At 33.7% G+C, this 72,089-nt stretch overlaps 1 protein-coding gene across 1 annotated transcript; it reads right to left on the bottom strand.

Annotated features, from left to right (window-relative positions):
• Window positions 1–16,314: 16,314 nt before the first annotated feature.
• LOC143244158 (motile sperm domain-containing protein 2-like) lies at window positions 16,315–36,476 on the bottom strand. The gene is made up of 8 exons (XM_076488333.1): window positions 36,047–36,476; window positions 31,305–31,451; window positions 27,275–27,361; window positions 24,584–24,732; window positions 21,600–21,660; window positions 20,034–20,072; window positions 18,787–18,911; window positions 16,315–16,867 (listed from the first exon to the last, which is right to left on the bottom strand). Exons 1-8 carry the CDS (start codon window positions 36,159–36,161, stop codon window positions 16,748–16,750), a joined length of 843 nt encoding a protein of 280 aa, XP_076344448.1. The 5' UTR covers window positions 36,162–36,476; the 3' UTR covers window positions 16,315–16,747.
• Window positions 36,477–72,089: the final 35,613 nt, after the last annotated feature.

Below are 72,089 nucleotides of genomic sequence, written 5' to 3'. Positions count from 1 at the left end.
TTTTTATGGTGTAAAAGAATTTGGTTTATTGTGGAATAAAGTGTACGTGTTTTACATATATATATATATATATTAGCGGAAGTACAGTGACTTTTATGTTTTTACAGTATTTCTTTTGTTTACCTCCTTTTGGGGTGGACTCAGCAGATAGCTCGATGTGGGTTTGCTATAAGAAAACATACGCGCACACCCCTCTTTTTGGTTGATTTTCAGTACGATACACCTCTTGAACAAAATACTTGTTACGCTGAGCTATGTCATTGGAGAAAGTTAAGTAGGTCAGGTACTTGTAGAGTGAAATAGAAGCTGACCTTGATCTCAGTTCCATTTAAATTTGAACACTTGTCACACTTACCGCTCTAGTGCAACCACTACAAAGCTCAGTGTCAATAAAGACTTCTTACATAAGCTAACCTTTCGGGTTGGAGGCGGGTTATTCCTTTAGTGAGTGAAAAGAAATTGAATACAGGAGTTATAGTCATGAATGATATAAATCCAACTCAATCCAACCTGTGGTGATCAACCACTTGGATGGATCCTCCAGAAATTCTGGTCGTTTCAAAAGTTCAGTTTGTTCACTGTCGCTCGAAAAATAACTCTACGCGAAAACTAGAATGCAAGTTTTTCCTGCTCATGTCATACTTAGTTTACGAACAATTTACGTGTGTTTACTTTCACGCTCGAGGCCTGGCATGGCCAAGCGTGTTAAGGCGTGCGATTCGTAATCTGAGGGTCGCGGGTTCGCATCCCCTTCGCGCCAAACATTCTCGCCCTTTCAGCCGTGGGGGCGTTATAATGTGACGGTCAATCCCACTATTCGTTGGCAAAAAAGTAGACTAAGAGTTGGCGGTGGGTGGTGGTGACTAGCTGCCTTCCCTCTAGTCTTACACTGCTAAAGTAGGGACGGCTAGCACAGATAGCCCTCGAGTAGCTTTGCGCGAAATTAAAAAACAAACAAACAAACATTCACGCTCGAACGTAGAATGATGTATTAGAAATGCCTTAACCAGGTCAGACTACAGTTGTCTGACCGAATAGTGAAGGTTGATCGCCACCTTTATACCGCACCGATGGCTCCACAAAGTAGAGTACATTCTTGTGTCAAAAGGACACGAAATATTAACTAACAATCAGGTTCACAATCCACGGACGCTGGTCACTGGGTCACGTCAGGCCTTAAGTGTAAACAAAATAAATAAATATGAATTATCTTGTACTTGACCTTACATTATTGGCCTTGCATGACCAGGTGGTTAAGGTACTTGACTCGTAATCTGAAGGTTGCGGGTTCGAATCCCGTCACACCAAGCATGCTCGTCCTTTCAGTTGTGGAGGCGTTATAATGTTACGATTAACCCTACTATTCATTGGTAAAAGAGTGGCCCAATTGTTGGCCGTGGGTGGTGATGACTCTCTGCCTTTCCTTTAGTCTTACACTGTTAACTTAGGGATGACTAGACAAGATAACCATCGTGTAGCTTTGCGCGAAATTTAAACCAAACCTTACGTTATAATGGATGATCAAAATCATTTCTACAATAATAAAAATTACATGATTATACAACATTAGAAAACCAACAGTGTATTAATATTTACTTTAACTATATTACTCAGAAAATGCTTGAACTTTTCTAGCAGGTTTTGATTTTTAGAAATCTGTTCCACACTATATTTAAAATTTATATAAGACGAATGAATACACTAAAATATTTATTTTAAATATTTGGATTTTTCAAACGCGTTTGAATTTCCAGATGGAAGAAAACCATTGTTAAAACTTTTATCGATTATTAAAAATAAAAGACGCCATCCGGAATCTCCTTTTGTTGACTCCCACCTAGAAACTTTAACCCATGCTACTACTGTTACATCAGTGTTTGCAAAGTGCTTAAGTAAAAATTGGAATAAGTTGCACTGCCAAAATTTCATTTCGCGCATTCGCAGTTTCATTTCATATTACAGATTCTAGAACTCAGAATTTGTCACCCATATTCCTCTTCATTAGAGCAAACCCTCTTTGTTAACCTGAAGATGACCTAAGAAGGTCGAAACGTTGTTCTGTACTTTATTTTAAATAAAGTTTTAGAACCCACACCAGCTGTCTTGAAAATACATTATTAGAACATAGTTTCTTGCGTTTCTTATGTCTAAGACTGCACTCCACTGTGGTCTAAAACTGATCTTCGCACTCCTCCACTGTGGTCTAAGCATCTTCGCCTCCACTGTGGTCTAAAACTGATCTTCGCACTCCTCTACTGTGGTCTAAGACTAAACTTAGCACTCCTCCACTGTGGTCTAAGACTGATCTTCGCACTCCTCTACTGTGGTCTAAGACTGAACTTAGCACTCCTCTACTGTGGTCTAAGACTGAACTTCGCACTCCTCTACTGTGGTCTAAGACTGAACTTTGCATTCCACCACTGTGGTCTAACACTGAACTTTGCACTTGACTACTGTGTTCTAAAACTGATTTTCGCACTCCACCACTATGGGTAAGACTAAACTTCGCCGTCTTTTTTTCTCTGAAGCTTATTACAGTTGAAATTCAGGTTAAGTCAGTCTTGTATAATTTTTATCGCCCAAATGACCTCTATCGATAACACAGTCCTGCGATGGTTTATTGTTTTGAAATTTTTACATGTTCTTCAGTAATTCATGTAATCGGGTCACATTTTGTAATGTCTAAAATGTTAACAACCACTGGTTGTAGTTTTCTCTAGGCCAATCGCGACAAAAGAGTCTTATCGATCGTTCTAGAACCCAAACACAACAAACATAATAATAGAAAAATGTTCGTTGTAGTAAACAAAATAACAGTTTGATATAAGTAAAAGGTTTCCTTTCCCTGTTTGTGAAAAAAAAAAAAGAGTATTATTTTCGAAACCTGCGTAACTGAATTAAGGAAAACGCGTTATTTGTTTTGAATCTCGCGCAAAGCTACTCGAGGGCTATCTGCACTAGCCGTCCCTCATTTAGCAGTGTAAGACTAGAGGAACGGCAGCTAGTCATTACCACTCACCGCCAACTCTTGGGCTACTCTTTTACCAACGAATAGTGGGATTGACCGTCACAATATAACGCCCCCACGGCTGAAAGGGCGAGCATGTTTGGTGCGACCGGGATAAACGCGTTATTAAAACAACTTTTATGAAGCTTAAATTTTCATTTCTGTGTTAAGTGAGAAGGCAGAATAGGATTTAGAACACTTTCGTATAAACTGGATTAATTCGTAATATACGTATTTCACTGTCAGGAAAAGTGAGATAAACACATGATTTGGAGTCGGTTTATAATAACAGGTTGAATAAATAAAATATTTTATGTGAAACGTAAAATGTATTAAAAATATATATGTTATTTCAAGCATTATTCTATTACTTACTGTTAATATTTGCATTTATATTTACAGTAATAAATTAACATTTTAACTTAAAAGTACTTTTTATCATATCGTAAAATCATTAGATATTGTTACATGAAACTAAAAAAATAAAACCATTTTAGAAAAACTCACTTTGTTGTACTTGTATTATGAAATCTGAGTACACTGATATGACATTCATATGTCTTATGAGTTTGCGCACAACTAGATTCAGCGATATATTGAACTGGCTATATTAATTGTAGGGTTACATTTTTTCAAATCAATGTAAGAATGTTATTTTGGTCACTAAAGTGATAAAAGTTTAAGGAAAGTCTGAATTCATGTATCTTCCAAATCGTTGGTGAAGGTGGACTGGACTGTTAGTCGACTTCAGTGGACCAGATTCCGTCCATACCCAAGAGAGATCCAACACAGATAATTGCGGATGAAAAATATCTCTCTACTGGATAGTTTGTTTTGAATTTCGTGCAAAGCTACAAGACGGATATCTGCATTAGCCGTTCCTAAATGAGACTAGAAGGAAGGAAGCTAATCATAACTACCCACCGCCAACTCTTTTACCAACGAATAGGGGGATTGACCGCAACATCATAACACCACCATGGCTGAAAGGGCGAGCATAGTTGGTGTGACGGGGATTCGAACCCGTCACCCTCATATTATGAGTCGAGCGGCCTATCCACCTGGCTACTACCGGAGATAGAGTAATTTATACTGTAGACCAAGAAATAACGTTACTTGTAGAATGGAAGTCTTAAATGACCTTTTATAGATCGTTTCGGAAAGGGAAACATTAGCGTTTTTATTTCTGCTAAAAAATCCAAGCGATGAAGTATAACTGATTTGAAATAGTCAGAGGATAATTACTTGATTAATAACTAAAGGTAATTTTTCGATTGTGATTGTCAACTAACTCTTAGATAGTGTGGTATTTCTTTCTGTGTGGTAAAAGACGGATACACAGTAGTCAACTTCAACTGTTGTGACCACTTAAAAATAGAGAAGTTTCACTAAAATGTTATTAATCAAACAAAGCTTTCCATTTTATTATTATTTAATGGTTTTCACTGATGTAGAATTATGGCTGCAAAGTTTTATGTGGTTTATTTGTATGGTATAATTTAAAGTGAATAACCTATAGAAAATGGTAGGTTTTGCTACTTTAAGTATTATTAAACTAATTATTTAAAGATAAAATATGTGATGATCCCATAAAATAGTGACAGCTTCTTTCTAACCACTGATGACGCTATTAAGGTGATGACGTCATCAACCTACTCTTGTACCATAAGTCTAGATCATATGGACTCATGAGTCAGTTTCAGTATTTCGTGAACGTTTAGTATAAAATATGTGTGTAATCGGCAAGTAATTAATTTATTATTTGTAGATGTAAATAAATAAATGATTCAATGATACAAAGGTGAAATAACATGTGTTTTATAATTAACATGGGGAATGGTATACCGAAATTTATCTTAGACAATTAGCATGTTCCTGTGTTTAATTACAATAAATCGGATTAAAATATGTTCGCAGACAAAACGTTTGTCCTGTTTTTGATTTAGAAATTGTCGTTACATAAACTTATCGCTGCTGTTAGGTAGATCAAAACTGGCATATGTCAATGATTCGAAATATTTGTCTAATAAATATGGCAAAAAAAATGTTTCGTAACATAAGATAATTAATGAAATCTCACAAACTGAAGTAGACTAAATCTTTCATTTTGAAAAATTGTTCTGAGCAGACTGATATAATCTGACCGTTTGTTGTATGTGGGGCAAGATATGTTATAAATATAACCTAACCCGTCATATAGTGAGAACACACTGTTAGTATTTGGTACAACCATATTATGAACTTACATAGACATTGGCAATGTGTCGTTGACAAGTACATTTTAGAAACGTACAGTTGAGTTAAATACAAAAACTGTATTTAACTATATGGATCATTACATATTTACAGTTGTATAAAGTGAACCATTTATTTTAAATACATTGTAAATCGATAAATAGCGACAATGTATTGTAATTAACTTTTATTTTAATAAAAGTTTTTCTCGTGAACATTAAATATATTGTAAACACGTTATAACGACAAAGTTTCCATAAATATAAATGTCGCACGTTTAAATAGAATAGAACGTTTACTTTGTTCTGAGTGGGCTGACAATTTACTGACACAAAGTGAGTTTTAAATATAAACACTAAATAATTTTTTTGTAATTTATCCATAAAGTGACATAATCATATAGTTACAATACAAGTGATGTTTTTTTGTTTATTTGAAAAATACCCAAGTTTAAACATACTTAAAGTTTGGAAGGATGTAAAGGGTTGTTTGTTTGTTTTTGAATTTCGCACAAAGCTACTCGAGGGCTATCTGTGCTAGCCGTCCCTAATTTAGCAGTGTAAGACTAGAGGGAAGGCAGCTAGTCACCACCACCCACCGCCAACCCTTGGGCCACTCTTTTACCAACGAATAGTGGGATTGACCGTAACATTATAACGCCCCCATGGCTGAAAGGGCGAGCATGTTTGGTGCTACCGGGATTCGAACCCGCGACCCTCAGATTACGAGTCGCACGCCTTAACGCGCTTGGCCATGCCGGGCCCGGATGTAAAGGAAAATATACTGTTATTTTTAACGTAACTAATGAACAAAGGTCATCGACTGGTTAAGTTAGAATATCACACAGCCCTACACTGTAAGTGTGACCACCCAACATCTTCCAAACAATCTTGTCTTGACGTCAGTGTCCACACTGATTGTGTTCGGGCCTTTGTAATTCCTGAACTTCCGTTTCCTGTTTGTATGTGTCTGATTTACTGTTAGTGTCTTAACCGCAGACAGTCTGAATGTTCTAATTAATAGTATTGATAATCCGTATGTGTTGGTGACGTCAATATCTCGAAGGTCCTATAGAAGAAAGTTTTACATTTGATCCGATGTTTTCATAACTGTCAATACCCGTATTAAAATTTGACGTCAACTACGTGTTTAAAGAATCAGTAGCAGAAAATAAATGTAAAAACATAATGTGTATTTTGTGATATACATTCTGTGGTATTATAAATATTAGTAATTGGTGCATTATATTTATCTATAGGACAATTATTGGTTTGGTATGATTTGTGAAACATTAAGTATCCTATAGAACATTGAAAGAAGTTGTGTGTTCTATATTTTCACAAGGTTAGTGTCTGTTTACCTGTGATAAATGTTTATATAGCAAATGGACGAAGTAAGTCAATCATTTATTATTTTTAACAGAGAAAACGAATAATAATAAAGGCGTAGCTGTGTAAAGTGGAGCTATCGTTATTAGGCTTTCTATCGTTTTTGCAGAGGCGGCGTCAAGGGGAGCCTTGAGTCTTCCAAATGAGCAAAGCCCCCCTCAACCTCCCAATATTGTTACCTACATATATTCATAAAATATGGAAAAGACAATCGTCGTTGTTGCTTAACAATTAATATCAAAGAGACTTAGATCTATAGAGCTCAACGTCTTCATTAAGACGGAAGTATGTGTCATGCGTCCCATAGCAACGTACTGAATGCACTAGAACTCATGCGCTGTATTGCTGCTCAGAAGCTGTACACATTCTTCTCTACTTCGGTTGTGCATAAAGAATTTTTGAAGGTACAGAAGGAGCTTGAATTGAAGCGACTGTTAGACACAAGATGGGCCTGCCAACATGCTGCTTGTCTGGCTGTAAAAAGAACCCTTCCTGCCATTGTGACAACCCTAAGGCGTCTTGTGGAGGGGGACAATGTCCACAGAGCCACTGAATCAAAGGGCCTGTGCATCCTCCTAGATAAGTAGTTCGTAACCAGTTTAGTGACCATAGAAAAACTACTGCTGATGACAAAACAGCTATCAGACCACCTCCAGTCACCTGACCTGCAGCTGGCCTCTGCAGAGAACCTAGTACAATCTGTCATCTCTGGTCTCTCAGAAATGAGAACTGAAGCAGCATGGAAAGACTTGGAAGAGTCTGCTGAGGATATATGTGAGAAAGTGAGAATACACACTGAGATGGTGCGTCAAGGTGGACAGTGATCTGCTCCCAGACACCTGGAAGAATTCATAATAACATCTAGTATTGGCCAAAGAGATAAAACAACATCAGATGCCAGGAGACACACCTTCTATGCCATCATAGACAGGATGCTCAACGAGCTGAATAGAAGATTCTCCTCTGATGCCTGCAGTGTTCTGATGGGTGCAACTGCATTGAACCCCAAACACTCCACATTTCTGGACAAGCAAGCACTCTTAGGAATGATAGAAAACTATGGTGTGGCAGAGGATGACCTTGCAGTGGAGATCCACCAGTTGAACCGGCTAATTACCAGGAAGAAAGACAAAAGGCAGGAAGTATCCATACCATTGGAGTTTGCAACCATGCTGGAGCCATACAAGGATGCCTTAATGGATCTCCACACATTTGTATGCATTGCTGTGACCCTGTCTGTCGCCTCAGCTGCCTGTAAGAGAAGTTTCTCATGTCTGAAGCTTCTCAAGACATACTTGCACAACAGCAGTGGTAACAACTGCACCAGCAACCTTGTTGTCATATCAGTAAACTACAGGAGGGCAAAACAACTCGATATTGATAGTGTTATAGACACAATTGCTGCCAATCAACAGAACAGGTGCATTGTTTTGAAGTAATATTGACTATGAACACAATATGATGAAAGATAGTTAGCCTGATAGTAACCTTACTTTTCCTCAGAGTGTATTAACTTCACATGGGATAATTCGTTTCTGCGATATAAACTATGTCTTTATGTTATATTTCTTTTGATTTGTAGCTTTACTCTTAATGGTGTATTAAATGTTCAATCTAAGCTAATCTTGATTTTCTTTATTATTATGTATTACCTTGGGTGGAATTTAGGTGAGCTTCCTCTTTTACATATACGCATATTTTCATAAACAGATTATTTCTAATTTGTAATAATGAATTATTAATCAGAGTATGAGTTTCCAATGAAAAGTGCATTAAAAACGTAGTTCAAAACAGCACACCTTTCTGAAATGTACCTTGGTATTTACATTATTATAATTTACCATCTATACTTCATATTGATGGCATTTTGGGAAGCCCCTCCACAGTTTACCTCAGCCCACCAACGAAAATATCCTGGTGCCGCCACTACGTTTTTTGATTTCGAACTTTTCTTAAAAACAAGAATCTTTAGTTGGAAGACAAGCACTAGTTAGTGTTTATAGTGAGCTGATTTTTTCATTCATGGCAAAGCTACCGATCAGATGGAAGACAGCCAATCAGCAGCACCTTACAATTTACCATCAACGCTGTCACTCTTATAACGCAACCACAGCCTGAATGTTAGGAATATTTTGTGCCATCACACAGATCTTAACCTACTTTACCAGATCCGAAATCCAGAGCTTTACCACAAAGTCGATTTGCACCCTCAGTATTTAAAAACACTTACATAAATATCTACGTTTAGGTTTGCACAGAATCATCTAAATAGTTTGCAAATGAATACAGAAGTTTTAATATTTTTCTACCATTCATAAGTACGAAGAGTCATCCTCATTTAACATGAATAAACAAAATTAAAACTATTTTAGTAAAACCCGGCTCACATCAGGTTTTTATCTTCTAACCACTTTCTTTAATTGGAGGTTGATTTCAACTCTTCTCAGAATTAAGTAACAAAGGTAGAATACCATAACGAATCTTAAAGAGAGTCGAAAAGTAGTTTCACTATAAATAAACAACAACAAAAGTCCAATATTTCAGCAAAATAAATTAGCATAAAATAAACTAACTTGTTTTAACTTTTAGTTAAAACTCCTGATTATCAGGAAAGAAACTATTTATCTGATGAAGGGTCACTACCATATTGATAAGTTATCCAATGGATAATCAACTTAATACGAATTAGGCCTACTCTGCATTCATGCGGTATATTAATAAACTCTTTTAACCTTTTGTTTTCAAACGTTAAAATAGAAAATGTACTAATTTTGAACAGTACAACACTACAAAAGTACTACATCATAATACAAAAGTTTCGATCTCACAAAATTCATAAAACTGTTACGACTTCTTCATAAAGTTGTGGTAGAGAGTTAATCAATTTGAACAATGTAAAACCTCTTGGTTGAGAGTAATTTAGCCCGAAAGCTGAATCTCTTATATAGATAACACTTATAAATAATAAACAGTTTCACCAGTACATGGAGAGATTGTTTGTTTGTAATTACGTACAAAGCTACACACTGGGATGTTTGTGCTTTGTTCACCATGGGGGCTCGGCATGGCAAAGCGTGTTAAGGCGTGCGACTCGTAATCTGAGGGTCGCGTGTTCGCATCCCGGTCGCGCCAAACATGCTCGCCCTTTCAGCCGTGGGGACGTTATAATGTGACGGTCAATCCCACTATTCGTTGGTAAAAAGAGTAGCCCAACAGTTGGCGGTGAGTGGTGATGACTAGCTGCCTTCCCTCTAGTCTTACACTGCTAAATTAGGGACGGCTAGCACAGATAGCCCTCGAGTAGCTTTGTGCGAAATTCCAAAAAACAAACAAACAAACAATTGCTCACCATGGATATCGAAAACCGGTTCTGGAGTTGAAAGTCCGTAGGCGTACCACTGTACCACTAATGGGCACGTGGATAGAGACTGGACGAAAACGATACAGCTAAAATAATCACCTGAAGTTGGCGTGAATTATTCTTTGAACGCAACTGCGTAAAAGAATAAAAGCAGTGTTATAAGTGGAACAATTAGTGGCTTATAAAATAATTTTAACAACATCTATCGTTCGCCTTTTCATTATAATATAAATTCGTCTTCCTCTGAAGATGGAAGTTATCTGATTGTGAAGATAATTACCGTCGTGCAGATGGAAATACTCATATATTTTCCCACTCGAGACAGTCCCTGATTTTACCTTAAAATATTTATTACTATATCGCTTGTGACATTCTTGTTATAGCAGAATTTTTTCTTTTAAAATTAGTAATTTTATTTATAATAAAAATTTTCAACTATTTTACACGTTAGAATATTTATTATTGGTTATCAGGGAGATTGCAAGCTATCAAGTATTAGATATTCTAATAAAAACGTCCTCCGCTGGTACAAGTCTACGGATTTACAACGCTAGAATCAGAGGTTCGATTCCCCTCGGTGGACTCAGCAGATAGCCGGTTGCCTTTGCTATAAGAAAACACACACAAACTCTAACAGAAAAAAACTAAAAAATTATATTTTCGATACTAATTCCACGTTATCAGTCTGGAAAGAAATTTTTCTGCACGAGCTGTCGAGCTTTCTTTCCTTCTAATTGCGTAATAACACCTACATAAGGAAAATATAGCTATGAAAAGTGCTACATAAACACTACCTACTTGACTTTTAATAATTTATTAAATACAGAAACCTATTTTACAGTTGGAAACCTGGATACTGTGCTCACTTTTTCCTCACCTAATCAACTTCAAATTCAATTTTCATTCAAATGAGATATTCAGGTTGTCCTCTCAAATAAATATACTATTGGTAACGAATTCAGAAGGAAACGAACATTTCAAATAAACTAAAACAGAAAGTAAAACGTCTGAAAACAGCAAAAAAGAACTTGAAATATCTGTTTTTACTGAACTTTTATTTCGTGTATAACTTTTCGTATTTTAAGCCAATACTTCATAGAATGTTTGAACGGTACGACATGGTTATATGAAAGTATTCGAAGGTTGAGACAATTGTGATCAGACAAACAATAATAATTCAAAGGCTAATAAAATCTGTAAACGTTCCCAATAAAAATATTTCTTTGGTGAAACATAGAGTCGAATTGAATATGTTCCAGTAACGGAAATACTTTTGGTTTTTGAATTTCGCGCGAAGCTACACGAGGACTGTCTGTGTTACCCGTCCCTAATTTAGCAGTGTAAGACTAGAGGGAAGGCAGCTAGTCATCACCATCCACCGCCAACTCTTGGGCTACGCTTTTACCAACTAATAGTGGGATTCACCGTGACATATAACACCCTCAAGGCTGAAAGGGCGAGCATGTTAAGTGTGACGGGGATTCGAACCGGCGACCCTCAGATTACAAGTCGATCGCCATAAACACTTGGCCATGTCGAATACTGATGGAAGAAACGTGAAAGGAACAGAAAAGAATAGTTATACGACAAGTGTGCGCTAACTTTAAGAAGGACTTTACGAGTAATAATATCTATATAAAAAAAGAAAAGACTGACAGCCTATTAAAAATGCATACGTGATATTATGTTCATGCTCACAAATAACACAGAATGGAAATGTGGTGAAACGAAAGTTGTTGTGATGGAAGGAAAAATATGATCAAATATCAGATTCCTGGTTGTTATGGTTTGGTTTCATGTTTTTACACAGCTGCTCGAGAGCTGTCTGTCTTAGCTGTTCCTAATTTATTTAGCACTGATAGACTACATTACAACACCTATACAGCTGAAATGGTGAGCATGATCAGTGACGGGGATTCGAAACCGAAACTCGAATATTGCGAGTCCAGCGCTCCAACCAACAGGCCTTTAAACTATTGTGTATGACACGAGTGGATCATACGATTGAAAGGTATAACATACATTATAAAATACAAAATAACGTAGGTTTAGTGAACGTGAGGGGATAGTATTATTAATGTAAGTCAAAATAACGTGTACGTTCTTTTTGTCCATATATTAATTTATATGTCATCCCTCCATCATAGACTAATTTATATTTCTAAGTTATATGCTATCCATCTTTATATACTAACTTATATGTTATCGCCATTACTGTATGCTAACTCACATATAATCCCATTTACCATATGGCAACTTATATATATATCATCCCCATAACCATAGCCTAACTTATATATCATCCCGTTCACTATAAACTAACTTACACATCACACCCGTTATCATGTGCTAATTTATATGCCATTCCTAGCACCATATACTAACTTATATATCATCCCCATCAGCTTTTACATGATCTCCATTATCATATACTAACTTATATATCATCCCCATCAGCTTTTACATGATCTCCATAAAATACAACTATTGGTAGTATACTAACTTAAGTATCATCCCAATTATCATATACCAGCAGATATGTGATCTTTACTGCCATATACTAAATTATATGTAATTCTCATCACCATATACTAACTTATATATCATCCCCATCAGCTTTTACATGATCCACACTATCATATACTAACTCATATATCAATCCCGTCAGGTTGTACATGATCCCCACTATCATATACTAACTTATATATAATCCCCATCATCATATTATAATTTACATTTAATTCCCCATCACTATATTGCACCTTGTACGTCATTCCCATTACCATATATTAACTTAAGTATCATCGCAATTATCATATACCAGCAGATATGTGATCTTTACTGCCATATACTAAATTATATGTAATTCTCATCACCATATACTAACTTACATGTGTTATTCTTTGTTTGTCTCGGATATTCTAACAAGGACTATTTGCACTAGTCGTCTTAAGTTTTAACTGACGTACTGAAGTCAAAGCAAATTGTCAACATGACGAACCGCCAACTACTGGGCTACTCTGGTTCAATACTCGGCCACGTACCTCTCTGTACTTGGTGATTACTTTTTTCTGAAAAATCAAACCAATTTCTTTTAACCATATTACTATTATGACGTCATTTCTTTAGTATTACCACTAGTAATGTATTCTCCACACTGTCTGAATCTTTCACCCTGTTTTACCTATACTTATATAAATCATACAATAGTATATAAACTGAAATTGAAATGTTGATGGTTGTTTAACACGATTTGAAGTCGATAGTCAATTACAAATGGCACAGAATTGTCCTTTGTATGAAATACAGCCAAGATATTCAATAGGTTGATTGTCATTATTTTGTAAATCAGCCAATGTATCTTGATTATTAAACATTAAATATTTCTCTAAAAGTGTTTGAACTAAAGACTCTAATATTGTCCACAGTGAGTTCATGTTCTTTTTGAACTAGGAAACATCAGAGATAAGTTTAGCTGGCGATTTTGTGCCTATGCATCAAGTGTGCGTTTTCTAAGTGCATTACAGTCTTCACGTAATGTTCACTTTATGGAACTAATAGAAGAACTGAGTTAAAATAAACGTGGATGGTTTTTGAGTATTACAGCTGGAATTATCTCACCCACTACGAATGTTGAAATTTTGTGAGTAAGTAATAGAAGAATTTCATAATTTTGAACAGGTATGGAACACTCATTGCAGGGTTACCATGAGTGAAAATATGTAATATTGTAAAGAACCAGACTTTCACTGTTAGCACTACTTCTATCTCTTAGAGATAAAATATGGATAAACACAACTGTGTAAAAGCTACAAAGAAACTCGATAATGTTTCCTTGTTGCTATCACCGAAATTATTCATAATCCAGCACGCAAATGAATGATGTATCCTTGAAGCTGAGAAACAGTTTGGCGTCTCAGATAACTAAACCATATTAGTAGCACTGACAATTACACCAATTTACTTGCCCGTGTTATTTAAAAGTTAAGTCTTGAGAACCTATCAAAGACATGTCTACCATTTTGCTGAATCCATTGATGGATTAAACATATTTTGAGTATATTGTAAAGTATATTAGGACATTTATAATATAGCTTTGTTCACTTGTTGTTCAGCCCAAAGCTACACAATGAGCAAACTGGGCTGTGCCCACCACAGGTAACAAACCCAAGTTTTTAAGAGTTAGAAATCTTCAGACTTACCGCTGGGCCACTGGTGTGCTATAATGTAACAAATAGTTGATCATGTTAGACAACAAATTCCATAATATAAGCAGGAACGAGTTGAATGTTTTAGAGATATATCAACTTAATTCAGGTGATAAGAACTAATGTAGCTCAAAGATACAGTTCTCAGGTGGTGATGGCGTCAGATTTGTTATCAAGTTTCAGGAAACATGTTTCATTTTACACTTCATACTGTTGCAAGATAAAAACAAAAAATCTAAAAGCCCATGATAAGCATCAGTAGAATTCTTAATGTTACCCATGATAAGCATCAGTAGAATTCTTAATGTTACCGGATCAGGTTTAAGTGATAACATTCTATTGTGCAACTCTTTGTCAACATTTTACGTTTTCATGAATTATATGCTTTACCTATTTACCGAAAAATATCAAACATAGAACATTTAGAATACACGTGAATAAGGTGGAAGTATTTTCTGGTAAATAAATTTTTAACATTTGTTTGTTTTTGAGAGATTTTAGATTTTTTTTGTAACTATGTAGCAGATACTTTCTCAACAACCTTGTGATATTTTCAAACCCTTTACTACTAAAATGTTAGTGACGTTTTGCTCAAAAAATATATTTTAATAATTTCAAAATAATTTTAGTAATCATAACCAGGAAGTTTATAAAACTGTAATATATATTTTTTTGGGTTTCTTTAAAAGTATTTTAAAAATACACCTCTTCAAGGAGGGATAACCCAATGTCTTGTGTTAATAAACGTGATTAAATAGAATTATCTTTTATTAAATAGTCTGAATTACGTGTAAAGAACTTTAATATTTTATGTAAATTGTAGAAAACTGGTGCAGTAAATGTTTTTCATCGGTCTGAGTAAAATCCACTTCCGTTGTAAAGAACACTTCCTTCAGAAGCAATGGACGAAATGTAACAATCGTTCGTTATACGGTGGAGGAATACCATTGGAATCGGAAAGTAGATCTTTCAGAAGTTGTTAGTGAAAGATTTGGAGGGACTGTAACAACTTGGTTGTAAATAGTAAAAACAATCAGGACAAGGGATATATCTTTCAGAAGTTGTTAGTAGAAGATCTGGAGGGACTGAAACAACTTGATTATAAATAATAAAAACAATCAGGACAAGGGATCATATCTTTCAGAAGTTGTTAGTAGAAGATCTGGAGGGACTGTAACAACTTGGTTGTAAATAGTAAAAACAATCAGGACAAGGGATCATATCTTTCAGAAGTTGTTAGTAGAAGATCTGGAGGGACTGTAACAACTTGGTTGTAAATAGTAAAAACAATCAGGACAAGGGATCATATCTTTCAGAAGTTGTTAGTGAAAGATCTGGAGGGACTGTAACAACTTGGTTGTAAGTAGTAAAAACAATCAGGACAAGGGATCATATATTTCAGAAGCTGTTAGTGAAAGATCTGGAGGGACTGTAACAACTTGGTTGTAAGTAGTAAAAACAATCAGGACAAGGGATCATATCTTTCAGAAGTTGTTAGTGAAAGATTTGGAGGGACTGTAACAACTTGGTTGTAATTAGTAAAACCAATCAGGACAAGGGATCATATCTTTCAGAAGTTGTTAGTGAAAGATCTGGAGGGACTGTAACAACTTGGTTGTAAGTAGTAAAAACAATCAGGACAAGGGATCATATCTTTCAGAAATTGTTAGTGAAAGATTTGGAGGGACTGTAACAACTTGGTTGTAAGTAGTAAAACCAATCAGGACAAGGGATCATATCTTTCAGAAGTTGTTAGTGAAAGATATGGAGGAACTGTAACAACTTGGTTATAAATAGTAAAAACAATCAGGACAAGGAATCATATCTTTCAGAAGTTGTTAGTGAAAGATCTGGAGGGACTGTAACAACTTGGTTGTAAGTAGTAAAAACAATCAGGACAAGGGATCATATATTTCAGAAGCAGTTAGTGGAAGGCCTAGTTATAAATAGTATAAACATAATAAGAACTAGGGAGCATATCTTTCAGAAACGGTTAGTGGAAGGCGGAGTTATAAATAGTAGAAACATAATCAGGACTAGAAACCATAAAGTCTTCAACCAGTTAAAAGAAAGTAGTTGACCATAATAGTGAACTTAAAAGTCAACAAAATCTTACTAAGTTTGTAAGCGTGGTTTAATGTAATATGTTTTACAAATACAAAAATTTCAAAGCAGTACTATTAACATATCATTCATGAACTAATTACCAAATGTAGTAAAGTCAAATGTTTTACCAGCTGCATCTACCCCGAATGAGTTCGGTTTTCATGCAGGCCCACTGAAACCGAAGCGTGGTTCATACAATGTTCCACGCTGCTTCAGTCTGAGGTAAAGAAATAGGTACTACATAACTGCAGTAAAGCCACCATTATAATAGATAATTAACTTTTTACATAAGAAATCAACAACAAAATAATACTGATTAGATCAATATATCACCATAAAAGATTAATGTGAACAGTCCTAGTTAAACATAAATTATAGAGCTGAAGTAAGGCACGAAAGCGTCATTAAGTAGGCTTAATGGTTAATATTTTAGTAAATGGTATCAAGCTTTTTGGTCACGTCCTTCACTTATAGAGGGAACCGAGTTCTTTCGTTCGTCACTAGGGCGTCTGTCATCATTTTCGTATGTGGGGACTTGTGCAGGGGCGTACTCCCTTGGACACTAGAATAAGAAAAAAAAATAACCAAGTTAAATTTAAAACAGAAGAGTTTAAATTCAAAAGAGTTCTTAGCATTCGGAGAACACTTGTTAACCTTTATAGTTAATGTCTAACGCCTCATATATTAATTCATTTTAATCCTGTTTAAAAAAGTAAATTTGAGGGTAGGCTGGTAGAGATCCTGATGTGTAATAAAATCGAATCTTGTATACACGCGCCCTCACTTGGTATTGGTGGCACAGATACAAAAAAAAGTTTTGTTTGGTTTTGTTTTGAATTTCGCGCAAAGCTAATCGAGGGCTATCTGTGCTAACCGTCCCTAATTTAGCAGTGTAAGACTAGAGGGAAGGCAGCTAATCATCACTACCCACCGCTAACTCTTGGGCTACTCTTTTACCAACAAATAGTGGGATTGACTGTAACATTATAACGCCTCACGGCTGAAAGGGCAAGCATGTTTGGTGCGACGTGGATTCGAACCCGCGACCCTCAGATTACGAGTTGAACGCCTTAACCACCTGGTCATGCCGCCCCCCCCCCAAAAAAAAACAACTCCAAGTGTCACAACTATTAAGAATTCCCCTTGTCTTTAATAGATAAGTTTATGAACTAACCTTGAGACGAATTATTAGAAAGTAATTTTGTACGCTAAACCTTTTAAATGTGTCCAGTTTTGTACGGATTCTATTAAATGCTAACGTTTCTGGTTCTGAAGTATAGGGACTTAAAAACTTCAATTTGATAAACTGGTTAGATAATGTAGGGTGATGTTCTTCGTTTTTTGGAGTAAAATTGTTTACCATTAAGATAACTATTTATAGCAACAAAGTTTGTGATATCTTTTTTATCCATCTTTAGCCCACATGTTTTTGTGATATATTCTTTTTATGTAATAGAAACCTACATTTTTGTTCCAGGTACATTCCCTTTGATATGGAACTTGTTTGTACACACATGAATTTCACAAGGCATTGTGTTATTTTATTTTTCCTTTGTAGTCCACACTTTTAAGTGATATGTTGTACAATTTTTATGTGGTATGTTCGTATCTGGTATCCAATTGTTTTACATCGATTCTTGTATATCTAGAATTCACGTGCTATTCACTTAGGTCCTACAGTTTTGTTGTGATATGTTGGAATCACTATCACCTTTAGATGAAGGCAAGCTATCTACAGGGATAAGTTTTGTGCTAATTTCTGCTTATCTGTTCAAACTGGTGTAGAATGTTCTGTTTATCCGATTACAACGCGGTCTCTTTAAGATTTATTTTTATTTTTATAAAACCCATACCAACTGTGATTTTCTTTATCTGGTTTTATACAAGATTCAACTTCACTAAAATACTCGATTTTTAAACAGGAAATAATAAGGAATTTATCTTTGTATTTTATCTAACAAACATAATGGAACAACAATGTAATGATATTATATTGTATTTTTGGTGTATACATTGTTAAACATCATTACTTATACACTCCAGCATTTACACTTTACAACAATGTTTGATAACTTCCTAGAGAGATCCACTAACTACTACAGTTGGATACCAGTTTAGACGAGAAATGCATGTGTTGTCAGCTGAGCATTGACTGTGAGAAATTTGCCAAATAAAGGTTTATTCTCAATAAATATTAGTTCATTACGGGATATATTATCTGCTCCTATGGTTATTTTTACAGCTGAAACATTACACACCACATTTACACCCACGTGTAACATTACAACTTAAAAAAAATGATAGGCATAACATCGATTCCATTGCGTTATTTCTTAACTACATTGTTGTCTCTAAGTGTTTGGTAATACAATATAAGCGTGCAAGATTTGGGAGTGAATTAGAACAGCGTCATAACTTCAGACGAGTTTCCTAGTATTATGAAGATAGTTATTCTTCAGATGGCTCGCCTCTGTCACTTACCGTACCACCCAGATGTGGAGGAAGATCTTTTGGGTCCAGGAACTCAGAGAAGGACGACTTAGTAAGAAATCGAATCCTTTCTTTAGCACCGCTTGGCAGTAGGGTCTTTATGATCTTCCAACAGGCTGTTGAATATTAATTATCAGACTCAGTGTAATGAATCATTATTTTACTAGAAAACATAACGCGGCGTAATATTTCTGTAACTTAAAAAACGTATATTTATTTTCAAGACGTTTCGGACAGAACGCCCTTTCTAGGGCGCATTAAAGCCTCAAATACCAGACATGACTCTGTAAACACATTTTAATATTACGTGTGGGCTATTACCTATGGGCTATTTATTTTATGTTATTTCCAACTACAACGTTCTATAAAACTTTATTTCATAAGCAGAAAACACTTGGATGCAAGCTGGTATTGACTGCACGTATTTTATTAAGTGCAGTCTGTTGTTGGTTGTCCTTAGGGTTAATTTATTATCATAAAACACCCGAGAGAAGGGCGGCCATACTTACTTTTGGACCTCTGTTCGCTAAACAGTCTGCACACTTCATATGACTGCCACTGTCTGTTTTTTAGCTATACGTGGTTCATTTAAGTATAAAACACTTGAGCGCAAGTTGTTGTTAGCTATATATATGTATACATTATTTATTAAGTAAAAACACCTGAGTGAAAGTAGTTGGTGGTTGTACGTACTTTATTTATTAAATATGATATACTTGTCGTTCTTGGTTTTGCGTATTCTGTTTGTCAAGTATAAAACATTTGTGTCTAAGTAGTTGTTGGATGTGCTAATTGATTCGTACATTTGATTCAAGCAGCACAAATTTGTAAGAAGCGCCCTCTGAAATAATTTAATGTGTAGATTAATATCATATCGTTTTTAAGAGAGCAAACTTTTCGTTACTGAAATTTATTCAGAAGGAACACTTAAACGACAAATATAAAGAAAATTACTGGATCGTGCTGTAAAATTATAAGGAACAAAATGAATTATGTTGTACATTATTTGTATTTGGAACGATAAATACATATTTTAAAATAGAACAGAAATTTTCATAATTTTATCTCACGTGGATAGATTATAGTTTCATTACTCCCAACAAAAGGTTGTTTTAATTGCGACAAGTGTTTCTTCACTTACTTCAAATTAAGACTATTTTTATTCTAAAATGAAATATAAAACACATTAATCGTATTTACAAAGAAAAGGCGCAAATAAAAGGAAAAAAATAACCTACTGTTCATTATCCATGGCATTTCCAACACATAAATGTTGCCTGAAAAATATAAAACAAACAAATAACAAAAAATGTTCGAGCTACGTAAAATTAATTTTAAAATGTTTGATTAGACTTCATAATTAACCATAATTAACTGTTAGCAGTAACTATTGAACTTAGATTGATAAATATCTATAACTATTGTATTACTCAACTCCAAAACTCTACCTTAAAACTGAAAAGGTCGAAAAGCTTTCGAATTTTTTTAACGATTTTTCAAATTATATTTTTATCAATTTATAGTGATATGTTATTCGATCTAATTTCAAGATAGATTTTTTATTATATCCGGTTTCATTTTCTTGTAATTTATTATACTTTTTTTTGAAGTTTCAAATTGAATGCTCCGATTATATTCGGATTTAAACGGATACTGTAGCGGTAATATATTCAAAATGTCGATGAATTAAAATGTAACTTTAAGAACTAATTTTCAAATGTGTTTATGAATGTCTTAAGGTGTAAATTTTCAGAAATTATGTTCGGAGTTAAATGTAAAAGTTTGTTTTTAAATTTCGCGCACAGCTACTCGAGGGCTATCTGCGCTAGCCGTCACTGATTTAGCAGTGTAAGACTAGAGGGAAGGCAGCTGGTCATTACCACCAACCACCAACTCTTGGGATACTCTTTTATCAACGAATAGTAGGATTAACCGTTACATTATAACGCCCCCACGGCTGAAAGGGTGAGCATGTTTTGGTGCGACGGAGATTCGAACCCGCGACCCTCGGATTAGGAGTTGAACGCCTTAATCCACCTGGCCATGCCAGGGCCTACTTCATTCTTCCTTATGAAGCACTTTTTAAAGTTTAGTGAAAACTAACAATATATAAACACACAAATTCAGGTTGGTTCTCATAAATTAGTTACAAATTTGTCAAACCTTGATAACTGGATACTTCAAACGGTATACCTTCCTTATTTAATTGATACGTCTACTTGTGATATACATCGATAATCGGGACACTTTTGGAAGGGCCCCTCCCCCACAGAGGCACCGTAATATATCTGCGAACTTTCAACACTAGAAACCGAGTTTCGATACTCTTGGCGGGCAGAGCAAGATAACACTTTGTGTATATTTGTGCTTAACAAGAAACAAACACTTCTAGAAGGTAAGTGATTGATAGCTGATTGAAGTAATTGATTGAAGCATATATCACTGGACAAATCTGAACGAAAAAAAATAGGCTTAATCATTTGTATTTTAGGCATAAACTTACACAGTGGGCTCTGGACACTACGGGTATCGATATCCGGTTTCTTCTAGTATTATGATTCCTAAACATACCGCTCTGTCACTGAGGGGGGGGGACATGAAGCACTAAACATGTTATGTTCTTTTGCAAACTACTAAACAATAAGATAAAAGGTTTAATGACACTCACCAGCCCCCCAGTGGTTCAGCGGTATGTCTGCGGACTTTAACGCTAAAACCGGGTTTCGATACCCGTTTTGGGCAGAGCACACATGGCCCATTGTGTAGCTTTGTGTTTAATTCAAAACAACAACAACGACACTCACCAATCAATGCAGGATAGTGGGTTGTAAACAGCGAGATTAAGTAAACGGTGAAGTCTACATCCTGTAAAAAAGTAAAAATTACGTCATTTCAGAAAATAAAAGGCACCTGCTGCAATACAGAGGGAGAAAAAACTAAAACTTGTAATATGTAAAAAGCCAAGGTAATACATGCAGAAAAGTAAAGGTGAAACGATCTACTTACCCTAAAGTAAAAATCTAAAGCGTTAAATAAAGTGTAAACAAATCCACGTAATTACCGTAATGAACGGTAAAGGAAACGGTTTAAAAATGTTATGTTAAGAACATGAAAGGCGAAAGAAATGTCACATGTTTACGATATTTGCAAAAAAGTACACAAGGGCTATCTGCGCTAACTGTTTCCGGGTGTGAAATGATATACTAGAGGAAGTCGGTTAGTCAGTAGCATCTGTCACTAATGGTAATGAAAACGTGATAATCGACTGGCGATTTCTTTTCCTCTTGGTGTAACGGGACGCGAACCATGGTTCCACAGATCTTCAGTTCACCAGACAACATTCAACCCGACCAAAAGGAAGTGTGTATTATTTCAATTGATTTATGAAATAGAAAGCCTGTAAAACAGTTTAACTGTTTTCAGTATACCATTTTTAGTTATTTTCATTTCCCATGACAAATGATCGAAAATGACAACAGAAGTCATTACATAACACAGATAATAACATATGTACCATAATTATATACTTACACAGGTTCTTTATCAATATATCTATGCTAAGTTCTCTTATGTTTATGGTCATTTGTAAATTATGACCATTTTTATTATTGGTCGTTTACTGTCACTGGCAGTATTATCAGTTAAGAGGGTATACAGTTATGGTATACCCTCTACCCTATCACCTAAACTTCAGTAAACTGAACTTCATTTGGCAATTACAGTAAAGTGACTAAACACTTTCAAAATGTTCTTCTTGCTTATTGATACAAATAATATGTCTGAAGAACATACAAAGACGCGGAATATATTTATATTGATATTAATAATCTTCAACAATGGGAGAAAGAAATAATAACAATAAATAACACACGGTATTTCACAGTTGATTTTTATATTACTATTCAAGTGTTTCATTTCTAATACTGCTTCGTAAGGCGATTACAACAAATAGAGGAAGGACCAGGTTATGTTATAATTAAACAATAAATTAAAAACATTTATAATATAAATAATGATAACAATGTATTAGAAACAACTCAGGATAATCAAAGGAGTCAAAGAAGATAACGTAACACACACCAGTAGAAGTCAGCATTAAACACTTTAATGTTTTAATATTGTGAAGGTGTCAAGGAAGAAGATGTAACACACCAGTAGGTGTCAGTATTAAATACTTTAATATTTTAATATTGTGAAGGTGTCAAGGAAGAAGACGTAACACACCAGTAGATGTCAGTATTAAACACTTTAATGTTTTAATATTGTGAAGGTGTCAAGGAAGAAGATGTAACACACCAGTAGGTGTCAGTATTAAACACTTTAATGTTTTAATATTGTGAAGGTGTCAAGGAAGAAGATGTAACACACCAGTAGATGTCAGTATTAAACACTTTAATGTTTTAATATTGTGAAGGTGTCAAGGAAGAAGATGTAACACACCAGTAGATGTCAGTATTAAACACTTTAATGTTTTAATATTGTGAAGGTGTCAAGGAAAAAGATGTAACACACCAGTAGGTGTCAGTATTAAACACTTTAATGTTTTAATATTGTGAAGGTGTCAAGGAAGAAGATGTAACACACCAGTAGGTGTCAGTATTAAACACTTTAATGTTTTAATATTGTGAAGGTGTCAAGGAAGAAGATGTAACACACCAGTAGATGTCAGTATTAAACACTTTAATGTTTTAATATTGTGAAGGTGTCAAGGAAGAAGATGTAACACACCAGTAGATGTCAGTATTAAACACTTTAATGTTTTAATATTGTGAAGGTGTCAAGGAAGAAGATGTAACACACCAGTAGGTGTCAGTATTAAACACTTTAATGTTTTAATATTGTGAAGGTGTCAAGGAAGAAGATGTAACACACCAGTAGATGTCAGTATTAAACACTTTAATGTTTTAATATTGTGAAGGTGTCAAGGAAGAAGATGTAACACACCAGTAGGTGTCAGTATTAAACACTTTAATGTTTTAATATTGTGAAGGTGTCAAGGAAGAAGATGTAACACACCAGTAGATGTCAGTATTAAACACTTTAATGTTTTAATATTGTGAAGGTGTCAAGGAAGAAAATGTAACACACCAGTAGATGTCAGTATTAAACACTTTAATGTTTTAATATTGTGAAGGTGTCAAGGAAGAAGACGTAACACACCAGTAGATGTCAGTATTAAACACTTTAATGTTTTAATATTGTGAAGGTGTCAAGGAAGAAGACGTAACACACCAGTAGATGTCAGTATTAAACACTTTAATGTTTTAATATTGTGAAGGTGTCAAGGAAGAAGATGTAACACACCAGTAGATGTCAGTGTTAAACACTATAATGTTTTAATATTGTGAAGGTGTCAAGGAAGAAAAGGTAACATACCAGTAGATGTCAGTATTAAACACTTTAATGTTTTAATATTGTGAAGGTGTCAAGGAAGAAGACGTAACACACCAGTAGATGTCAGTATTAAACACTTTAATGTTTTAATATTGTGAAGGTGTCAAGGAAGAAGACGTAACACACCAGTAGATGTCAGTATTAAACATTTTAATGCTTAAAGGTGTCAAGGAAGAAGATGTAACACACCAGTAGATGTCAGTATTAAACACTTTAATGTTTTAATATTGTGAAGGTGTCAAGGAAGAAGATGTAACACACCAGTAGATGTCAGTATTAAAGAGTCTAATATGATTACAGTATTCTCGTATTTTGTTATAAAAGAGACAAGCATAATGGTTATGCGTTGTAACATATTAAAACCTTCAGACTTTTAACTAAAATCATAACTTACCATGTTAGTTAGTGAGGACTCTGAGCAGTCCATAAGAACAGATACAGCCTTGCCTTCCTTTTCAAGTTTCTCTACCCAATAAGCTACAATTTTTCTCCTTTCAGGCATGGTAACTGGGTCTTTTCTATGACAGTTTACTCTCAAAACCACTAAAAGAATAATAGTTCTTTTGTAAACATCAATACGTGACAGTGTTTATTCTGTGATATTATCAGCTTTGTTACACATGTGGGTTGAATTTATTAAATATGAGGAGAATATCTTCCAAATGAAGATGATAAAGTGTATGTTGACCTTCAAGTTTGTGACATAGCTACTAAGCATATCCTTTATTTGTTCGAAACATATAAGCACTACAACGGTTCTATGCACACCATGAACAAAGGTGTTGATATTACATAAAGTACATTTTTAATAATAACGAAGTCATTCTACAAAACCAATGTATTTTCAAGATGGCTGGTATGGGTATTAAAACTTTAATTAAAATAAAGTACAGAAAAACGTTTCGACCTTCTTAGGCCATCTTCAGTTTAACAAAACAACTGTTCTCTACTTTATTTTAATTAAAGTTTTAATACCTATACAGAACAACGTTTCGACTTTCTTAGATCATCTTCAGGTTAACAAACAAAAACTGTTCTCTACTTTATTTTAATTAAAGATTTAATGCCTATACAGAACAACGTTTAGACTTTCTTAGATCATTTTTAGGTTAAGACACAAAAACTGTTCTCTACTTTATTTTAATTAAAGTTTTAATACCCATATCAGCTATCTTGAGATACATTTTTACTTCAAGTAGCTTTTTCGTGTCACAAATAATCGCATACCAGTTGTCTGTTCCCCATAATATCACCTATATACGTATAATATAATACTCGGAAAAACAGTTGAAGTACATTGTCTAAGATATTCGTTATTCAGAATTTTCTCAATGGATTTACCTTTCAGTAAGTGACTTGCATAATCCTTATAAAATAGAATTGTATGTTGTAGAGTACGTCAAGACGAGCTCTGGGTAAAACGTCTTTTGGTGGTAGACATCAGCACACAACTACTTAAGGCTGACCATTTTAATATTTGCATCTTAACAAAAGCACTACAGTTGTCTATCCATTTATTGTAAAAAGATGTCTAGAGAGACATCTAGACACGGTGTAACACCTTATAAAACGTTTCTGGAACAGCTAATTATTATACTTGATTGAAGACTGTATCTGCTCGTGGTGACCATCAGTGGGAAACTCTTTGTGTTGTAAGCTCTACAAATGTTCAGTTGTCTTGTGACATGTAAGCAGTAATTCAACTGAAACAATTTGTTTGTTTGGAATGAAGCACAAAGCTACAGAACGGGCTAGCTGAGTTCTGCCCACCACGGATATCGAAACCCTGTTTTTAGCGGTGTGAGTCTGCAGACATGCTGCTGTGCCACAGGAGGGCAATTGGGACGAACATTACAGTTGTAGCAAGTGCGTATTAACATGGAGTAAATATTTTGGTTGAAGCAAATGGATATTAAATTGGGGTAAAAATTATATTTGTAGCAAGTGAGGATTAATTTTGGTAAATATTATAGTTGAAGCAACTAGGGATCAAATCGAAAGAAACGTTACTGTTTCACTGCTTTGAATAAGCTGAAAAAGGATCAGATTTAGCGAATGATCCGTGTGTGTAAGATAAAGTTACAGACGTCAATCGAATGTTAGTGCACTGTATTGTAAAACATCTCGCGTGGATAAAAATTCATTGTGTGTCACGTCACGCTTCATTCCTTGAAATAGGGGGTATCATAAAAGTCAAAATGTATTTATCAAGATATGATAAATAACAGTTTAATTACTGTCTGTAAATTACGATTTTTGTGACGAGGTGCAAGAGGGAGGTGTGGGGGGGGGGTGTTGGGGTACCTTGAAATATTATAAGTGTAGTGAATGTTAGTACAGTAAGCCTATTATAAAGACGTAGTATAGGGTCACCTGGCCTTGAGCCAAATTGATAAATTGTATCATCAAAGTAAAAATATATATTCATTTTTCAACTTAAATCATTTCTGAATTAATCTGTTCCCATTATATCACCGATGTTTTTGACAAATTAAAAGTAATACATTAATTAAATTAATAAATCGACAAATATTCTACAGTTTCTTTTGCCGTTTTATTTCATTTTATACTTTCAGTACACAGACTAACAACAATATTAGGTTACCTTATACTTTTGTTGCTAAGCAACATAACGTAAAAGACATTGTTGGAATGTAGTTTTATCAAAACACGCTGAATATTATGTGTAGTAGAGGTTGTTAATCTAATTGTTTTACACCAATAATTATTCTATAAATACACCATAGATTCATTTCATGAATTGTCTTAATTTTGATTGGCTCACAAAGAAGTTTATCTACGTTACGACTATCCTTTTCTGCTTCTTTATTGGTGGAGTTTGATTTCGCAAAATTTAATTCAGTTATCAATGAAATATCGGGTTAGGGAATAGGGTTAGGGTTGTCGGGTGGGAGTGGAAGATCTAACCATCTCGTTGTTTTTTACCGGCTACACGCTAGGTTTGTACATAAAAGTAGGTTTTATTTGTGATTATCCATCATATACAGGTGGCTGGTTATATTCTCTGAAATGGTGTTTTAATAATTTTCGTCTATTGAGCAAGAAATAGCAAAAATATACTTACATAAAGTATTTCCCTCTTTGTCTGTATTGTATGAAAAAACAGCCCCTATTTTCACAATATCAGGGTTTATATCTGTCTCGCTGAGGTCTGTAAGGTAGATCAAATAGTGTGTATTGAAATATACCTATAAAACTAATTTTATATTATACTAATTATACCATACTGGTTTTCCTTCAAATGAAATTCCCTTACTTAAGTCGATTTAAAGTTAATGACATCTCTAATGCTTGGAACTAAATGAATTAAATTGAAAACAATGATCAACTTTCCGAACAAATACAAGTATTAAGTTCAACACCAGCTGTGAAGCCTCGTTCTGAGACAAACAGGAATTTTAGCTGACTAAGCATTTATTTGAGAAATTAAAATTTGCTAATAATTAAAGGGTTTCGTTCTTGGATACATTGCATCACAAGACAACAAACTAATATAAAATTGTGTCAAAAACAACTTGTTATCTGTGGCACGATTGAATAGTTACAACACTAGTTCATATTAAAAAACAACTTCGTATCTGTGGAACGATTGAATAATTACAACACTAGTTGAAATTAAAAAATAATTTGTTACCTGTGGAACGATTGAATAGTTACAACACTAGTTCAAATTAAAAACAACTTGTTATCTGTGGAACGACTGAATAATTACAACACTAGTTCAAATTAAAAAATAATTTGTTACCTGTGGAACGATTGAATAGTTACAACACTAGTTCAAATTAAAAAGAAGTTGTTATTTTTGGAACGATTGAATAGTTACAACACTAGTTCAAATTAAAAACAACTTGTTATCTGTGGAACGATTGAATAGTTACAACACAAGTTCAAATTAAAAACAACTTGTTATCTGTGGAACGACTGAATAGTTACAACACTAGTTCAAATTAAAAACAACTTGTTATCTGTGGAAAGATTGAATAGTTACAACACAAGTTCAAATTAAAAACAACTTGTTATCTGTGGAAAGATTGAATAGTTACAACACTAGTTCAAATTAAAAACAACTTGTTATCTGTGGAACGACTGAATAGTTACAACACTAGTTCAAATTAAAAACAACTTGTTATCTGTGGAAAGATTGAACAGTTACAACACAAGTTCAAATTAAAAACAACTTGCTATCTGTGGAACGACCGAGTAGTTACAACACTAGTTAAAATTAAAAACAACTTGTTATCTGTGGAACGACTGAGTAGTTACAACACTAGTTAAAATTAAAAACAACTTGTTATCTGTGGAACGACTGAGTAGTTACAACACTAGTCAAAATTAAAAACAACTTGTTATCTGTGGAACGACTGAGTAGTTACAACACTAGTTAAAATTAAAAACAACTTGTTATCTGTGGAACGACTGAGTAGTTACAACACTAGTTAAAATTAAAAACAACTTGTTATCTGTGGAACGACTGAATAATTACAACACTAGTTCAAATTAAAAAATAATTTGTTACCTGTGGAACGATTGAATAGTTACAACACTAGTTCAAATTAAAAACAACTTGTTATCTTTGGAACGATTGAATAGTTACAACACTAGTTCAAATTAAAAACAACTTGTTATCTGTGGAACGATTGAATAGTTACAACACTAGTTCATATTAAAAAACAACTTGTTATCTGTGGAACGATTGAATAATTACAACACTAGTTCAAGTTAAAAAATAATTTCTTACCTGTGGAACGATTGAATAGTTACAACACTAGTTCAAATTAAAAACAACTTGTTATCTGTGGAATCACACGATTATTGTGGGTTAATAAAAGAGAATACAAAATATTTATAATCTACATATGCATAAAAATATGAGTTCACATTGTATTTAAATAAATTTCAAATTAAAAGTCACATGAAATTTATGTTTTGTATACGTATCCATACAACAACCTTTGTATAGCAACAAAATAATGTGGTATTTTGAGAACAGGTACAAAGTTAGTTATGAAACCACAGTAAATGGAAAAGAAAACCTGTCAAGACAATGTGAGACCGAATAGTAAATAGAACAAACCCATCAAGACGATGTGAGATTGGAAAGTTAATGGAACAAACTAGTTAAGACAATGTGAGACCGAACAGTAAATAGAACAAACCCATCAAGACGATGTGAGATTGGAAAGTTAATGGAACAAACTAGTTAAGACAATGTGAGACCGAATAGTAAATAGAACAAACCCATCAAGACGATGTGAAATTGGAGAGTTAATGGAACAAACTAGTTAAGACAATGTGAGACCGAATAGTAAATAGAACAAACCCATCAAGACGATGTGGGATTGGAGAGTTAATGGAACAAACTAATTAAGACAATGTGAGATCGAATAGTAAATAGAACAAACCCATCAAGACGATGTGAGATTGGAAAGTTAATGGAACAAACTAGTTAAGACAATGTGAGACCGAACAGTAAATAGAACAAACCCATCAAGACGATGTGAGATTGGAGAGTTAATGGAACAAACTAGTTAAGACAATGTGAGACCGAATAGTAAATAGAACAAACCCAGCAAGACGATTAAGACAATGTGAGACCGAATAGTAAATAGAACAAACCCATCAAGACGATGTGAGATTGGAGAGTTAATGGAACAAACTAGTTAAGACAATGTGAGACCGAATAGTAAATAGAACAAACCCAGCAAGACGATTAAGACAATGTGAGACCGAATAGTAAATAGAACAAACCCATCAAGACGATGTGAGATTGGAGAGTTAATGGAACAAACTAGTTAAGACAATGTGAGACCGAATAGTAAATAGAACAAACCCATCAAGACGATGTGGGATTGGAGAGTTAATGGAACAAACTAATTAAGACAATGTGAGATCGAATAGTAAATAGAACAAACCCATCAAGACGATGTGAGATTGGAAAGTTAATGGAACAAACTAGTTAAGACAATGTGAGACCGAATAGTAAATGGAACAAACCCAGCAAGACGATTAAGACAATGTGAGACCGAATTGTAAATAGAACAAACCCATCAATACGATGTGAGATTGGAGAGTTAATGGAACAAACTAGTTAAGACAATGTGAGACCGAACAGTAAATAGAACAAACCCATCAAGACGATGTGAGATTGGAAAGTTAATGGAACAAACTATTTAAGACAATGTTAGACCGAATAGTAAATAAAACAAACCCAGCAAGACGATGTGAGATTGGACAGTTAATGGAACAAACTAGTTAACACAATGTGAGATCGAATAGTAAATAGAATAACACATCAATACAATGTGAGATTGGAAAGTTAATGGAACAAAGTAGTTAAGACAATGTGAGACCGAATAGTAAATAGAACAAACCCATCAATACGATGTGAGATTGGAAAGTTAATGGAACAAACTAGTTAAGACAATGTGAGACCGAACAGTAAATAGAACAAACCCATCAAGACGATGTGAGATTGGAGAGTTAATGGAACAAACTAGTTAAGACAATGTGAGACCGAATAGTAAATAGAACAAACCCAGCAAGACGATTAAGACAATGTGAGACCGAATAGTAAATAGAACAAACCCATCAAGACGATGTGAGATTGGAGAGTTAATGGAACAAACTAGTTAAGACAATGTGTGACCGAATAGTAAATAGAACAAACCCATCAAGACGATGTAAGATTGGAAAGTTAATGGAACAAACTAGCTAAGACAATGTAAAATCGAATAGTAAATAGAACAAACCCAGCAAGACGATGTGAGATTGGAGAGTTAATGGAACAAACTAGTTAAGACAGTGTGAGACCGAATAGTAAATAGAACAAACTTGTTAGTACAATGTGTTTTCTAGCTTGTAACTACGTTTTGGCATTAGGCCTATAGATCACAAATGCTTTCTGTTTTATTTTTTTTATTTGTATTCTAACTTGTAATAAAGTAATCCAGAAAATTCCGTCTATATTTGTGGAAATTCTGTCTTGTAAACAGTTCTGGGAATGTTCATTTCACGTTTAAATGCCTTCATTAAAATATAACAAATATATATTAATAAAACATCAGTCTTTAAAAATATCGTAATATCACACAAACCGTTTATATTTTTGTCCTTTCTCCACTTGAATGTATTTTTGACCATTTTCACAGCTGCGTTCATGTCACCATGTTGGTGCCTTATGAACCTTTTACAATAGAAATCATCGTCTTTTAAACGTTGGACGTCCCGTGGGTCATAGAGATCTGAAATACAAAGCTCATTCCTATACCATGACTCTTAACTTGGCTTTCAAGTTTTACTTACTAAATATAGACATTCGAGTATATTTTTCAATAGAAAGCTTTTTATGTTGTGAAAACAGTTTTAAATCATAGTGAGTAAGGAGGTTCAGATAATTAACATTATAAAAATGTACATTGGAAGAGAACAAACAGTTCTTAAGCTAGACGCAAAAACCTTCATGCTTCACGAGATAACCAGCTTGTACGAAAATCTCGAGGAATTTTGTTGAGCGTAAATTCATTTTTCTATGTACCTAAAATACCTAAACTTTGTTTCAATTTACCTTTACTACCAGAAACACTCCCAGAGAAATGAACTGGAATATATATTTCTTTCTAAAACCTTTGGATTAAAAAAATAAATAGAAAACGAAACAGTTGTCTTCAACTAATATTACAACAAAGGTATTTCATTTTATTCCGAATTCTGTGCACCAGTAACATTATCTCATTTCTCATTTTATATTATAATAATAGCCATCTTATGGTAATTGGAAAACAAATAAGTTTATTAGTATTAGAATTAGTCTCTTCTTTAACTCACCTATCTCCACTGGTTCAGCGCTAAGTCACGAGACTTACAATATTATAAACCGAGTTTCGATACCTGTGGTGGTGACAACGTTATGTTATTTAACGGCTATGAAACACCAGAACGTAAGTTGGGGCAAGTTAAGATAATTTAGTGTTTAAGTCGAAGTGTAAGAAATAGCACTTGTTTGAGCGAGCTGTTATTTTAACGTGTTACTTGAAGTCTTATGAAGGAAAATATGTTAACTTAACTTTTCAGTAGACGGTGGTCTAACCGAAACAAAACAGGCATTTTACTTAATCAAAGTACCCAGAATGTACTTAACCAAAGTACCCAGAATGTACTTAACCAAAGTACCCAGAATACGGGGTAACCAAAGTACCCAAAATATGCGTAACCAAGTATCCAGAATGTACTTAACCAAAGTATCCAGAATGTACTTAACCAAAGTACCCAGAATGTACTTAACCAAAGTACCCAGAATGCGGGGTAACCAAAGTACCCAAAATATGCGTAACCAAGTATCCAGAATGTACTTAACGGAAGTACCCAGAATGTACTTAACCAAAGTTCTCAGAATGTACTTAATCAAAGTACCCAGAATGTACGTAACCAAAGTACCCAAAATGTACTTAACCAAAGTACCCAGAATGTACGTAACAAGTACCCAGAATGCACTTAACCAAAGTACCCAGAATGTTCCAGATACAATGAGGGAACAAAAGTTCGTTTTATTAAACGTCTCTCACAAAATAATTTATAAGTGTACGACCTGTTATAAGGTCACATATATATATGAAGGTTATGCGCTAATATAGTGATTACAGTGGCAGATTTCGGGGGAGTTAGTTAGCCACTCATTCCCTAGATCCGCCGCTGTTATGTTGCTTTCAAAGATGTTCTGGTTAATGTGTTGCATAGTTAGCATGGCTCTCAACTGTTCCATTTAAAGAGTTATTATTCTTTGTCTGTGACAAAAACGAAGTTGTGTTAAATATGTTTGAATCCTTACCAGTCCAAACAACTATCGTTTTCCTAATTATTCAGGAGAAACTTGGAATAATTTTGTGTTCATTCGTTTTTATGAGCGAACCTATAAAATGGGCAGTGCTCTTTGCAGGATTTGAGCCCTGAACGTTAGTGTTAAAAGCCTTCAGGTTTACATAGAGTCACCTTGAGGCTCTCGTTTTGACACACTATAAACTCTCAATGAAACTTCCCCTTTATGTGAAACATGCACAGATTTCACTTTTTGCACATTTTTAAACGCTGAGCTGCAGAGCCTTACGATATTTTCAATGTGCTTCTTATTCTCTATGTATCAAACGTGAATGCTCATGAACTACGTAAACTTGGCATAACTAAGAGAGGCCTTAATATTTCAAACTTTGGCCTCCAAAGGCTATTGCTAAAACAGTCACTCACCATAGTGCTGATATAATTACAAGCATTCAAATAATTTGGATTTATTGGTAACACAGGTTTAAATTGCAAGTTGTTTCCCGTAATTTAAAATTATCTGTTAGTCTGGCGCCACCAAGAAGCAAGCACACTGGACTGTGGATCGGAGAATTCATTGTTTGCGTTCCGTTATTGCAAATCTGCGTTGAGTAGTTTTGGGCTGCAGTGCGTTATAAAAGTGATAGTCAGATTAAATAATATATCTTATTATTTACTTACTACACAATGAAGGCAATATTTAGTAATATAATTTTGGCAGGACAGAAGGTATGCAAAACAATATAAAAACGTAGTGTAGTGCATATAGAAATATAGTAAGCTAATATAATATGCGTTTTTAAAAATTGATTTAATATTAGGGACTTTAATGTTATTTAGCTGTTTTTCTCCTTGCTGATATTAAAGCAGTGTAGTGTAAATAGTACACTAAACATGACACAGCTGATTTCACGAAGTCCAGCATACCTCCATGTTTATCAGTTTTCGTAACAGCATTTTACAACTTTGTATTATTATCAGTGACATTATTACTAGTGACATTGTTATCAGTGACATTATTACTAGTGACATTATTACTAGTGACGTTGTTATCAGTGACATTGTTAACAGTGACATCATTACCAATGACATTGTTATCAATGACATTATTACTAGTGACGTTGTTATCAGTGACATTATTACTAGTGACGTTGTTATCAGTGACATTATTACTAGTGACATTGTTATCAGTGATATTATTACTCGTTTTGTTGTTACCAGTGACGTTGTTATCAGTGACATTATTACCAATGACATTGTTATCAGTGATTATTACTCGTTTTGTTGTTACCAGTGACGTTGTTATCAGTGACATTATTACCAATGACATTGTTATCAGTGATTATTACTCGTTTTGTTGTTACCAGTGGCGTTGTTATCAGTGACATTATTACCAATGACATTGTTATCAGTGATTATTACTCGTTTTGTTGTTACCAGTGACATTATTACTAGTGACGTTGTTATCAGTGACATTATTACCAATGACATTTTTACTCGTGCCATTGTTTTCAGTGATATTATTACACGTATCATTGTTACTATTGGCATTATTACTCGTTTCATTGTTATCAGTGACATTATTACACGTGCTATTGCTGTCAGTGATATTATTACTCGTGCCATTGTTTTCAGTGATATTATTACACGTATCATTGTTACTATTGGCATTATTACTCGTTTCATTGTTATCAGTGACATTATTACACGTGCTATTGCTGTCAGTGATATTATTACTCGTGTCATTGTTACTCTTGGTGTTATTACTCGTGTCATTGTTATCAGTGACATTATCACTCGTACCATTGTTGTTAGTGATATTATTACTCGTACCATTGTGTCAGTGATATTATTACTCGTGTTATTGTTACTATTGGTATTATTACTTGTGTCATTGTTATCAGTGACATTATTACTCGTACCATTGTTGTTAGTGATATTATTATTCGTGTCATTGTTACTGTTGGCATTATTACTCGTGTCTTTCTTATCAGTGACATTATTACTTGTACCATTGTGTCAGTGATATTATTACTCGTGTCTTTGTTATCAGTGACATTATTATTTGTACCATTGTGTCAGTGATATTATTACTCGTGTCATTGTTACTACTGGTATTATTACTCATACCATTGTGTCAGTGACATTATTACTTGTACCATTGTGTCAGTGATATTATTACTCGTGTCATTGTTATCAGTGACATTATTACTCGTACCATTGTTGTTAGTGATATTATTATTCGTGTCATTGTTACTGTTGGTATTATTACTCGTACCATTGTGTCAGTGATATCATTACTCGCGTCATTGTTACTACTGGTATTTTTACTCGTACCATTGTTAGCAGTGACATTATTTCACGTGTCAGTTATGAGCGACATTATTACTCGTACAATTGTTACCAATGACATTATTACCGGGCATCATTTACATTAATTATTTGACATTTTATATAAATAATTTGTAAATAGAAGCGATTTCACACAAACAGAATATTACAAAAGTGGATACACAAAATATAAGCGATATCACCTGCTTAACATAGTATATCCTTCTGAACTGAATACCTCGATTAGTAGTTATTCCTTCTGAATTTTTATACCAGCTCGTAATGGAAGTAATGTACATTCAAATTGCATGTACATAATGAAACAATCCAGATCATGTCTTCAGAGTAAGATGATCCCAGAGATGGAGCAGACAGATATTTTTGATCACGATCAAAAGTTTTGTGGACAGTCGTCCTTTCTATCCATCTGTTTGTACAGCTACGTAATATAACAGTTAAACGTAAAACAAAGCATATTTTTATAACTAATATAGTAGTAACGTATAAGATAAATTACTCTATATACATACAGGAACCTCGTGCATTAGTTTTTGAGCAGCTATTCTTTCGAAAATATAATATATAATGAGAAAAAGAGAGAAAAATAAAAAAAAAATGTTTACGATACAGAGCAGTACTCAGCACCATTCTGGTGTATATGCACTGTTTTGTGACATTCTATAACTTCACTCACCAGTCCAGTCTTTTCCCTCCAATTCTTCAAGAAACTGACGTCGTAGGTCGTTTACGTCTTTCTCAGCGCTGTAAGTCTCTATGTCTATTTCATGTTTCGTCTTCCTTCGACCCATCTTTACAACTTGCTATATTTTCTCAGTAACACAGTTATATGTTTCTATATGATAAGCTGAACTGTATGTCCCTCTGTCGTAGGCTTAGCAAGGTTTCAATGGCTCCACTCACTTTTATGTCGAGTCCTAGTTAGCTAAGCTTCAGACGACAGGTGGATAAAGCTTACATCAATAGGTGAATACAGTTTCTCAACTAAAAACCTTTGTCACACCCTCCGTGTGGTTTAAAAATCTTTTTCTGATATACATTCATAAATCAACCAATGAAACTCCTTTACGTAAAACATCTCCCAAAGTTTCCTCGCTACGTGTGTTTCAAAACTTATACTTTTTCTTTTAATTAGGGTTGTACTGACTCAAAATCTCGTTCAAGGTCAGCAACTTCGTTCAGTTGGGCTGATTAGAAGAAAAACATCGTCATCGTTGTTTCGCAAAGCCTACGTAGTGATTACGTCATGGACAGTGATGAGCACCTTCATAGCTATGTATCTGGCTCAAGGATTTTTTTTTACTTTCAAAATTAGAAGCCAGATACACAGTACTATAGCCGTTTCGTATATTTAATTCAAGAGTTCCTTAGGGTCTAAGCTAGAATTTGAAACACATCATTGAATGAGTAAAAGTTGCGCCTTTCTAAGCTACTGAACAGAGTGAATTTTCTTTGAGAATAGACAGTTAAAACATTTAAAAAAGTAACATAACTATTAACTATAGTACCCAGGGGCGTAGATCGTGGGGGGATGGAGGATATACATCCCTCCTTCATTTTAGGTGGGGGGTATGGTGCATACAATCATCTCTCCCTACAGTTTGGTCTGTTGAATTGTTCTATTGCATCACAGGCCTACAAATTGCGTCTTTGTTCTTGTGATTCTCGTGTTCTTACCAATCGAATTACATAATTAGGCCTAGATGTAAGCTTTTTCAGTAGCCGAAATGTACAACTTTAATATAAGCGTGCTTCTAAGTTTTTCGATCTAAGCGATAGTTCGTAAGTATCAGTCAGTAGGCCTAAGTATGCATGCAAGTATCGTGGCAACAAGATTACTCTGTAACTACATGTTTACAGCTTTCAGGTTCACGTAATCAGATATTACCAATTTGCAAATTGGAGAGTCCACATAAGTAGTTGCAAAAATCATCCCCCCATCGGGTGTAAAAAATCTACAACCCTGATAGTACCTACTGCACTTTTGTTTATTTCACGTCTGTAATATGTATTAATTAATATTTTTGTTACATAAAGCTATACAATGAGATGTATCTTTCATGCTCATCAGGAGACTCGAAACCCGATTTCTAGAGTTAAAAGTTTCAAAACTATCGTTAAACCACTGTGGGGATTTATTTACTTATTTAGTAGTTAGTTAGACACTTTTAGTGGAAAAATATATAATGTTAAAAAAGGAAAACTAAGTAATTGAATAAATTTCAACACATTTATAAACTAGCTCAGAAAATAATTAAACATAGACGAGGCTTAGCTGGTTTACGTCTACGATATTAATTAAGAAAATCTCATAATGTTTATTACTAATTAAATTTACATTAAGTGAATTTTGTGCACTTAAAGTCATCGTAGTTATTCAATAAACGCAAACTAATACATTGGTTTCAAAATAAATAATAATAATATCTCAGATTATTGGTAATATCAGGACTATTTTTCTACCACCGAGTCGTTCAGCAGTATGTCTGCGGACTCACACAGGTGGAAATTCGGTTTCGATATCCCAAGCTGTAGCTATGTTCTTAATTACGAACAATCTATTTCTGTAGGCGTGAAAGTAAAATCTAAATATATATGAAAATTATTATACATTTTGTGGAAATACATAACCTTTAATATTGAAGTTAAACGTAATGGTCACAAATGACGTGCTTAATTTCTTGGGTAAAACAGCTTACAATACCTTTTTACTGGTAGCAAATTTCCATAATTTCTTATTACACTATGTTTATTATTATCATGTTTTAAAATAAAACCTCGTTACAGAAACACATGAACGAATGTACCATAAGAAATCATTGCGATATAAAAGAGCGTGTGTGAAGAAACTAATGGCATCTCGAGTGAATACATTATTTCGTCAATACACTATCCAGTTTTCCTTCAGAATTGAAACGGGTTTTTTCGAAGTTATAGGAAAAATCCACAAAAATGCACTTTTCCGTAATCAGTCATGAGGAAAGTCTGCTAAAACCTGGCTGACAACTCCTTAAAACAAAAGGTCATGTCACGAGACAGGTTCTGGAACAAGTTATCGAAACACGAGTCTGTATTTCAAGAGATATGTTATTCTTACTTTTCAACGAATTTTTTTCTTTCATTATCAGTCGTCGAAAGTTGTATATATTTTTCTTTAAATTAGGTTTATATTCTCCTCAATCATTTTACCATTTATTGGAGGTATTACATCAGTAATACAGTCTTTTCACAATATTAGAGTGACTTCCAAATCTTCTGTAGTGTCAGTGTTTGGAGATATACTGTACTGTCTCTTTGTAACGACGTAAAATACTTACTGTCTGTTTGTATGAATATCGTGTATTATTTTAATATACGGATATCCCATATTGCTCCATATATTGATGTACTCTGTTGTTTCTGTAGACTAATATACGGTAATATATTTCTATAGTAACGTATGGTATTGTTTGTATATAATGACGTATGGTATTGTACGATATTGTCTCTGTATAATGATGTATGGTACTCTCTGTGTATAATCATGTATGGTACTGTCTGTGTATAATGATGTATGATACTCTCTGTGTATAATGATGTATGGTACTGTGTGTATAATCATGTATGGTACTGTCTGTGTATAATGATGTATGATACTCTCTGTGTATAATGATGTATGGTACTGTGTGTATAATGATGTATGGTGCTGTCTGTGTATAATGATGTATGATACTTTCTGTGCATAATGATGCATGATACTGTTTGTGTATAATGATGTATGGTACTGTCTGTGTATAATGATGTATGTTACTGTCTATGTATAATGATGTATGATACTGTCTGTGTATAATGATGTATGATACTGTCTGTGTATAATGATGTATGATACTGTCCGTGTATAATGATGTATGGTTCTGTCTGTGTATAATGATGAACGGTACTGTCTGTGTATAATGATGTATGATGCTGTCTGTGTATAATGATGTATGATACAGTCTGTGTATAATAATGTATGGTACTGTCTGTGTATAATGATGTATGGTGCTGTCTGTGTATAATGATGTATGGTTCTGTCTGTGTATAATGATGTATGGTGCTGTCTGTGTATAATGATGTATGATACTGTCTGTGTATGATGATGTATGGTGCTGTCTGTGTATAATGATGAACGGTACTGTCTGTGTATAATGATGTATGGTACTGTCTGTGTATAATGATGTATGATACTGTCTGTGTATAATGATGTATGGTACAGTCTGTGTATAATGATGTATGATACTCTCTGTGCATAATGATGTATGATACTGTCTGTGTATAATGATGTATGATACTCTCTGTGTATAATGATGTATGATACTGTCTGTGAATAATGATGTATGGTGCTGTCTGTGTATAATGATGTATGATACTTTATGAGTATAATGATGTATGATACTGTTTCTGTATAATGATGTATGATACTCTAAGTGTATAATGATGTATGGTACTGTCTGTGTATAATGATGTATGGTGCTGTCTGTGTATAATGATGTATGATAGTCTCTGTGTATAATGATGTATGATACTGTCTGTGTATAATGATGTATGGTGCTGTCTGTGTATAATAATGTATAATAGTCTCTGTGTATAATGATGTATGATACTGTATGTGTATAATGATGTATGATACTGTTTCTGTATAATGATGTATGGTACTCTCTGTGTATAATGATGTATGATAGTCTCTGTGTTTTATGATGTATGATACTGTCTGTGTATAATGATGTATGATACTGTCTGTGTATAATGATGTATGATACTGTATGTGTATAATGATGTATGATACTGTCTGTGTATAATGATGTATGATACTGTTTCTGTATAATGATGTATGGTACTCTCTATGTATAATGATGTATGATAGTCTCTGTATTTTATGATGTATGATACTGTCTGTGTATAATGATGTATGATACTGTCTGTGTATAATGATGTATGATACTGTCTGTGTATAATGATGTATGGTGTTGTCTGTGTATAATGATGTATGATACTGTCTGTGTATAATGATGTATGATACTGTCTGTGTATAATGATGTATGATACTGTCTGTGTATAATGATGTATGATACTGTTTCTGTATAATGATGTATGGTACTCTCTGTGTATAATGATGTATGATAGTCTCTGTGTATAATGATGTATGATACTGTCTGTGTATAATGATGTATGGTGCTGTCTGTGTATAATGATGTATGGTACTGTCTGTGTATAATGATGTATGGTGCTGTCTGTGTATAACGATGTATGGTACTGGCTGTGTATAATGATGTATGATAGTCTCTGTGTATAATGATGTATGATACTGTCTGTGTATAATGATGTATGATACTGTCTGTGTATAATGATGTATGATACTGTTTCTGTATAATGATGTATGGTACCTCTGTGTATAATGATGTATGATACTTTCTGTGCATAATGATGCATGATACTGTTTGTGTATAATGATGTATGGTACTGTCTGTGTATAATGATGTATGTTACTGTCTATGTATAATGATGTATGATACTGTCTGTGTATAATGATGTATGATACTGTCCGTGTATAATGATGTATGGTTCTGTCTCTGTATAATGATGAACGGTACTGTCTGTGTATAATGATTTATGATGCTGTCTGTGTATAATGATGTATGATACAGTCTGTGTATAATAATGTATGGTACTGTCTGTGTATAATGATGTATGGTGCTGTCTGTGTATAATGATGTATGGTTCTGTCTGTGTATAATGATGTATGGTGCTGTCTGTGTATAATGATGTATGATACTGTCTGTGTATGATGATGTATGGTGCTGTCTGTGTATAATGATGAACGGTACTGTCTGTGTATAATGATGTATGGTACTGTCTGTGTATAATGATGTATGATACTGTCTGTGTATAATGATGTATGGTACAGTCTGTGTATAATGATGTATGATACTCTCTGTGTATAATGATGTATGATACTGTCTGTGTATAATGATGTATGATACTCTCTGTGTATAATGATGTATGATACTGTCTGTGAATAATGATGTATGGTGCTGTCTGTGTATAATGATGTATGATACTTTATGAGTATAATGATGTATGATACTGTTTCTGTATAATGATGTATGACACTCTCAGTGTATAATGATGTATGGTACTGTCTGTGTATAATGATGTATGGTACTGTCTGTGTATATTGATGTATGATACTTTCTGTGTATAATGATGTATGGTGCTGTCTGTGTATAATAATGTATGATAGTCTCTGTGTATAATGATGTATGATACTGTATGTGTATAATGATGTATGATACTGTCTGTGTATAATGATGTATGGTACTCTCTGTGTATAATGATGTATGATAGTCTCTGTGTTTTATGATGTATGATACTGTCTGTGTATAATGATGTATGATACTGTCTGTGTATAATGATGTATGATACTGTATGTGTATAATGATGTATGATACTGTCTGTGTATAATGATGTATGATACTGTTTCTGTATAATGATGTATGGTACTCTCTATGTATAATGATGTATGATAGTCTCTGTGTTTTATGATGTATGATACTGTCTGTGTATAATGATGTATGATACTGTCTGTGTATAATGATGTATGGTGCTGTCTGTGTATAATGATGTATAATGCTGTCTGTGTATAATGATGTATGATAGTCTCTGTGTATAATGATGTATGATACTGTCTGTGTATAATGATGTATGATACTGTCTGTGTATAATGATGTATGATACTGTTTGTGTATAATGATGTATGATACTCTAAGTGTATAACGATGTATGGTACTGTCTGTGTATAATGATGTATGATACTGTCTGTGTATAATGATGTATGGTACTGTCTGTGTATAATGATGTATGGTACTCTAAGTGTATAATGATGTATGATACTGTTTATGTATAATGATGTATGGTACTGTCTGTGTATAATGATGTAAGATACTTTCTGTGTATAATGATGTATGATACTGTCTGTGTATAATGATGTATGATACTGTCTGTGTATAATGATGTATGATACTGTCTGTGTATAATGATGTATGGTGCTGTCTGTGTATAATGATGTATAATGCTGTCTGTGTATAATGATGTATGATACTGTCTGTGTATAATGATGTATGATACTGTCTGTGTATAATGATGTATGATACTGTTTGTGTATAATGATGTATGATATTCTAAGTGTATAACGATGTATGGTACTGTCTGTGTATAATGATGTATGATACTGTCTGTGTATAATGATGTATGGTACTGTCTGTGTATAATGATGTATGGTACTCTAAGTGTATAATGATGTATGATACTGTTTATGTATAATGATGTATGGTACTGTCTGTGTATAATGATGTAAGATACTTTCTGTGTATAATGATGTATGATACTGTTTGTGTATAATGATGTATGATACTCTAAGTGTATAATGATGTATGGTACTGTCTGTGTATAATGATGTATGATACTGTCTGTGTATAATGATGTAGGATACTGTTTCTGTATAATGATGTATGGTACTCTCTGTGTATAATGATGTATGATAGTCTCTGTGTATAATGATGTATGATACTGTCTGTGTATAATGATGTATGGTGCTGTCTGTGTATAATGATGTATGGTACTGTCTGTGTATAACGATGTATGGTACTGTCTGTGTATAATGATGTATGATAGTCTCTGTGTATAATGATGTATGATACTGTCTGTGTATAATGATGTATGGTGCTGTCTGTGTATAATAATGTATGATAGTCTCTGTGTATAATGATGTATGATACTGTATGTGTATAATGATGTATGATACTGTTTCTGTATAATGATGTATGGTACTCTCTGTGTATAATGATGTATGATAGTCTCTGTGTTTTATGATGTATGATACTGTCTGTGTATAATGATGTATGATACTGTCTGTGTATAATGATGTATGATACTGTATGTGTATAATGATGTATGATACTGTCTGTGTATAATGATGTATGATACTGTTTCTGTATAATGATGTATGGTACTCTCTATGTATAATGATGTATGATAGTCTCTGTGTTTTATGATGTATGATACTGTCTGTGTATAATGATGTATGATACTGTCTGTGTATAATGATGTATGATACTGTCTGTGTATAATGATGTATGGTGTTGTCTGTGTATAATGATGTATGATACTGTCTGTGTATAATGATGTATGATACTGTCTGTGTATAATGATGTATGATACTGTCTGTGTATAATGATGTATGATACTGTTTCTGTATAATGATGTATGGTACTCTCTGTGTATAATGATGTATGATAGTCTCTGTGTATAATGATGTATGATACTGTCTGTGTATAATGATGTATGGTGCTGTCTGTGTATAATGATGTATGGTACTGTCTGTGTATAATGATGTATGGTGCTGTATGTGTATAACGATGTATGGTACTGTCTGTGTATAATGATGTATGATAGTCTCTGTGTATAATGATGTATGATACTGTCTGTGTATAATGATGTATGATACTGTCTGTGTATAATGATGTATGATACTGTTTCTGTATAATGATGTATGGTACTCTCTGTGTATAATGATGTATGATACTTTCTGTGCATAATGATGCATGATACTGTTTGTGTATAATGATGTATGGTACTGTCTGTGTATAATGATGTATGTTACTGTCTATGTATAATGATGTATGATACTGTCTGTGTATAATGATGTATGATACTGTCCGTGTATAATGATGTATGGTTCTGTCTGTGTATAATGATGAACGGTACTGTCTGTGTATAATGATTTATGATGCTGTCTGTGTATAATGATGTATGATACAGTCTGTGTATAATAATGTATGGTACTGTCTGTGTATAATGATGTATGGTGCTGTCTGTGTATAATGATGTATGGTTCTGTCTGTGTATAATGATGTATGGTGCTGTCTGTGTATAATGATGTATGATACTGTCTGTGTATGATGATGTATGGTGCTGTCTGTGTGTAATGATGAACGGTACTGTCTGTGTATAATGATGTATGGTACTGTCTGTGTATAATGATGTATGATAGTCTCTGTGTATAATGATGTATGATACTGTCTGTGTATAATGATGTATGATACTGTCTGTGTATAATGATGTATGATACTGTTTGTGTATAATGATGTATGATACTCTAAGTGTATAATGATGTATGGTACTGTCTGTGTATAATGATGTATGATACTGTCTGTGTATAATGATGTATGGTACTGTCTGTGTATAATGATGTATGGTACTCTAAGTGTATAATGATGTATGATACTGTTTGTGTATAATGATGTATGGTACTGTCTGTGTATAATGATGTATGATACTTTCTGTGTATAATGATGTATGATACTGTTTGTGTATAATGATGTATGATACTCTAAGTGCATAATGATGTATGGTACTGTCTGTGTATAATGATGTATGATACTGTCTGTGTATAATGATGTATCATACTGTCTGTGTATAATGATGTATCATACTGTTTCTGTATAATGATGTATGGTACTCTCTGTGTATAATGATGTATGATAGTCTCTGTGTATAATGATGTATGATACTGTCTGTGTATAATGATGTATGGTGCTGTCTGTGTATAATGATGTATGGTACTGTCTGTGTATAATGATGTATGGTGCTGTCTGTGTATAACGATGTATGGTACTGTCTGTGTATAATGATGTATGATAGTCTCTGTGTATAATGATGTATGATACTGTTTGTGTATAATGATGTATGATACTCTAAGTGTATAATGATGTATGGTACTGTCTGTGTATAATGATGTATGATACTGTCTGTGTATAATGATGTATGGTACTGTCTGTGTATAATGATGTATGGTACTCTAAGTGTATAATGATGTATGACACTGTTTGTGTATAATGATGTATGGTACTTTCCGTGTATAATGATGTATGATACTTTCCGTGTATAATGATGTATGATACTGTTTGTGTATAATGATGTATGATACTCTAAGTGTATAATGATGTATGGTACTGTCTGTGTATAATGATGTATGATACTGTCTGTGTATAATGATGTATGATACTGTCTGTGTATAATGATGTATGATACTGTTTCTGTATAATGATGTATGGTACTCTCTGTGTATAATGATGTATGATAGTCTCTGTGTATAATGATGTATGATACTGTCTGTGTATAATGATGTATGGTGCTGTCTGTGTATAATGATGTATGGTACTGTCTGTGTATAATGATGTATGATACTGTCTGTGTATAATGATGTATGATACTGTTTGTGTATAATGATGTATGATACTCTAAGTGTATAATGATGTATGGTACTGTCTGTGTATAATGATGTATGATACTGTCTGTGTATAATGATGTATGGTACTGTCTGTGTATAATGATGTATGGTACTCTAAGTGTATAATGATGTATGATACTGTTTGTGTATAATGATGTATGGTACTGTCTGTGTATAATGATGTATGATACTGTCTGTGTATAATGATGTATGATAGTCTCTGTGTATAATGATGTATGATACTGTCTGTGTATAATGATGTATGGTGCTGTCTGTGTATAATGATGTATGGTACTGTCTGTGTATAATGATGTATGATAGTCTCTGTGTATAATGATGTATGATACTGTCTGTGTATAATGATGTATGATACTGTTTGTGTATAATGATGTATGATACTGTTTGTGTATAATGATGTATGATACTCTAAGTGTATAATGATGTATGGTACTGTCTGTGTATAATGATGTATGATACTGTCTGTGTATAATGATGTATGGTACTGTCTGTGTATAATGATGTATGATACTGTCTGTGTATAATGATGTATGGTACTGTCTGTGTATAATGATGTATGGTACTCTAAGTGTATAATGATGTATGATACTGTTTGTGTATAATGATGTATGGTACTGTCTGTGTATAATGATGTATGATACTTTCCGTGTATAATGATGTATGATACTGTTTGTGTATAATGATGTATGATACTCTAAGTGTATAATGATGTATGGTACTGTCTGTGTATAATGATGTATGATACTGTCTGTGTATAATGATGTATGATACTGTCTGTGTATAATGATGTATGATACTGTTTCTGTATAATGATGTATGGTACTCTCTGTGTATAATGATGTATGATAGTCTCTGTGTATAATGATGTATGGTACTCTCTGTGTATAATAATGTATGATACTGTCTGCAAAGTGACGAAGGGTATCTTATGTGTATAGTAATTTACTGTATTGATGTACATTGTTATTTCTCTATAATGAGGTACGGTGTTCGCTGTATAGTTAAGTACGATATTGTTTGTGTCTAAAGACGTACGGTGTTATTTGTGTGTACTGACTTATTATGGTACTGTTTGTGTACTGAGTTTTTTAAATATTTTATAATATAAAAATTTGAACACTTGTAAAACATACTTTAATTTTGTGTCTTTTCGAGACGTTATTAGAGTATTATCACAACATATTTTTTCACACGAAGATAATGAAAACGTTTTGAGAAGAGATCACGTAATAAAAAATATTGACATGTTGTTAATGTTTGAATTTTTTTGCGAGACCTGCTCTTTTCATTTTCTATCTGCTGCTGCCCTCTATTGATAGAGAGCGAAATTATTTCTTTATCAATAACCCAAATACAGGGAACATGAGACACTCTGTCTGAAATCGTGTAGAAAATACACCATATTTAAAGTTCTAAAGAATAGATTATGAAGAGATTGATGGGACACATGACAGTAAAAATTCCCGTCTAATTGATGAAACCCAAACATCACTTGTAGGAAATATTTTGTTTTAGAGAACATAAATTTTCCGTTGATCAAGGAGTGTAAGTTTCGAAACACGAACTTAGTTAAATCATCGTCCTCTGCATTTGTGTTACGTATTTATTTCGTGTGTTACGCAAATAGTTAAATGAAGATTTTTTTTATCAAAATAAATTTTCATCGTTGTGGTATCTTCAAAGCGTTTGGTTGGACAAAATGAGTGAAGTTTTATTAGAATTGCTTGGCACCAGAGTTTATAAATCAGTTGCTTGTTAAGTTCTAACAGACAACCGTATTATCATGGTTTGAAACAAGCAAACGTCATAGATTTTACTTAAAGAGAACAAAAACAAAACTTGGGAAACTAAATATGTCATTTTTCAAAATGAATAGAATTCATAAACAAAGACGTAGTTCGGAAAAAAACACTATGTTTAACCTGGTAACCAAGATGAGTTCTAATTGATTGGTTTTTACACTTTTGGTAAAGTGTAAAATAATGTACCACCTGAGAATCATCCCATAAAACCTGAATTACCTCGACTGGTGCATCCAGTCTCACTGTTTTGTTGTAAAACACAAAGTACATACATCACCAATTACATAGCTTATGTCTGCATATACCATATACATATACCTATATGTTTCCATATACCAGCCACCCAGCAAAACAGCAGTATGTCTACGGATTCACAAGGCTATAAACCGGGTTTAGATACCTGCGGTGGACGGATAATAGAGAACCAATTGTGTAGCTGCGTGTTTAATACCAAACAATAAACCAAATTCACACAGCAATGAAATATATATGTGTGTGTGTGTGTTATAGTTGTCTGGAATCCTACAAAAAGCGCCCCGCTAGTACAGCAGTATGTCTTCGGATTTACAACGCAAAATCAGGGGTTCGATTCCCCTCGCTGGGCTCAGCAGATAGCCCCGAGTGGCTTTGCTCTAAGAAAACACACACTCGTACCAAGAAGTAGGAAGATTTAAACATAGCTTGCATAAAAAAACAACAATTTACAAAAATATCTTCTGATATAAAAAATATGTTTTTATTGCGTACTTGATGAAATCAGGAATCGTATAAATTAGTAAATCACTTTATATATTTTTTATTTTGGTTTATCAAAATTCTTAAAGTTTGTTTGTTTTTGAATTTCGCACAAAGCTATTCGAGGGCTATCTGTGCTAGCCGTCCCTAATTTAGCAGTGTAAGACTAGAGGGAAGGCAGCTAGTCATCACCACCCACCGCCAACTCTTGGGCTACTCTTTTACCAACGAATAGTGGGATTGACCATCACATTATGACGCCCCCACAGCTGAAATGGCGGGCATGTTTGGTGCGACGGTGATTTGAACCCGCGACCCTCAGATTACGAGTCGCACACCTTAACACGCTTGGCCATGCCGGGCCAATTTTTAAAGAACTAAAAAGTCCCTCTAATAAACTGAAGGGGTGATATTAATCTTAATAACAGATAAAAGTGTGACTACAGTCTTTATAATAATAGTTTAAATAAGTTAATATTGATATATATATTAACTGCGACCAACAAAACATTTGTGGAAGGTTTCATGCCCTTGGCTTGAATTTTCCTTATTCTATCATTTCCATACACGCTATTTAAGTTACGTTTTCTTGCAGGTTTTGTGTTAGACCGATAAATTCTGGTCTATTTGAAACAGACACACAAATTCACGTAGATGTAATTGTATTTAATAAAGCTACACTTAAAGTAAACAATAAAGATATGTATAGTAGTGCACAGAGTATGAACCAGTCATGAGGATTCAGTGTATGACACGGTTTTACGATATGAATAAACAACAGGTGAACATGAATAATGAAACCCGTACTAAAGGAAGAAGTAGTTAAAACGTGTTTACAGTTGATAAGTTTTAAATGATAACTAAAGTAAATGAAAACAAATTTAGCTTCATATGTAGAAATGTCTTAACACGTGTTCACAAAGTGAGAAGCATATGGTTTTGATTGACTAATCAAGAAAACACTTAATATGATTAGATTGAAAGGCCAGTACATGACGCGGACTCCAAGACAAGGACCTTTCTAATGATATGAGACTTCATCGAGAAGAGTCCAGTAGGCCTAGCATGGCCAGGTGTGTTAAGGCGTTTGACTCGTAATCTGAGGGTAACGAGTTCGAATCCCCTTCGCACCAAATATGCTCGCCTTATATGTTTACTGTGTTTATGAATTTTTTGTTTTGCCTTTTGTTTCGTAGTACAACATATTGTAATGTCCAAATTCACAAGGGATGTTGTAATTATTGGTTTTATTCTCCAGTGTGTCTCCAGACGGCTAAATATGTAATAATCGCAATTTTATTATGTTTTTGCTACTGACTGCTGCTCTAAATTTGGGATATTTACGTATCCTGTTTGTATTTTTAGAGAGATCTAGGCATAAGAGAAATATGGTTGTGTTTTTGTAATTTAATATCTGAGTATTCTCTTATTGACTTGTGTATTACAAGTCTTGTTCACTTTAAGGGCTAGATTTCATTATCACTTACGTACGTCAAACAGTTCCTACTGCTATCCTTTAGTCTATTGTCAAGACACTGAGCAGTGGGGCTTAAACTTCATTCTTAAAACACCTATATGGCTTCTAAATGAGTCATGCGTTACTTTTTGTGGCAATGAGACTCGAACGTTAAACCCTCAGATTCGCAATTCAAGCGTAAGTAAAATACACTTCACACACTAACTATTCTCACACATAGAAATCTTTCTCGTAGTAACTACTTTGATTTAAGAGAAATATGGTTGTGTTTTTGTAATTTAATATCCGAGTATTCTCTTATTGCCTTGTGTATTACATGTATATCCAATGTATTTGCCAGTATCTTTGGGTCTTCTGTGAAGCGTTTTGGTATACGAGCTAATTACTAGGTTGGGCACATTGAGTCTGATATTTGTATATTGTGAGGTTAACGTGGTTGCTGTTGTTATCATTACATTGTGAGCTGTTAAAATGATGTTTTAACAGTGAACGATACACTACATCTGCAAGGTAACCATTTAAAACGAATATTTCCAGTTAAATATGGAACAAAAAAAGCAGCTTTCTTTGTGGAATTTATATAGATCGTGGATGTATAGGTTAGCGCTTCATTATTAGTCTCATTATTTCTGTTCAAAGTTTGATTATTACTTGATAATTCAGTTAATATGTTTCTATTTTAACTTGATATGTTTCCCAGTGGTTGTGCTCTTCTCAGTTATAGAGTTATTACTTTTCATATGGTTTCTTTCAGAGCAAACCTACATTAAGCTATCTATGGTGTCAACCACGGGGAATCGAATCTGGAACTTTACTCTTGTAAGTCCAAAGACTTTCTGCTGTCCATTCAATGGACTATTACTACTGCTAGAAGTGTTACGGTTTTGTCTATCTTTATATTTCTGTAGGAAGTTTTTTTTTTTTTTTTTTTAGAATGATATATATAATTGGGTTTATTTTTCATGGCTTTCTATACTGTTGACTTTTATTTCGAAATAGGGTTTTGTAGCTATAGCTACATTTAGGGCGGGTCTTACTGCACTTTTTAGAGATCCTAATAATGGTACAGCTTAAGTTTACTGTTGTGCATTTAGGTGTGACTATTAGCACCAGGTGGCTTCTTGTTTTTATAGCTGATGTGTGAATTCAGTTCGTTTATGTGAACTTCTTTATATATAAAATTGATATTAAACGTAAAGAGTTATGGTATCTTATGAGTGTTTAGTTGTGAGTGGAATTATTTATCTTCCGCCAGAAACGGTTAATGTTGTTTTGTTTATTGTGTTCATTATCATCTTATGAACTGTTTGTTTGTTTTTTGGAATTTCCCACAAGGTAATTCGAGGGTCACGGGTTCGAATCCCCGTCACACCAAACATGCTTGTCCTTTAAGCCGTGAGGGGGTTATAATGTGACAGTAAATCTCACTATTCGTTGGTAAAAGAGTAGCCCAAGAGTTGGCGGTGGGTGGTGATGACTATCTGCCTTCCCTCTAGTCTTACACTGCTAAATTAGTGATGGATAACGCAGGTAGCCCTCGAGTAGCTTTGCGCGAAATTCAAAAAGGAACAAACATTCTTATATTCTTTTATTATAAATGCCATTTTGATTCTATGAATTCTAGATTCACTAAGCAGCGACTGTCTTTTGAATCTTGAATCAAGAACAGGAACTAGTTTGAGTAAAGAACAAGGACAGGTTCTTAAAGTTTGCGTCACAAATAAAGACTAGTTCTTAAAGTTAGAGTTTCAGCAGAGAGCCTTAACTGAGTCATTATATATCTGCCCAAGGATTCGGGGCTAGGACCCAGTGGTCTCCTGGTAATGTGTTCTGATTCTCTTCAACATCTCCTAAGAATGAACGATGGCCTGCATCTTCATCATATTGCGTACTAGATACAAGAGCACATGAAGATGTAAAATTGTGGTTAAAAATAAAATATCTGAATCTATTAATCAGTTTTAAAGAACTTGCATATCAGTCTTTATAGCCCGGCATGGCCAGGTGGTTAAGGCGTTCGACTCGTAATCCGAGAGTTGTGGGTTCGAGTCCCGCTCACACCAAACATGCTCGCCCTTTCAGCCGTGTGGGCATTATAATGTGACAATCAATCCCACTATTCGTTGGTAAAAGAGTAGCCCAAGATTTGGATGTGGGTGATAATGACTAGCTGTCTTCCCGCTAGTCTTACACTACTAAATTAGGGACGGCTAGCGCAGATAGCCCTCGAGTAGCTTTGTGCAAAAAAAACACAAACAAAAACAGACAGTCTTTATAAGTTAATTTTGTGAAGTAATTTTGAATACAAAATAAGCATTTACAATTCTGGAATTTCCACATTTGCATTTTCTTATCTAACTGTAAAAATATACAAGATAAAGCCCAGTTGGTGGGGTCATAATCAGAACGTACGTTTATTAAATCCATTTGTTTATTTCTCTTTACAAGGACAATATATTAAAGAGTTAATCTCTTGTCAACTAGATATAAAAAAGCATTTTTTGTTTCTTCTACTACAAGTTAGATAAATACAACAAAATTACTTTTATGGAGAAAAAATTATTTGTAAGGCGATAGGAGCTGTACCATGGTTATTACCATTCTGTTCAACTATCATTTTAATGCTTATGTACTGGTATTAACGACGTAAAATTACTGAATGAACGAGATAAAAGTATTTTAATTTCAGAAACCAAAGCATATCATGTTATTCGCTTGTGTCACTACTGCATGTAATTCGACGCCAAATGTTTCCAGATAAAAATATTAATAAGAAACTCTATAATATGGTAGAGAATTGAGCTAGTAATGAGTTCATTGGACGAGTTTAATTTGGAGCATACAGACTGGGAAATATTAGACTCAAACCATGAAGGGGGCAGATGTTTAGAAACTGTTCAGCAATTGGTGAGGAAACCTAGTAGACGCAACGCCATTTAAAATATTTTTAATGTTTGTTTTGTGAATTTCGTGCAAAGCTACTCGAGGGCTATCTGCACTAGCCGTCCCTAATTTAGCAGCGTAAGACTAGAGGGAAGGCAGCTAGTCATCACCACCCACCGCCAACTCTTGGGCTATTATTTTACCAACGAATAGTGGGATTGACCGAACCATTATAACTCCCCCACGGCTGAAAGGGCGAGCATGTTTGGCGTGACGTGGATTCGAATTCGCGACCCTCAGATTACGAGGCCATGCCGGGCCCCGATATTTTTAATATAGTTTAAAAAATATACTGATGATATAGTTTGGAGACTTGAGATTTGAGGTCAACTAGAAGGAAGTGATAAGTTATAAATTAGGGTTAATATTGTATTACATATTATTAACAATAGTGACATTTTGGTTACAAATTTATTAAAATATAATTTTCAAAGAGTGGGAAAAATTTTATCTATTTTGAACCAGAAAACTGCATTAATTGGAGATAACTTTTGAAATGTGGGAAAATTTTGAAAGTAAATTTTAAATATTCAAAATATACGTCGTTCTTAGAGAAAAAATTTGGTGGTTCTAACTAAAGACGTAGATTGGTTCACAAAAGATATGAGTGATAAAACTGAAGAAATGCATTACAAAGTTAAGAAGTGACTATGACTACTGTGACTACTATGACGGGGCATTTAATGTATTATAGAATATGAATAGAGTCTATCAAACAGGAAAGTATGAAACTGAAAGGTGTCAAAATTAGCACCAAGGATTACCTTCAATACATTAATGGTAATAAAAATGTTAGGATGATAGAAGTGCTTTTAGTGGAAGATAAGGGAAGACCCATGTATGAAGATTACGGCATGGATGGTTATTAAACTTTACATTGTCTTTAATTTTCATTAATACAAATTTGATCAATATTCCTCATTCTGAACAATCTTTAGATAGAAACAAGATCAGCCAATATGATCACACCAATTGTTAATAAAAACATTAAGGAGTATAAGTAATGGTAAAGGAAGGGCGCGAAATAATATTTTCCAAAGACTTCAGAAGGATGTTGGGAATAGGAGATGTCGTCTATTTGCTACTATTTTTAGTTAATTCCTTCAATAGATATGTGTCAGAAGATTGGACACTGGGTGTCGTTCTTTAACAAATGTTTAACTTTTGTTAGATCGTTGACGTTATTTAATTAAGGGAAATATTTTGATTTACTCATTTGTGGATATTATTTGAAAACAAAATTACTGCTTATGTATATGAGGAAAATGGATTTGGTGATTTTGAGAAAGGATTTAACAAGGTGTTAACGAAAAGGATCGTTAGAAAAGTTAAAAAGTGAACTTATTTGATAAACAAAGGCTGACTGGAATAAAACAAGAGTTTAATAAATGATTTCAGTCAAACTAAATGAGTGGAGTACTTGAGGACCCAATATTGCGATCTCTAAGAGTCATCTTAAGCTAAGACTATTTAAGTTCTTTAATAAGTTGATGAATCCGTTGTTTTCAGATCTGGTAGATACAGTAAATTTAAAGGATATTGAATGTTTCATTTTGATTTTAAAATTTAGTTTAGGAGATGAGAAAGCGTGTGTGTATGTGTTTTCTTACAGCAAAGCCACATCAGGCTATCTGCTGGGGGGTATCGAACCCCTGATTTTAACGTTGTAAATCCGTAGACTTACCGCTGTACTAGCGGAGGGGGGCAGATGAGCACGGCTAGATAGACGAAGTAATAAAAATACAGAATAAAGAAACAAGTAATTTGAAAGACAATCAAATAAATAAGAGATAATAGAATAATGCGACAATTGTAACAACATGATACAATTGTTCCGAACGTTGAAAGTTTATATGTCTGTAACTAATAACTGACCACGTTCGATATAGCTTTCTCAAGATGGAATATATATGTTCCGAAACGTTCCAGAACTAAATGTTTGTTACTGAACACACACACATGTTTTTGTTGCTTTCGTTCTGATCTTCATCATTGAACTTTGATTCCTGCCGAAAAGAAACCGAATTTGTTCTGTTGCTTGCACGAGAAATATTTACATTTCAATATGAAGTTTTATATAAAAAACATGCGGAAAAGATTAAAACGAAGTCGATATGCTTGAAAACGGGAACTTAGAGAGCACGGCGACTAAAAAACAAATTTTTTTGGCGCGGTTTTGGGGTCACCGAGTTCAAACTATGAATTAGGGCCGAAAGTAAGCTATGAGAACAATGGTACCTACAGTCCATCAGACAAGAGTAGCCCCAAAGTTGGCGGTGGGTATTTTCACTAATTGTCTTTTCTCTTGTTTATCGCCACTAAATTAAGGATGGTTGTACGTTGGTATCTTTTTTTTTTTTTTTTGAATAGGTTTGTATGAAGTCCTGAAAGAAACAAAAATGGGAATTTTGATCCATAAAGATTTGGAATATAATATAAACCTAAAGCAGAGATGTTAAAATGTGCCCAAAATGTTTCGAATCATATTCAAATAAAGATGTTTGTCCAGAAGAGATTTTTCAACTGTAGAACTAAAATATCGAGCTGTTAACACAGATGAAAATTTCCGTCATATTCGTAAAAGGCACGAAGGTTAAAATGTTTAGTAAGTCACATTCACACGTGAATAATGTGTTAAAAACTAGACTAAAAATGTGTTGAGTTTTAACAGAGTTATAAGCGCAAAGATACACAAGGACTATTTCTCAGTTAGTCATCATTTTCATTGATATTACGCAATCAAGGGTATTTTTAGTTCAAAGTAATACATCGACAGATGAATAGATAAAAAATACTTTTAATGATGTATTTTGTTATAAATAAAGCGATATCAAACATCAACACCCATTTACTTCTTTAATAACAAAGACAAATAATTAATATTCTATAAAATCGTTCACAAGATTTATAGTTCAAATGCATATATGACTCAATTAACAGTTTATTGAAACTTAATATGTTGACCCCGGTGACACAGCAGTATGTCTGGAGATTTACAATGCTAGAAATTGGATTTGGATACCCGTGGTGGCCAGAGCACAGGTAGCCCGTTAGGTAATTTTGTGCTTAAGTACAAACAAACAAACTAAATATTTTTTTTTTTTTTGTTTAGGGTGGGATGGGTACAACCCCATGGTACGAAAGTTGTTCATACAGCTAAGGTACTAACGTAGGGTTACGCATAGTATGTTTATAAAGCAGTGAAAGTCGAGTATGCTTATCATGGAAAATGAAATTGAATAAATACAAGAACCATTCCAACAACTGAAACAATAAAAAACTCCGAGGAAACCATAGATTCGCAACGTACATAAATAAGATAAATACGACGTAAATGGATTTGAGAGAATAGCATTGCTGTAGGTTAAGATGTTTGTTTTTGTTTGTTTTTTTGAATTTCGCACAAAGCTACTCGAGGGCTATCTGTGCTAGCCGTCTTTAATTTAGCAGTGTAAGACTAGAGGGAAGGCTAGTCATCATCACCCACCGCCAACCCTTGGGCTACTCTTTTACCAACGAATAGTGAGATTGACTGTCACATTATAACGCCCCCATGGCTGAAAGGGCGAGCATGTTTGGCGCGACGGAGATGCGAACCCGCGACCCTCGGAATACGAGTCGAACGCCTTAACACGCTTGGCTATGCCGGGCCTAAGATGTTTGTATTGTTGTTGTTTGTCACGAGAGAAGTTTGATGATGCGTGATTGGAGTAGCTTGTTGATTACAACCCTCTTAAAATTCAGCAAACGATTTGAGACGATTTCGTATCATTTACTTAGTGAAATTAACAACCATTTCGTCTTTTACTGTCAGCCAATTAGTCATTAGGCTTAATGCTATGATTTTCTAATTTGTACTTGCGGTGAAGTTTTATATATACGGTTGGGGTCTTCTACTATTAACTCAGAAGAAGTGAACATTGGTAACACTAATATGTATAGATGGAAGTTCAAGAAATAAAACGTTTTCATTATCGCTAACCCTAATGAATTTAACATTTGTTTATTTTTCTGACGTTTTGCACAAAATATCCCGACCAAGCATGGCCAGGTGGTTAAAGCGTTTAACTGGCAGTCTCTGGGTAGAAGGTTCGAATCCCAAACCTGCTCAACCTTTATGTTGTGGGGGTGTTATTATGTGCTGTCAGTCTCATCATTCGTTGGTAAAACGAGTGGCCCACGAGTTGGCTGTGGGTGTTGATGACTAGCTGTCTTACCACTAGTCTCATACTGCTAAATTAGGGACGGCTGGCGCAGAAAGCCCTCGCGTAGCTTTGCGCAAAATTCAAAATAACCCGCCCAACACCAAACAATATTTCAGTCATATGAAGCTAAAATCTTTAGTGGGTTCTTTAATTTTTCATAAATGTTTTACTTTTAGATTAAGCTGTTGTTGTTTTTTGAATTAAGCACAAAGCTACACAATGTGCTATCTGTGATCTGCTCACCACGGGTATCGAAACCCGCTTTTTAGCGTTGTAAATCTGCAGACATACCGCTGAGCCACTGTGGGGCTTTACATCAAGAAGTAACAGATTAAAAAGCATGTTTGACTAATTTTAGCTCTGACTGCTTATATTTATATTTATAGAAAAGGTTTTCTGAAATCAATGTATAATACTTAAACGTCTTACTCCAACCTGTGAGGGCCCGGCATGGCCAAGCGTGTTAAGGCGTGCGACTCGTAATCTGAGGGTCGCGGGTTCGAATCCCCTTCGAGCCAAACATGCTCGCCCTTTCAGCCGTGGGGGCGTAATAATGTTACGGTCAATCCCACTATTCGTTGATAAAAGAGTAGCCCAAGAGTTGACGGTGGGTGGTGATGACTAGCTGCCTTCCCTCTAGTCTTACACTACTAAATTAGGGACGGCTAGCGCAGATAGCCCTCGAGTAGTTTGTGCGAAATTTAAAAACAATCAAAACAAACCAACCTGTGAAGCATTATAAACTATTTTAAGTGTTGTACCCCAGTGGCACAGCAGTACATCTGCCGACTCACACCGCTAGAAACTTGTCTCGACACCTGTGGTGTGCACAGCACAGATTGTGTGGTTTTGTACTTAATTCTAAAACATTTTAAGTCTTAAATCGCATCATCAAAATTTTTAGCATATGCCAGAATATTTATTACTTATCACATCTAATATGCAACTGAATTGAACAAACGAACCGAAAGCGATAAAACTGAAATTCTGAGTAACTTCTAAAACTGGTATTAGGCAACCGTATTTACTATCGTTTTACAGTTCATCACTACCAAATATACCCTTTGTGCTAACGATTTGTCTGAATGAAAGAGCTCTCGTATTGGATTACTGCAGATTGTAGTCTCTAGTTAAGAGACGGTTAACCATTCTCCTCTAATGTAACCACCTCTGTAATGGTAGAACTATCATTTTAAAATCTTTATGGTTGATCGATCAACCGATTCACGTGCTACATCTGATATATTAAAATGGGGAAGGTAACACTTTTCAATCGCGTCTATTTTCGTTCGCTTTTCTACGTATTTTTCCCCTCTAATTAGATATAAATAACACAGTAAAAACTGATCTCTTTGCTTTTTATAGCGTCTAGTGTTGGATAACTCTGTAGTTTTATATTGTAAGCAGTTGTTGTTATTTTTATGTGTGCACATAAAATGGTTATTAATGTTTCTATGTGTTTATATCAAGATACGATAGCGCAGATAGCCCTCGAGTAGCTCTGCGCGAAACTCTAAAAAACAAAACAAAAACATATCAAGATACGAATAATCCATTAGTTTTACAGTGTAAGTTGTAGTTTCTGTATTTGCTCACAGTTTTTTAAGTGAGTGATTACGTATAGCTGAAATGAATATATGATGATGTTTTAAATTAAGCACAAAGCTGCACAATGTGCTACCTGAGTTCTGCCCACCACGGGTATCGAAACCCGGTTTTTAGCGTCGTAAGTCCGCAGATATACCGCTGAGCCAGTGGGGGGCAAAGTGAATATATACCAATGCTATTTTTTGATGTTATTACTTGCAGTTATTTCTAAACTTTCAAAACTGCCTCAAATATCTCGGTATAAACTTTATTTCCACCTTATCATTTAATTTCTACAATTTTTTCTAAGTTTATATTTTTCCTAGCTTGTGATAGCTTACAAAACGTATTTTTCTCATTTAAATTTTGCTCGTTAATGCTAAGCCTCAGAGATCTCGGTGAAATTATTTCTTCTCGTTGTAGATTTCACATGTTAATCTTTAACATAATGTTATACAAGTCTACGTTTTTATCGATTTATCGAGATTACATTTTATTATTCAGTTAACTTGTAAAATTAATTACTTTAATACGAGAGATTGTTTTTAGAAAATAATGTTGATGGCCTAACCGAATAATGAAATATTCTGATTTAGGTGGAAAACAATTAGAGAACTTTGAATAATCGTCCCCGATAATATTTGAAGCAAAATTACTTGGAAACATAATTTCTTAGTTTTTTTTTTAAGTAGTTGTGAAAGACAATTTGGTATATTATTTGAAGAGTGAAGCCTGGTTGGGGTTTTAAACCAGACTACAAATTTAAAATATTTAACTCTTTCGATATGTTTTGTCTGGTTTGAATGTCATGTAAAGCTACTCGAAAGCTAATCGTGTAAGCTGTCCATAACTTAGCAGTGACAAATTGGATGCAACACCACCTACTGCCAACGTTTGGTAAATCCAATAATTTGTTGGTAGAAAGAGTGTTACTAACGAATAGTTGGATTAACTTTCACATTATAACGCTCCCAGACCTGAAAGGGCGAGCTGTCCAGTGACAGGGATTAGAACCCGTGGCCCACACATTGTGAGCCGAGCGTACCAGACCTTGTCAGACACCATATGTCAGAAAGTTTCTTTAGAAATGTAATTAATTGTATTGTATTTTTACAATAAAAATAGTTTTTTTTTATATTGTGAAAATGCTACACTTTTTCGAAATGAACAAAAACAACATATCAAAAACTTTATTTGCATTATTACAAAACTGCTTTGAAGAAAATTCTTAACATGTTTGCCTTTGTTTGTTGTTAAGTGCAAAGTTACACAATGGATTGTCTGTGCTGAGTCTACTATGGGTTTCGAAACCCTGTTTTAGCGCCATGAGCCTTCAGACTTACCACTAAGCCAATGAGAACCAAAACGTCTGAGAATCGATAGCAGAATAACAATAATTAATTGTATTTCTCTGTTTAAATATCAATAACTCTGAAATAGATCCTTATAGTTTATTATCACATACACTGGTGACTATGTTTTATAAAACAACTTTATGTTTATTTTCTATAAAACTGTTACAAAAATCACTACATATTATAATCAGTCTATAATTTGCACAACTACAGATTTCTAAATCCACCTACTATATATATATATATATATACACATATACTTTGCCCCAGTCTCACACAAAAACAACAATTGTTCTTAAGAAAAAGAAGAAAGATTGATCTAATTACTGATATATAGTGATTAGGCTTAGCTAAGGGAGCAGTTAAGGTAAACGTACAAAGATAATTTCTCTCCCTGTCAATACACTGAAAGCATTGTTCTGTTTTAAGTTCATTAAACCACTCGCGGAACTCTAACCTATGTGCTAAACAAGTAAAAACTAACTTTTTCTCTCAGCAAAAGTGTGTAAAAGCTGGAAATTATTGAAGTTTTACAGCTAAGGCCCCCAATATTGGTAACCATGCTGTTACAAAAGAAATGAAGCAGTTTCAGTAACCTTCAGGATTCGATGAAAATGCTTTTAGTTAAAAAAAATATAAGGAGGGTAAATAGAATTGAAAAATATTAATTCGTTGTAGGAGTATTCGGCCAAAATTTGTAATGATCAATTGTTCTGGATTATATGATTTCTCTTTTGAAAATGATTTTTACATTTTGAATGTTCTGTTTTAAAAGAGAGATATAACCTTATTTGATTCACTTATTCAAATAGCCGTTTAAGCAAATAACTATAAAATACCTTCTCGAACTTGCAACTGACACTACTTTTACTATTGTTGATTTAATAGAATTATGCAACAATATTCTAGTTAGAACTGGTGAAATTTGTTGACTCTGTGAAGGAAAACAAACTCTGTTTTACAAATGTATCTTACGATATTTAAAGTTTGCAACAAGATGTGAGATTCTAAGCGACGAGTTGGTGTAGTTAAGGATACCAGAACCAAAGTCTGACTGAATTAGTTAAGCTAAAGTTGTGTAGTTGTCATTTCTCAAGCATAGAAACCAGTTACTGGGTTCATTAGTGTTTAGTTGGATTAATTAAAGTGAACGTAATTATCTCGAGAAGAGTTGGAATCTGGTAATAGAAATGAAAACTAATACGTGTTTGATAATGCTTTTAAAAGACCAGTGTTAGATAAAACCTTAATATCTTATTGCTTTGTCACTTAGTATATTTGTAGTTTAATGAGAACATTCTGTGGTTTCTGGATCTTCGACGTTTTAGCTTGTGATATTCAATAAATGTTATAATTATTAAAAACGATCTGTCGTTGTCTAGAGGTTGTCGTTCTGGGTACTTGGGATCGGAAGGTATATAGTTTGAGTCCGTGATCTTGGACATATTGTTCGAACATTCAGTAGTTGTTGCATTATAAAAGTGGTAATGAATACCACTATTTGAGTGGTAATGAATACCACTATTTGATTAATAGCAGTAATATGAGGTTGGGGAGGTTTTTCCAGCTGTTTACTCTCCCTCCTCAATAGTTCTAAAACTGTGTAACTATCTTCCATAACGAAACATTCATAGGGCAAAAAAGTTATGTTGATATGTATAATCTATTAATTATTTCTACAACAACAGAAAATGCTCTGTATGCCCCAAAATATACCGAAGAGCCACGTGGGGACGGATAATAAGCAGAATACTTGAAAACTTTATACCTTCAGGAACTTAAGCTCACAGTTTTGCTAAGATATTTATCACGCAGTGAATGACATATGTTTAAACTAAACTTGATCTAGAAACGCGGTAATGATTTCAGTTGTTATATAGCTTAACAATGATTGGACCGAACTTTTTTCAAAACTGGATTAGTCCCACAGTTTTACCTCAAGCTGTAACAACACTGTTATACTGTGTGTTTCTGGATATTTTTACACCACATTACAAACAGTTTGTTTCATTGGTGGATATTAATCCGAACTGGTGAAGACACATATTAATGTATTTACGAGTAATAATTTGATAATCATAATGCTCATATACTCTATAATAACTCAAGCATTATGATTCAATAAAGGGGTTAGGAGGGGAGGCCAAAATTTCAAAATGCGAGAATGATGTTGTATTTATGTTCATAGATTTTCTTAAGTACTGAGGCTCGAATCCCGTTTCGGGTAAAATCTTATAACATGCTAAATGTATTTTAATGAGATTTTAAATACATTTACCATATTAAAATTTATTACATTTGTTTTATATTAAGTAGAATAAGCATCCAAGGAAAGGTGAGAAAAAGATATATTTTTATTTATCTTCGTGTTCATTCTGTTCCCCGGTGGGACAACGGTAAGTCTATGGACTTTATAAATTTCATTATAAATATAGTTCTACTATAAAGAAAATGATTATGAAAATATCTCGTCACGTTTTGACATGTTGAAAGGTATTGTACTTTTACTAACATTGCTCATAAATGAAAAAAACAACTATTAATTCCTGTGTACAGAATATCTAAAGTTGCACGAATCTATTCAAATTATCATAAAAACTTAAAGGAATTATACTTTACTTTATACACAGGAATAGATATAACTTTGGATAAATTGGATTATTGACACCTCTTTTTTTAATGCTGAAATGCCATTATTCTTTTGTTTCCGGACATATTTAGGTGTATTATAAGTAGCAACTACTTATAAATTTCAGGATAAGAGACGTAAGCTGTCAACAAGTGATAAAATACATTTTAAAACTTTAATGGACTGCAACTGCTTGTTAGGTGAAGGTATACTAACGATTATCTTATTATATGCACGAATAAGAAATGGTTACGAGGTTGGTCAAATTGGCCGACTTCGTAACAAGAGTTTTTAATAGTTTGTAATAATCAAGACGTGTTTTTTTACTTAACTTGCTTTTCCTTGTACTTACGTCATATGCTTTTAGTTACACTATATTGACATGACCATGATATTATGATTAACAAACTGCAAATCAACAGTCAGGAATATATTGCTTCCAACTGCAGTAATATTAAAGTCAACTATGCATTTTACAGTATAACAATAAATTTTAATACTGAGAGTCATGTAGGAATTATCTATGTATAGCTGTATCACCCCTATATTTTTGCTTGCATTCCTTTTGACATTGCCATTCCTCCATCATTTTACATTTTCAAAATGTTTTTATCGCTTGTTTTGAGACAGTATCTCCCTGATCAAAGGTTAGTGTATTCTATGAACAAGTGTAATAAAATTTAATAATATGTGTATTGATTTTTTTACTCCTTCAATTTATACAGAGTATATGGATTTGCTCCATAAAGACACCGATTGTATTGTGTACAAATCACTGAGTATTCTGTGTGTTACTGTCAGCTAATGCTCATTTTTATTTGGTTGATAATTTCTGTTTCACCCTGTACATGTACTTAAGCTTTTCAAAGAAATCTGATGTTTCTTTTAAAAAAACAGCTTCAAGGAATAAGATTGACATAATTTACACTAGAATTATGATTTTTAAAATTAATATTAGTTACTACGATTAAGAAATGACTGCCCAGAAATACGTAGATTTGATTTAAGTTTAAAATGACGCTACTACAAAGGCAGTTATGAAAAATATGTCGACTGAAACAACAAGAAGAAAGATGAACAATTTGATGGATTGGTCACTTTCTGGTTTGGTATCTTACCGATGGTTTCTTGCCTTGTTTGGTAGAGAAACAAATGAAAGTGGGTAATAAGCATCTTTTAAAGTAAAACTCTCTGTCATTGTTGATTTCTTAGCGTGCTTATTTGTATTATGTCTACTGAGTACCTTGGCAATTCCTACATATAGAGTCTACCGACATTGTGACAAGAAAGACTCAACTTATATGTATATAACCCTGTAAGGATGTAATGTAAAACTGAACAATGTAAAAATTATAAATAATTGTCCCTCCTTTTTTGTATTACCATTGAAAGAAGTATCAAGATGAATGTTAAAAGAGGGTAAACTTTCTTCAATTTTGTCTACTGTAAGTTATCCAGTTTTGTGATATGTGTACAGGTTTGTCCTTTAATTAACTTGGCCATTTTTTAATATTTCATATTCATATGACTTACCATTTTATCCCAACTTATTTTTGTACATGTAAAGCACTTTAATCAGATACAATATCGATGGAATAGAACGACCAATTTGAATAACATTTAGATTAATTGATTAACAAAGCGAATAAAGGAATAAGACGTTTGTTCGTATAATTATTGTCAAAAAACAAAGCTGTACACTAACCATTTGTGAACAACAAAGCTGAGATTAAAACATGACGACATTTGATTGACCTACAATGATATGTGGGCAATACGGTAATATGAATTATTAGTAACAGTTTATATGTTGTTGAAAGAGATATTTTAAATGGTTCGTAATGATTTTGAATAATATAAAGAGATTCATTTTTCTGCGAAAATTAGAAACGTGTTTTTCAGTTCTAAACATTATCTCCAAATTACCGCACACAATAAAGCTCGTTATATTATCAAACATTCGTTTAATTGTTTACGTTTTACATAACACAAATAAACCTAAATAAGGTAGCTGTTACTACTTCTTCATACGTTTTACATAACACAAATAAACCAAAATAAGGTAGCTGTTACTACTTCTTCAAACGTTTTACATAACACAAATAAACCAAAATAAGGTAGCTGTTACTACTTCTTCATACGTTTTACATAACACAAATAAACCAAAATAAGGTAGCTGTTACTACTTCTTCATACGTTTTACATAACACAAATAAACCAAAATAAGGTAGCTGTTACTACTTCTTCATACGTTTTACATAACACAAATAAACCAAAATAAGGTAGCTGTTACTACTTCTTCATACGTTTTACATAACACAAATAAACCTAAATAAGGTAGCTGTTACTACTTCTTCATACGTTTTACATAACACAAATAAACCAAAATAAGGTAGCTGTTACTACTTCTTCATACGTTTTACATAACACAAATAAACCAAAATAAGGTAGCTGTTACTACTTCTTCATACGTTTTACATAACACAAATAAACCAAAATAAGGTAGCTGTTACTACTTCTTCATACGTTTTACATAACACAAATAAACCAAAATAAGGTAGCTGTTACTACTTCTTCATACGTTTTACATAACACAAATAAACCAAAATAAGGTAGCTGTTACTACTTCTTCATACGTTTTACATAACACAAATAAACCAAAATAAGGTAGCTGTTACTACTTCTTCATACGTTTTACATAACACAAATAAACCAAAATAAGGTAGCTGTTACTACTTCTTCATACGTTTTACATAACACAAATAAACCAAAATAAGGTAGCTGTTACTACTTCTTCAAAAGTTATGGTTTAATCACTGAACTCCAACGATACATCAAAAAACAATCTCCAAATTTCTGATAAAAATCATGTAACTTGCAATTACAGTGTTTGCCTGATAGTTTCCTTGTTACAGACTCACAGTTAAAGGCGTGTGAAAATAAACATTTGCAGTTTAAGTGATTTTATTACAAATATTAGGCCTAATGGTTTCTGATGCTTCCTCATCTTTCAACGTTTAAACAGTAACCTTTAAACAATATAAACAACGTTTAATCAATTCTTGATGACGAGAAACCCACTTGAAATAACAATGTGTCTCAAAATGGCTGATATGGATATCAACACTTGATATCAACACGGCCTGAAGATGACCTAGAAAAGTCGAAACGTTGTTCTCTGCTTATAAATAAAAGTGTTAGTAACTATACCAGACATACAAGGTTTTCATCAAGTCTTTTATCCCTCTTCATTTACCCAACTGACGAGTTCAAGTATTGTAGGAAAGGCCTTTTGGGCAGTGAGTTGTGGAAGGCAAAATATAGACCGGAAAAGTTGTATTCACATATCTGGAATTTTTAATCCATAATATACAAATTAATACAGACGTAAAAAATCCACAGTGTACATATTACATATTTTTAGCGCTGTTAGTTATTACACGTGTTAGTTATTACATCTGTTAGTTATTACATCTATTAGTTATTACACCTGTTAGTTATTACATCTGTTAGTTATTACATCTGTTAGTTATTACACCTGTTAGTTATTACATCTGTTAGTTATTACACCTGTTAGTTATTACATCTGTTAGTTATTACACCTGTTAGTTATTACATCTGTTAGTTATTACACGTGTTAGTTATTACATCTGTTAGTTATTACATCTGTTAGTTATTACTGTTAGTTATTACATCTGTTGTTATTACATCTGTTAGTTATTACACTGTTAGTTATTACATCTGTTAGTTATTACATCTGTTAGTTATTACACCTGTTAGTTATTACACCTGTTAGTTATTACACCTGTTAGTTATTACACCTGTTAGTTATTACATCTGTTAGTTATTACATTACATCTGTTAGTTATTACACCTGTTAGTTATTACATCTGTTAGTTATTACACCTGTTAGTTATTACACCTGTTAGTTATTACACCTGTTAGTTATTACACCTGTTAGTTATTACATCTGTTAGTTATTACACCTGTTAGTTATTACATCTGTTAGTTATTACATCTGTTAGTTATTACACCTGTTAGTTATTACACCTGTTAGTTATTACATCTGTTAGTTATTACATCTGTTAGTTATTACACCTGTTCCAAAGTTGGATATTGTTTTAGGTTTAACTGTTTTAACTATTCATGATATTGTTTTAGGTTTAACTGTTTTAACTGTTTTAACTATTCATGATATATTGTTTTATTCATGATATTGTTTTTCTTATTTAACTTCTTTTTTAATATTAATTTCAAATTTGTATTGTTGTTATGAATAATGTCCTATCATAGAAATATTTACAATTATTTAATAGCGCTCGTGAGATCTCGAGTTCAAATGTAGAGGGCAGAACATTTTTCGTCATTAAACATTCTTGAGAATTTCGTGGTGAGAACCACGTAAGTATCTGGGAGCATGGAAACTTTTATTATTGGCTCGAAATGTTTATCTGAAGGTAAACATGAGTGTTTGAAGAAGCAATTTCTTCTGGGAAAAATGTTTCATAAAACTCTTGGAGTAGTGCTATTGTTGTTTTCTTGGAGCATAGCTACACAAAGAATTGAAATGTGTTGTTTATTATGTTGATACTATTAGGGAATCCTATGAGATAACTTTACGTGCTCTTTTGACCCAGTGATAAGTCTGCGGGCTTATAATGCTAAAATATGGTTTCTATAATCTTTTTCACAACGAGAAAAATCCAGCGAACTTAAAGCACAAACAGATATAAATAAAATATTTAATTAATCAAATTTAACGAGCTTAACTTTAACTAGTTTAGAATTCATCCTGAGATTAGGTTGAAACATGTCGGTTATTCTAATCCTGAAATTAATATTTTAAAGAACTTTCCAATTAATCTTCTACTCTCGATTTGAATACGCGTTAGTTCAAATAATCAGTTTCCATTTAACATTAACGTGTCTCTTTATATTCTCTGGTTAAATTAAGAATGGATATAATGTTCTTCAATGGTTATCAATAAACTCGCAACTTTCGACTCACAGCAGACTTTATTATTGCTACAGAACGAGAAAATGTAACCTTAGACCTAGATACGTGTTGGCTTTCACATACAAAACTGACTGAAATATAAGGCATGTTTACATTAGAAATTGCTTTCATTTTTGCTAGTCATGACACATCAGCATGTCTGCGGAGTACCAACGATAGAACACCAAACATGCTTACCCTTTCAGCCGTGGGGGCGTTATAATATGACTATCAACCCCACTATTCGTTGGTAATAGAATAGCCCAAACGTTGACGGTGGGTGGAATTGACTAGCAACTTTCCTTCTTGTCTGACACTGTTAAATTAGGGACGGCTAGCGCAGATAGCCCTCGTGTAGCTCTCCGCGAAAATCAAAACAAACAAACAAACAAATACAACGCTAGAAACTGGGTTTCGGACAAAAAAAGACTTTCATTTTTATCATTTACGTATCTATTACTCCTTTGTAACGATTTTTGAAAATTTGAAATACCGCGTCACGACAAATATCCATCATGAAATGTGTCTAATGTGTGGTAATAACTGTAATTTACTTTATTCATTGAGCAAATATGATTATCTTTTGAAAGCCTCTGCTAAACTTACCTCCCCGTTTGTTGGTTCAAGTTACATCTTGCAAAACTTGTTTATTTCATTTAGCTTTGAAATATGAACTTAGGGTATGTCATGGCGTAAGTGTGATAGTACCGAGTCATTTCTGACGGGTTATACACTAGTCATACTAGAGTAAGTTTGTTTTTTTTTCGATTGGCGACCTTCGTTTTTCCCAATACTTTTGCTCGTGATTTAAGTTTTCAGAGACTTAATAACATTAGGAATATTTCGGTCTGCTCTAACTACACCGATAACAGTTCAAAATGGTCGTTATGAAAATATAATAATAAAAAAACACTGAAAAATAGATATTATACATACCATAAACATTCCAGCTAGCATTGTTAATGAAATCAAAATTTAAAAAAGAACAGAACAGAGCTTAAAAAAGCCTAAATTCTAGTGGTTTGTTTATGTTCCTTGAAAACGTGACATCAATATTCGTAAGATTTAATATAATCCTCTCGAACAACGTCTTCCAACCAATGAAAGCTTTTCTACAACCGTGTGCCTTTAGAGCAACTGAACATCGGAGATAAATTACTACGATAAATGTTAATGGTTAACCATTGTTAGGGAACAAGACAGTACAAACGTCACAACAAAAGCTAATATTTATGAAGATAAGACATTATAAATGCAAAATATAATTAATAGCAAAATCACACGGTAGTAAGTGGTGCAAAAATGTATTTATTTAGAAATACTAAATTTATTACAAAACTAGACTCCATACTATGTAAAAACTGCACTGACAAACACGACATTTATACAATGCAACAACTGTAACGACTTCTATGTTAGAGAAAGAAGTAGAAAAAAATGGAAACAAAGTTAGAAAACACCCCAGAAAACACCTCAGCACGTTTTTTAACACTGCAAATCAAATAAGCACAACATAATCATAGAAAACACCCAGATACTAAACAAGGAAACAAATACAAATAAACGCAAAATCAAATAAGTCCTACTTATACAACAACTACTAAACAAGGAAACAAATACAAATAAACGCAAAATCAAATAAGTCCTACTTAAGGTTCATTATTACGAGTTTTTTAAGAACATGTCTGAAGTGGTTACTGACCCAGTTAGTAGAGAGCAGAATAATCTTCGCTGAAGGTTCATTATTACGAGTTTTTACTGTGCTACCTTAATCTTTTGTTGCATTGATTGTTTAGAATTAAGCACAATGGGCTATCTGTGCTTTGCCCACCACGGGTATCGAAATCCGGTTTCTAGCGATGCATGTTCGTAGACATACTGCTGTGCCGCTGGGGTGCGGTTTGTTTTGAATTTCACGCAAAGTACACGACAGTTTTCTGCGCTAGTTATCCCTGATTTAGAAGCGATAGACCAAACGGAAGGTAGGTAACCAACACCACTCACTTAAGATGTTATTTTAATAACTCTGAATGAGATTTACCGCCACAGTATAATGCTTCACGGGTGAAAAGGTGAGTTTATTTCGTGAAGGGGATTTGAACCCGTGACCCGCAAATTGGAAGCCGAATATTTTTTGTTTGTATATAATAATGAAAACATGTTTATGAGTTTATGGTTACTTGTGAAACCGGATATGAAACCTTTAAAAATGTAAGTTTATGGTTACTTGTGAAACGGGATATGAAACCTTTAAAAATGTATAACATTCGAGTTGAATTCTACCAATTAAATAGTACAAATGGTCAGTCATCCACTAGAACAATAAACAGAGAACACTTTCAGCTGCTACTTCCTTTATTTTGTCCACTGGTGGAACAAAGGTAAGTCAACGGATTTATAACGTTAATATAGGTAATTCTATTCCTTTCGGTGAGCAGATCAAATAGCCAGAAGTGGCTTACCTATGAGAAAACACGTCACTACATCTTACCGTATTTTCCGATGTATAAGACGATAGACGTTTTACCTCTCGTCTTATGCACGGATTAGAAAAGATAGAATTACACTGAGAACTTTCCGGTTAATAGTATATTTAACCATTTAACTAACTCTACATTGTTTCTTCAGTGATGTCGAGAAAACCCACTTGTAGAAAAATATATATGTAAAAACGGCTCGTTTGGGTTGAGAAAATATTTTACGTAGAGGAGTGAACAACGTTTCGACCTTCTTCGGTCATCGTCAAGTTCACAAAGAAAGAGAGAGGTAACTGACCGGAAGCTGACCACATGTTTGAAAGGGGTTGTGTAATTTGAGTGTGGGAATGTAGAGGGCGAGCTTAGATGTTTAAATATATAATTTTATTATTATTATTTATTATATTATTTTTAATATAAATATAAAATTGTTGCTTTGTATTGGTTTATTTTGGGCTTAAATTGTTGTGTTGTATAAGTAGGGCTTCTTTAATTTTGCTTTTGTTTGTGTTTGCTTCTTTTCATTTTGTTTGCATTTTATAAACTGTGTCGACACAGCGCCATCTACTGGGTTATAATAACATATTTATAACTGTATCATTTGTCTCGGCTATCCATCAGTAAAAGTTATTTATCTTACACATTAGTTGCAGTTAATCAAGACATTTTTGGTTTTAAGCGTATTGATATAATCCGTCACACAAAAACATTGCTAATATTATATAAAAAAGTGTTTTTTTTCTTTAATGTAATCTAATTTTGTGAACATGTTTTTGTAGTAGAGATCTATATCTTAAGGTTTGGTATTTATTTGTAATATAAAATAAGTTAAACCGTACAAATTCTGTAAAGCTGTTTCTTACGTTTTTGTGACTTAAGTTAGGTTGCAATGAGTTGACGGTATCGTTTGAAGAGCATAAAAACCACACTTGTGGTTATATTGATTACCTCAGAGCCTTTATTAGCATTGTTTAAAAATTACTTTACAAAAGTAACACTCTGGAGTTGCTTCACAATAAAGATCTTCCTATAGACTGAAAGTTGCTTCACAATAAAGGTCTTTCTATAGACTGAAAGTTGCTTTACAATAAAGGTCTTCCTATAGACTGAAAGTTGCTTCACAATAAAGGTCTTCCTATAGACTGAAAGTTGCTTCACAATAAAGGTCTTCCTATAGACTGAAAGTTGCTTCACAATAAAGGTCTTCCTACAGACTGAGAGTTGCTTTACAATAAAGGTCTTCCTATAGACTGAAAGTTGCTTCACAATAAAGGTCTTCCTATAGACTGAAAGTTGCTTCACAATAAAGGTCTTCCTATAGACTGAAAGTTGCTTCACAATAAAGGTCTTCCTATAGACTGAAAGTTGCTTCACAATAAAGGTCTTCCTATAGACTGAAAGTTGCTTTACAATAAAGGTCTTCCTATAGACTGAAAGTTGCTTCACAATAAAGGTCTTCCTATAGACTGAAAGTTGCTTCACAATAAAGGTCTTCCTATAGACTGAAAGTTGCTTCACAATAAAGGTCTTCCTATAGACTGAAAGTTGCTTCACAATAAAGGTCTTCCTATAGACTGAAAGTTGCTTCACAATAAAGGTCTTCCTATAGACTGAACTCGAAATAAATACAGTTAATTTGTTTAAATATTCTAGAGTCATCTTACATATAGGATCGGTAAATACGGTACGTGCAGTGGTAACTTAGATTTGATATATTTATTCTGGTGATTAACCGTTTTTGTGGCATTAAAAATCTAATACGTTATATTTCTTTATGGATTATGTGTCAGCTTAATCAGATATGTCTAGTTTACATATGCAGTGCCTTACAAATGAATTCACCTCCTGTCAATAATGTCACATTTTGATGAAATTCAAATAATGTAAACAACTTGTTTAATGAGCTTGTTTTTATTCAAAACTTTAATGATCAAAATTAACATTGTTATGTGTGAAGGAGATTGAATGTTAGCAACACCTGGAAAAAAAATATAAATTGAAACTTGGTGATCATAAGTCAGTATTTGGTAGAAGCACCTTTGACAGCAATTGCTACTGTGAGTTTTTTTTATATACTTCTACACAGTGGGATGATTTAATATTTACCTATTCTGGCGACGTAATTGCTCTGATTTTGAAGAGTTTGTCATGGATTGTTAATGGACTGCAATCTTCAAGTTTCGCCATAA

This window comes from Tachypleus tridentatus, chromosome 1, assembly GCF_004210375.1.
Source record: "Tachypleus tridentatus isolate NWPU-2018 chromosome 1, ASM421037v1, whole genome shotgun sequence".
Lineage (NCBI taxonomy): Eukaryota > Metazoa > Arthropoda > Merostomata > Xiphosura > Limulidae > Tachypleus > Tachypleus tridentatus.
This window is presented reverse-complemented; position numbering and strand designations above follow the sequence as displayed.

Excerpts from the sequence above, each read along its gene's own strand:
- LOC143244158 (XM_076488333.1), bottom strand. The coding sequence starts at position 36,161 with ATGGGTCGAAGGAAGACGAAACATGAAATAGACATAGAGACTTACAGC. Across the intron at positions 27,362-31,304 it reads AAAGGACAAAAATATAAACG|ACCTCAGCGAGACAGATATA; the intron begins GTTTGTGTGATA and ends TCTACCTTACAG. Across the intron at positions 16,868-18,786 it reads CTCCACATCTGGGTGGTACG|TGTCCAAGGGAGTACGCCCC; the intron begins GTAAGTGACAGA and ends TTCTTATTCTAG.